The sequence below is a fragment of the Perissodus microlepis genome, chromosome 16 (assembly GCF_051167445.1).
Source record: "Perissodus microlepis isolate ML-2025 ecotype Zambia chromosome 16, ASM5116744v1, whole genome shotgun sequence".
Lineage (NCBI taxonomy): Eukaryota > Metazoa > Chordata > Actinopteri > Cichliformes > Cichlidae > Perissodus > Perissodus microlepis.
In genome coordinates, this window is record NC_140476.1 from 34,851,647 (window position 1) to 34,923,735 (window position 72,089).

Consider the following 72,089-nt stretch of genomic DNA (forward strand, 5'->3'; position numbering starts at 1 on the left):
TCAGAGTGCAGCATCGAGTCTGTGAAACTTCTGGACTATTGATCTGATCAGTTAATCAGTCACACGCTGTTTGTGGACTGAGGGTGGCACTGGAGGAAAGGTCACAGGGTCATTTATAGGTCAAAGCTGAGTCTCCTGTATTCAAAGCTGCGTCACTGCCCAGTTTAACAGCAAAGATTAAAAATGAGTCAAAGGTTTCAGTCACAGACGAGATGCTTGTGTTGTGTCTTTTCTCCCAGCTGTTCTTCGTCTCGTCTCACCTCTCCGATCCGTGTTTTAAGGTGTGTCTGAAGCTCCTTTAAAAGCGGGAAAAGTGAGCTTTAATGGGGAAGCTACTGTGCTGGGTGACTAATGTGAGGCGGAGGGCAGAAGCTGGAGGTCTGGATCGGCTCCACATGAAAGAAAAGCAGGAACAGATTCAGTCCGAGTCATTCCTTTGATTCCAATCAGCACATTTATTGATCATTAGTATCCACATTAAACATTAAGCATTGGTTCATCCACTGAAGCTCAAACTGCACAGACATATGAAAACATGATATTTATATTATAAAAACATGATGTTTATTATTCAAAGGTGTTTGAAAGCCTTTCCAGGTGAGTTTGATCCAGGAGGGACTGAAGCCAGTGTCAGATAGAGACTGTGCAGAGACTGTAGAAGGACAGAGCAGCAGCAGAGCAGTCCAGATACACTGATGATCCTCTGTCAGATCCAGAGGGACACACAGGGATGATGCTGGACTCTACATTGTGTCTGACAGTGGAGCTGTTCTCAGAGCAGTTCACTCTGCAGCACTGACAGTCATCTGCACTTCTTCTCATTCCTCTGTCAGTCACTGCTGGATGAAGCTCTCCACTCCAGCTCCCAGTAACATGGCCCAGTCAGAGCGTCTCTACACACAAGCTGCTGCTGCTTCAACCTCTCTGGATCATCAGGACACAGCTCCTCCTCTCTCAGCACACACACCGTCCTGTTTACCATCATCACCTCCACCTGCAGAGAGAAGAAGGAAGAGCAGAGGAAATAAACGAGTGTTTCCAGAGACTCTTCATCAGCTGTCAGTCAGTGATGCAGCACATCCAGTATAAAGAGCAGCAGGGACTTCAGTGCTGGGACTGTACTAGGACTCATTGTTGCTTCACTTTTTCTAATCTTTGGATTTTTATTGAAGTTGATGAAAATGTTTTCATTCCTACTTTGAGTTTGGACTTTCATTCATTAGAATAACTTTGGTGTTTCCACTCTGAGCTCTGTAGGAACCCCAACAACAAGCCCAACAATCCACATGGACGGTTCCAGCTATTAGCTGGAGGAATTCCATCCAAACATCTGCTCTCACTAAATTCTTCCTCACCTACAGACTGTGTTCTTCACTGCTTTAAACTTGGAAATGAATGCAGTCATTGGTCTGCGTACTGCTTTGTTCAGAGAGCTGATAGGCTGCTGACAGTGTTTGATCAGAGCATGTCAGCCATTACTATGGTGACCATAAAGGTGACAAAAAGGCAGAAACAGGAAGTGCTGGTGTCCAATCCTGAAGCCTGTTACCATTCTCCTCTCACAGCTTCACTGAGAAACTGCAACTTTACAGGAAACACTGGATCTTTGTTTCATACTGACTGTGTGTAGTATAATACTGCTGACAGCACCACCCAATCACTCCAACACTCTACTGACCACAGAGTCTCCAGTCTGCAGTCTGGACTCTCCTTAAGACCAGACAGCTGCTTCACATCTGGATCCTTCAGGTTGTTGCATCTCAGGTCCAGCTCTCTCAGATTGGAGGGGTTGGACTTCAGCGCTGCTGCCAGATAATCACAGCTGATCTTTGACAAACCACACCAGCTCAATCTGTATAAAGAATGAAAGATGTAAGTTTATTACATTCCTTGGAAAGGAATGAAGTCCATGGTGGGGATGCAGAACAAGGAGCAAAGATGAATGTGATGCTGAATCAGCAGAAGACTTGGACTCATTTGATTCCAGCTTTGATATTGTTGATTTCAATGAAGAGCTTTGTGATTGTAGCAAAGGGCTGGTATCTCTGAGAGTCCCACTGACGAGGTGTTTGTGTGTAAATCTCTTAGTGGGACCAAAGAGAGAAAAAGCCCTGGTCCTGATGCTTTGGGAGGGAAATGATTGAAGTGTGCTGTGAGGAACTGACTGGGAGATTTTCACACATTCCCCAGTCCTCCTTGGAACAACAGGAAGTTCCCAGCATATGGAAACAAAGGTTAAGTGTCCTATGGCACTCAGTGATGATGGTGCTGTGGCCCCATCACCTCCACCTCTTTTTAAAGGAACTAACTGTAATCTGAAGCTTCAAAGGGACCTAAGACTTCCTCCACTAGGTGGCAGTGTCTGATGAGAAAGTGTTAGTGGAGCTGGCCTGTAGTCAGAAACAGGAAAATGCAGGATTTCATATACAAATTACAACCTTTAATAGAAGCCTATTGGTCAGCATCTTATTAGCCTGCTGTTAGCTTCATTACACAGAAAACTGATAGAAAGAAATGTGCTGATTTAAAAGCCTTTGAAGTGCTTCAGATGATCTCTGTCCACTTCTGTCCACTCATTCATTCATGTAAGCTTTCTAATGCAGCTTTGATCTTCACAGTCTGCTTCATGAAACTCATTCTAACCCTGAATGTCAGAGTGTTCCTCCTTCTCTTTCCCATCATTCATGCTGGCAGTGGAGGAGATTTGGATGTTGGACTGTGTTTTGGATGATGTGTGTATGTTTGTGTTGGACTGCTGTCTGTAAAGCAAACAGCCATTTTACTTTGGATTTCAGTGTCAGACAGACTTTAAGGTAGAATGAAGAGTTTTAGGTCGTGTCCAAATTCATGGTCTGCATCCTCCTGAGGAACCGGCCTTCGCGGTCTACGTGGGCCGGGTCCTCAGAAGGTCGGGTAGGCCGGAAGTAAACGGCTGGTGAAATTGGACGGTCCAGCCTTCTGATTAGCGTCACCGCTGTCTCGGTGGAGTTTAATAAACTCGGCCGTCTGTTCCTTGCAATCTAAAATATAACAGGACACTGGCGTAAATTCTTGACCGTCTCATACTTCTGTTTAATTAGTTTACTGTTTGACGTTTAGTCAGCTGTGTAAAAACCAAGGAGGAACCCACCCGGGGGATTAATAAAGTTTTATTTTATCTAATCTAATCTAATAACTTTAATCTCAGCCAAACCGATTTACTCACGAACAAACAAAACACTGAAAAACCATTGCCGGAAACTGGAGCTTGGCCGGGCTGCGCTATGAATTCTGGGATATGGTAGGCCACACCCGACCCATCCTTCAAATTCGGGGAAAAGGAGGACGCATTTGTCGGCTGCATTCGGAGGAGTCTACAAATTTGGAAGCCTTCGGCGCGTCACTGTGACGTAATCGGTCTACAAATGCGGCCTCAGGAGGATGCAGCCCATGAATTTGGACACGACCTTAGAGTTTCACAGTGAATTATCCAATGGAGGATTTTTCTTCTTCTTTGAAGGTTTGAAATGTGAACATTGTTCTGCTACAGTCAATGGACTAAACCAGAGAAGAAGAAAACAGACTTTACCATGAAGATCCTCAGTGTGGATCAGTATAATATCAGCACAACTTTAACATCATATTCATCTCAGCACAACTAAAACAGGCTGCTGACTGACCTCAGAGTTTCAAGTTTACATCCTGGACTCTCCAGAAAACCACACAGATGCTTCACTCCTGAATCCTGCAGCTTGTTGTTGTTCTTGGTTGAGAACAATAAGTCATTACTCAGGTCCAGCACTCTGGGATACGAGGGGTTGGACTTCAGCGCTGCTGCCAGATAATCACAGCTGATCTTTGTCAAACCACAGTTCACCAATCTGTATAAAGAATGAAAGATGTATGTTTATTAGACAAAGTGTGTAGTTGAAATCATTCAGTGATTTATAATCTGTTCAGAGCTGAAGAAGGTTCAGAATGTAGAAGTTTAGAAAATGGAAACACCAAACAGCTGAAGCCAACAGGAAGCAGCTTCAAACAGACACAACAAGAGAAAAAAACTCTGAATTTTTCACATTAAAGTTTTACATTTATCATAAAAACATGAAAAAGACTTGAAAAAGTTGTTTTTCATTCAAGGAACCACATGGCTTCACTTTTGAAGTTGAAGCTGGAAAGAAATGGACATATTTGAAGTCCAACACCTTTTTCCAGTCACATTATTAAAGCAGACAAACTACAAGCTCATTTTCATTCCAACAAGTCGTCTTCTGACCTGGACTAACAACACTGGTCTCTATGTGCAGCTGGCTGTGAGACCAGTGCTCAGGGACCGTCTACAAAGTCCAACACTGAAAGAAGATCAAACACAAATTTGATTCCAGCACTTTCACACAAACATCTACTGTCATTATTGTCACCAAACTCTGTGGATCCGTTATTGGAAATTCAAATGGGATTCAAATGGTCAGACAAAAGAGGGTTATGAGAAAATAGGACAAAATGTTGTGTATTAGCAGGAAGTTATTGAATCATTTTCATCACAAAATTATTGACAAACATGTTTTTACAAACTCAGTGTTGGACTTTGATCAGCAGGATAACCCTGATGTTTAAAGGTATCTTAGTCACGCTGTATGAGAGTCAAGTTCACTTGCTAAATATGGGACAGACTTGACTGGGGAAAAGAAAGGGGAGAAAGAAAGAGGGAAAGAAAAACAGCGGGGAAGAGTAATGGTGATAAAGGGCAAAAACTAGCCACGAGGAAACCATCACCTAAGAGCCAACAGAGCCCTTAACAGGCCATGACCGCAACACCGGGTTGAGCCCTCCAAGGAAGACGCTCCAGGGGAATCCCCCGACACCCCAAGCCTGTCCCTACCCCCACACCAATCACAACAGCGAAAGTGGGACCAAACTATGACCCCCCCACTAGGTGATGGAGCTAATCAAAGGAGCCAGGAGCAATTGATCTGATGTGGTGGCAGAGGCTGTATCAAGACTAGTGTAATCTATTAGATCATTTCTATTCTTATTTTTCCAGTTCATGAGGACTGTTTTCTTGGCTATGCATAGGGCAGTGAAAACCATATGGGCTCTATTCTGTTCTGTAGTGACATTATCTAAGCTGCCCATCAAACACACTAAAGGGGAAGTTAGAATGTTACATTTCAGACACTTTGATAAGTCTTCACATATCTCGCGCCAAAACTTCTGAACTGGTGGACAGAACCAAAGAGCGTGGATATAATTGTCCGGTGTATTGGTTTGACAGTGTGAGCAGTTGTTGGTAGACGTAAAGCCCATCTTGAACATCCGATGACCTGTATAGTGCACTCTATGTAGTATTTTGTATTGAATTAATTGAAGACTGGGATTTCTTATTAAATTAAAGGTTTTTAAGCAAATCTGAGACCAGAGGTTTTGGTCTAAGTTAACTGATAAATACGCTTCCCATTTTGCAATAGGAAGTCATATTGATTCATCTGTTTTAGAAAGCATTCTGTATATTTTGGAAAGTAATTTGGGGGTTTTAAGAGTAAGAAATTGAAACACACTTGGTGGTGTTTGTAGTTCAACTTGACCGGGTTTAAATTTCTTTTTTGCTATGGATTTAATTTGTTTATATTCTAAAAATCTTTTCTTGTTGATCCCATATTGTGTAACTAGTCTGTCAAATTGAATAAATTCTGTTCCTTCTAATATGTGTTCTAAGTATTTGATTCCTTTACCACTCCAATCTGGAAAGTTTATCATATTATTGTTTTGTAATATGTCAGGGTTGTTCCAGATAGGTGTACGTTTGCATGGGATTAATGAAGACTTTTAGAAACTCCCACCATGCTGACAGAGAAGAGCTGATGTTGACGCTTTTGAAGCATTCATGTCGTTGGATGTTTGAGCTGATAAATGGTAGGTCTGAAATCTCTAGATTATTGCAAAGTGCTTGTTCTACATCTAGAAGGTATGTTTTAGCCATCCTGAGATAAATTGAAGCCTGTTGGCTAAGAAGTAGTGCTGAAAGTCTTTTGTAGTGTTTTTAAGCTTATACGTGGGGGTTTATCTTTCCAAAGTAATTTGGACATATATGAATCTAGAGATCTGAACCAAACTTGTGGTGGTTTAGTTGGGATCATTGAGAATAAAAAATGTAATTTTGGTAAGACCATCATTTTTATAGCGGCAACCCTTCCCATGAGTGATATGGGTAGACGTTTCCATCTAGCCAGATCGCCTTCTACTTTCTTTAAAAGTGGGATATGGTTTCATTTAGTTAGATCTGCAAGCTTGGGAGAAACATTAATACCTAAATATTTTATATTTCCCGATTGCAGTGGTGTAGAAGAAGAATTATGGAAGGAGCATTTAATCGGAAGGACTGTAGATTTTGACCAGTTAATTGAGTAATCTGATATTCTTGCAAAAGAGTTTATCAATGCAATTACCCCAGAGAGATTGGTTTGTGAGTTCTGGAGAAAAAGTAACACATCATCAGCATAAAGGCTGATTTTATGTTCCACGTTCTTGTATTTTATGCCCTTAATTACTGAATTCTGTCTAATTGCTGCTGCTAGTGGTTCAATAAAAATTGCAAACAGTGAAGGGGAGAGTGGGCATCCCTGCCTGGTGCCCCTCAGGAGACAGAAGCTGGAGGATGTTTGGTCATTTGTTTTGACACAAGCTGTTGGGAAATTATATAATATTTTTAACCAGTTAATGAAAGAGGGTCCAAAACCAAATTTATGTAAAGTTGCAAATAAAAAATTCCAGTTAACTCTGTGAAACGCTTTTTCTGCATCTAGAGATAATATTGTGGTTTCAATGTTTTTACTGTATGAGTAGTCTATTAAATTAAGTAATCTACGTGCGTTTGTTGATGAGTGCCTACCTTTTATGAAACCAGTTTGGTCAGGATGAATTAAGAAGGGGGTTATTTTCTCTAATCTCTTTGAGAGAGCTTTGCAGATTATTTTAAGGTCTACATTTATAAGGGATTTACAGGGTCTTTGCCTGGTTTTAGCAGGAGATTAATGTTTGCAGAATTCATATTTGATGGAAGTCTGCCCTTTTCTTTGATTTCCAACAACGTTCTGTAAAAAACTGGTGCTGGAATCGTCCAGAATTCTTTGTAGAACGTTTTATAGAAATCCCTGAAAATGTTATTTATTTGTTGCGAGTCATATATTGTGTTCCCAGATGAATCTTGAACAGCACATATAGTTATTTTTTCTTTATTTATTTTTAGCTAGTTTGCTAGAAATTGACTGGATTTATTACCACGTTCATAATTTTGTAAGCGTAGTTTTTGTACTAAGAATTCTGTTTTTTTATTAATTATCTCATTTAATTCTAGTTTTGTTTTGCATATTTTGTTCAATGTTTCCTGATCTTGGTGGGACACGTAGGCTTCTTCTAGTGATTTGATGATTTTTTCTAATTCCTGAATATTTTTGTTTTCTTCTTTCTTTTTATGTGATGAGAAAGAAAATATTTTACCTCACATCACAGCTTTCCCTGCTTCCCATAGAACAGAAGCTGATGTTCCGGGTGTGCCATTATAGTCTAAATATAGAGTCCATTATTTTTTAAAATATTTAATAAAGTCTTCATCTTTAACCAGTGATGTATTAAATCTCCAGTTTTTACTTGGCGTAGTATTATTCTTGTGTATTAGTGTTAAAGATACAGGAGCATGATCGCTGACAGCTATAGGATGAACCTCAGTGTCTGAAATGTCGCTCAGCAGTGAGCTGCTGACCAGAAAATAATCCAGACGAGAGTAGGAGTGATGAACATGTGAGAAAAAAGTATATTCCTTACTGGTGGGGTGAAGGGAGCGCCATGCATCGCAAAGACCAAAGCCGCTCATATACTGTTTGATTATATTTGTGGACTGCAAATTACACTGAGTTCCTGCTGTATTGAGCCTATCCATTTCTTTATTTAGTCCAAGGTTGAGGTCGCCTCCAAGAACAAGTGTGCCATCTAAGTGTTCAGAGAGTGCACTAAAAAAACTGTGAAAGAATGAGGGATCATCAACATTTGGACCATATAAACTTACAATACGTAGCTTTTTATCAAGTATAGATAGTTTAATGATTAAGAATCTGCCCTCTGGATCTATAAGTGTATCCTGTACTGTGAAATTAATATTTTTATGTATTAAAATAGCAACTCCCCTTTGTCTAGAATTATAACAGGCTAAGAACGCATTAGGAAACTCATGTGTTTTAATTTCTTTTAAACTTCTAAGAGGTCTGTGGGTCTCTTGTAAAAGGACAACATCTGCCTGTAGTTTTTTGAGTTAGTTAAATATTTTTAACCTCTTTGCTCTGGAGCCAGCTCCATTTACATTCCATGTAACGAACCTTAGTGCGCCCATAGATGTATGTGTATAACTAGGGGTGCATGCTGTGTGGGTCGCTTAGACAGGTGGAGAGAATACATCACTTGCTCGTAAATAAAGAGAAGGAGAGAGAGAAAAAAAATGTGTGGCGAAATGCTTCCTGAGTCTGACTATGTGTGTGCATATTTACTAATATGAGTACGCTTGACTTAAGTGTGTTTATCCTATACGTCTGTGTGCGCTGTCTGATTGATGTAAATGTGCTGCCGTTGAGCGCATGACGTGATCGTGATCGTGCTGTGCGTATAATGTCGAAATAAAGGATGTTGTTTGTGGATGAGTCTGGAAGCAGGTGATCGAAGCAGTGAAAGAAAATAAAAAGAAAGAAACCAAGGACAAGGGTGAACAGCATAAAAAAAAGGAGGGGGAAAAAGAAAAAAAAATGAGAAGAAAAAAACCTGGAAACATTCCAATTAAATCCCTGATGGAGAGTGACGGTGTTAATTCTGCTATGAAATCAAACTTAAGATGCGATTTGATACTGGTAAGTTAAACAGATGTTAATGCAAGTTACTGTGAGTGGATAGGAAAATAGTGTAGCGGATTATCTGGTGTGAAGTTAATACAGCCACGGAGTGATGCCGGGGTCGCGGTAAAGCTGTCCATCCACGTAGAGCCGGTCCACAGCAATGACAGCGTGGGAACCCTTCTGGATGAAGCCGCGTCGGATTGGGAAGAGGACCCTGCGTCATTCCAGGATCTCTTTTGGGAACTGGTCATTTACGCTGAAGTCCGTTCCTTTTAATTCCCTGCCGCGACTTTTCACCTTTTCCTTTTTTTTGAAGTGGCCGAATTTGGCCACAATAGGACGTGGTCTCCTGGCCACTGCCCGCATGGAGCCAATGCAATGCACTCTACAGGGATTGGAGAAGTTGTATTTTTGAGGAATAATTTTATTATTGAACAACAACCATGTTCTCAATGAACCCACAAAACTCATTAATATCAAAGTTGAATGTTTTTGGAAGTAGTTTTTAGTTTGTTTTTAGTTTTAGCTATTTTAGGGGGATATCTGTGTGTGCAGGTGACTATTACTGTGCATAATTATTAGGCAACTTAACAAAAAACAAATATATACCCATTTCAGTGATTTATTTTTACCTATGAAACAAATATAACATCTCCACATTCACAAATATACATTTCTGACATTCAAAAACAAAACAAAAACAAATCAGCGACCAATATAGCCACCTTTCTTTGCAAGGACACTCAAAAGCCTGCCATCCATGGATTCTGTCAGTGTTTTGATATGTTCACCATCAACATTGCGTGCAGCAGTAACCACATCCTCCCAGACACTGTTCAGAGAGGTGTACTGTTTTCCCTCCTTGTAAATCTCACATTTGATGATGGACCACAGGTTCTCAATGGGGTTCAGATCAGGTGAACAAGGAGGCCATGTCATTAGTTTTTCTTCTTTTATACCCTTTCTTGCCAGCCACGCTGTGGAGTACTTGGACGCGTGTGATGGAGCATTGTCCTGCATGAAAATCATGTTTTTCTTGAAGGATGCAGACTTCTTCCTGTACCACTGCTTGAAGAAGGTGTCTTCCAGAAACTGGCAGTAGGACTGGGAGTTGAGCTTGACTCCATCCTCAACCTGAAAAGGCCCCACAAGCTCATCTTTGATGATACCAGCCCAAACCAGCACTCCAACTCCACCTTGCTGGCATCTGAGTCGGACTGGAGCTCTCTGCCCTTTACCAATCCAGCCACAGGCCCATCCATCTGGCCCATCAAGACTCACTCTCATTTCATCCGTCCATAAAACCTTAGAAAAATCAGTCTTGAGATATTTCTTGGCCCAGTCTTGACGTTTCAGCTTGTGTGTCTTGTTCAGTGGTGGTCGTCTTTCAGCCTTTCTTACCTTGGCCATGTCTCTGAGTATTGCACACCTTGTGCTTTTGGGCACTCCAGTGATGTTGCAGCTCTGAAATATGGCCAAACTGGTGGCAAGTGGCATCTTGGCAGCTGCACGCTTGACTTTTCTCAGTTCATGGGCAGTTATTTTGCGCCTTGGTTTTTCCACACGCTTCTTGCGACCCTGTTGACTATTTTGAATGAAACGCTTGATTGTTCGATGATCACGCTTCAGAAGCTTTGCAATTTTGAGACTGCTGCATCCCTCTGCAAGATATCTCACTATTTTTGACTTTTCTGAGCCTGTCAAGTCCTTCTTTTGACCCATTTTGCCAAAGGAAAGGACGTTGCCTAATAATTATGCACACCTGATATAGGGTGTTGATGTCATTAGACCACACCCCTTCTCATTACAGAGATGCACATCACCTAATATGCTTAATTGGTAGTAGGCTTTCGAGCCTATACAGCTTGGAGTAAGACAACATGCATGAAGAGGATGATGTGGACAAAATACTCATTTGCCTAATAATTCTGCACTCCCTGTATTGAAGGCGATGTTCTTTACGGTGTCCTCCGGCATCTTCAGGTGGGTGTAACAATTAAGTTTAACATCCAGGCATCCATGAAAACAGAATTTATTAAATTTAACGGAGTTGGAAGTTAGCAGGAAGTTAGCGGAAGTTAGCGCGCTAGTTTTGCTAGTTACCTAAACATGATATACCATGTTCTGACTGAGAGTTTTCTGAAAAAATTAAAATGCACAGCTCTGATATCACTTCCAACATAGATGAAGACAGAAGCCTAAACAGCAGTGACGTTTGTAGGGTTACTGAAGTTGGGCTAGCTGGTATATATTGATTTGCTATGTGATCGCTAGCAACACAGCTATGTTAGCATATCATAAACAGTGAAGCTGGAAGATGGACTCAAGCTTCACTGGAAGATGAAGTTTTTTCCACTCGATAAAAGTTAACGTGAGGGTTCCTGATGGTTAGGGACAAATGCAATCGCATGGCACACTGCAGTTTAATGTTGCAAAGCACCTCTTTTTAACTTTAGTGGATATTATACATGTTTATGCTCAGGATATGTCAGCCCATTTTCACTGGAAATGCCTTTTGGTTAAACTTTCAGCAAGGAATTTGTATTTGCACTGTTAAATTTTTATGGGCTCTATCCTGGCCATTTGTGGAAACTTTACTTTTCTTTTTTCAACCATTTTTGTTCTGTTAATGCAAATGGAATGAAACTTCCAAAAGGTGTGTATTTTTTCAGATTTTTTAATTTTCAACATCAACTCCTTAATAATATCAATAATATTCACTATACACCAAATTGTTCCTCTTGACTCTATCATGGCCATTTTTGGCCAATTGAAACCCATTATAACCACCTTTTGTGATTCCTTGTTACTGACAGTACTATATCATGCGATTTAGGTCAAATTGCTTTCACTCTAAACTCAACACATGAAAATTGTAGTTTTTAATGTTTTTTACCAAATTACATCATTTACCCATTTTTGGCCAAGCAAGAAATTTCATGTAATATTCTGAGTTTCTAGTAGCGGCCTTTGATGGCTTACCACACTCATAGGTTTGATCTTAAGGATCTAATAGTTTGTGTTTGTGCATGACATTGCAGCACAAACATGTATTTGCAAGATAGACTGGAATAAATAATGACGCATCAAACATTACATCGGCTGCAGTGAATTTCTGTGGATGCAGGCTATTGAGCTTTGAGGTTCCCAGTCCAACTTAGCTTTGAAGCACATGTTAAAAGCACTTTTACTCTTGTATTTTTCATAAAAAGAGACCATACCCAAAATATTAACTCTAGAAACAAAAAGAAAAAAAAAAACAATCACAGGACATTTTGCAGAGTTCAAACCTGCAGCTGCAGTGCAAACAACAACAAACACTGTTTGTAAACGTGTCCTGGAGTTTCTGCAGGTGCAGACAGTGCTACTGCTGTAAGTAAGCCTAACAGCTTCCAGATCATTTATTCTGGCAATATGGTAAGAAGGTCATTACTGCGTCAAGCACTGTCTATATGATCTGGTCAGAGAGCAAGGACAGCAAGCAGTCCTCTGCCCTTGAAGAAAAGACATCTGCCCAAGATGAAGAAACTTCCTCTCCAGAAGATGAGGGGACAATCTCCAAAGAGGCTGACTGTATCACCACTGATGATGAGTACTAGCCAGTGCCTGAATCCTCTTCTTTGGGGGAGGATTGGGGTTTGGGGCATGGAGGTGGAGGCCGAGCAACTGATGGAAAAGAACATAGGAGCATTTTCTGAGACCGAGGAGCCGGTGACTGAGTGGATCCCTCATGAAAGGAAAACCATGTGGGTCCCACCACTGAAGAGAGACTGCTCTACAATCCAGTACCCACCGGTATCAAACCAGGGGTCACCCTGTATGCAATTTCCTGCATTAGCAGCCTGTCATCTACTTTTGACTTTTTTATAAGAAAGAGATCTTTTAGCTGCTGTGCACCCTTACAAAGCTGCACGGGAGGCGAAGGTGTGAGGATTGGAGGATTATAGATGAAGTGGAGATGTGAGCCTAAATCAGAATAAAGCAATACATAGGATGTTGGATGACAACACTGGAAGTTCTCAGGAAGTAAAAAAGGGAACGGGGTTCAGACTCCAACTGACGGAAGAGCTCCGAGGACAACGTCTTTCCTTTGGTCACCTTGGCAGAGGAACTCCTCAGATGAAAACTGGCACAGGGGAAACAACCCAGAGCTTCCTCCCCAGCTCCTCCAGTTGCAACAGAGGACGTTTTGTTGCCTGTCTTTGGCTTCACCAAAACTACCACGGCGATACAACATGCCAAAGCAACAGAGGAATGTGCTTCTTCTGAGAGCAACACACAAGGAACCAGTCAGTGATGGGGAATAAAGGATGCGTGAAAGTAAGAAGCAATCCTGGACTACAATAGGCACAAATATTGCTTGGATAACTTGTGTTGGCACCTTGAGTTGTAGAAGGAAAACTAACTGATGGCTGCTGTCTCTTTTCTCCAATCTCCTGGATGTCTTGGGATACGATGCCTTTGTCCCGCCGGAAACAACTTCACTGAAGTGGGGGAGTCCTCTACAACCTACAAATGAAGAGTGATCCTGGGAGAGCTGGGGCACATGCTGGTGACCTCAACAACTGCAAGACACCCTTCTCCTTAATTCTCAGCCACTTCTGCAATTGATCTCAAGATACAGTAGTCTGAACCAGAGTGTGACCCACACCCCACCAACAAAATGAGAAGAAGGTGCAAAAGGCACAACTCCAGGATTGTAACAGCAGCCCCCTGTACCAGGTGTAGAAAGTGTGCATACAAAAACCACTCTACTGTGGTTAGCACATCTTGCTGTTAATGAGGATGCACACAGAAGCACACACTGGAATATAATTTTTGATCATTTTATTGGTTATTTAAATGGTTATTTGGTCATTAAAATGCCTTTCTGGCCACTAACACACCATTTGTGATTTTATTTTTGGCCATTCACCACCACCCCCCCCACCCCTTAAAAAAAGTAAAAAATAAATCATTGTTACTGTTACTGACCTGCAATGATGATAAAAAGAAATATTAGGTTTCATCATTCATATGCTAAAACATGTGAACTTTATTACTATTACTATACTTTATTACTATTTTTACTATAATAATACATAATCTGACTGGTATTCAAAGGGTATAATATCTGAATTTGAATTATATTTTGGTTTTCATGACTAGGACTGGTGCTAATTTAAAAAATCAAGTCAATGAAAGTAGAAAAATGTTTTAATACATATTAATTTTATACTATTTTGTAAACATAAACAGGGGGTGGCCATTTTTGGTCACGAACAAGCTGAGAGGGAGTTTATTTTGCTTTTATGTCACTGCAAAAAAAAAATAAAGATGCATAAACCTCACTGATACTTTTAATTATTGCTATGCATCTAACCTCCACCATGGTTAGAAAATAAATCAGTTTGCATGTATTATTTAGAAAAAAAAATGGGGATTTTATGTTTTTATCCCTATTTAAATCATTAAAATTATGTGATTTAACTGGTATTTAAAGGGTTAAAATTCTGGATTTGATTGAAATTTTGGTCTTGATGAACAGCGCTGATGCTAATCTAAAAAATCAAGTCAAAAAAAGTGGAAATTTTTCTTAATATATATGAATTTTATAGCATTTTGTAAACGTAAACAGGGGGTGGCCATTTTTGGCCACGAACAAGCTGAGAGGGAGTTTTTATGTTTTTGCTCTCCCTGCACAAAAATAACAATGCATTATAATCAATGTTGATGTGAATCAATTACATGCCCCAGACTCTACTATTAATAATACAAGAAATTTCAGCAGCAATGCAATTATATAAAATTGCGAGATTTGAGGTTGTCTTCCAGCTAGTGCAGTGGACAAACAAACTGGTGTTTAAAGGGTTGCAAATTTAAAAAGTAATAACTATTTTATATTTATGAAAAGAACTGAAGTTAATTAAAATATTGATACATAAAAAATGGCAAAAAAAACATAAAAATTATACAAATTACAGACCTAATCTTTTGGTGGCCACTTTTGGCCACGAACAAGCTGAAAGGGTAGTGATTTTGAACAAGCCCAGTTAATGCACATAGAAAACAGCTGCTTGTTTAAGTGAAAATACATTAATGTTTTTTTTTTTGCGCTAGTAAAGTTGTGGAGTTATATTTTGTATTTTGTCTCGCGTCAATTATATCGTCAGTTATATCGATATCGCAAATTTTCAAATGTATATCGTGATAAATATTTTTGGCCATATCGCCCTGCTCTACTGTCAAGCATCTCCCCGTCACCACTCCACTTCTGTCAGCCTTTAAATGAACCCTGCTCAAGTCTGTCACTTCTATTTGGAGCCAAAAGGAAAAACTGTTTTTCAGTCATTTTGGAAAGACACAACATTTCTGAAAGCACTCAAACTTCTTCACATTTGTCTTCAGACACATCCCGGACACTTAAGAACTAAAGAAAGTTTCAAACATCAATCAAAGTTTTGAAATACAGAAAAACAACAACAGCTGCAGTCAGTGAACTCACCTCAAAGTCTCCAGTCGAGAGTTTGGACTCTCCAGTCCAGCACACAGAAGCTTCACTGCTGAATCCTGCAGCTTGTTTCCACTCATGTCCAGTTCTGTCAGATGGGAGGGGTTGGACTTCAGAGCTGAGGCCACAACTTCACAGTGAGTCACTGAGAGTCCACACTGAGTCAGTCTGTGATTATAGAAATGTGTTATTATAAAAGCAGAAAATCTGCATTATAAACACAGACTGAATGTATATGAAGACAAAAAGATTGACATCATAATCTGATGAAGATCTGCTCTTCACATCTGTGCTTCAGCTCCTCTTATTCACTTTGAATATTGTTATAAACTGACATGGATCAGTTTGTCTTTGATTGGTTTGTAAACGTCACTGTTTCCATTGAACTTGTGTGACGGTAGTCAAGTCAAGTCCTACCTGTGCAGGAACGATCTAGAAAGGGTGGTCCATGCTTTTATTACTTCACGGCTGGACTACTGTAACTCCCTTTATGCTGGTTTAGATCGTTCCTGTCTGCATCGCCTCCAACTGGTGCAGAACGCTGCTGCTCGCATGCTGACCGGCTCTAAAAAGAGAGACCACATCACTCCGGTCCTCTGCTCTCTCCACTGGCTCCCAGTTGCTTTTAGGATTGATTTTAAAATTTTACTGCTGGTTTTTAAGGTTCTTAACGGTACTGCACCTCCTTACCTGGCAGAGCTTCTTAGCATTTACCGCCCCAGGAGATCTTTGAGGTCAGCAGACCTGATGCTTTTAGATGTTCCCAGGTACAGACTAAAGACTAGGGGAGAGAGGGCTTTTGCTGTGGCTGCACCCAGACTGTGGAACAGTTTACCTCCTCACATCAGATTCTCCACAAGCCTAGGAACCTTTAAAACTGCTCTTAAAACTCACCTCTTCTCATTGGCCTTTAGTAAGGTTTAACTTATTGTTTTAATCTATTGTTTTATCAGTGAGGTGTTTTATGTATTTGTGTTTTATTGTATTTTATATTTGTATTTTATTGTACAGCACTTTGGTCAGCCTTGGTTGTTTTTAAATGTGCTTTATAAATAAACTTGACTTGACTTGACTTGACGGTACAAAGGCAGAGAGGGAGAGAAAGGAGAGAGCAGGATGGAGACAGCAAAGAGAGAGCAAACAGAAACAGGTGAGAGTGGACAGGTAACTGATAGGTCTGTCTAGGCACAGGCCTATTCCTGGAACAATCAGAGTCAATTCTATCGCAGCTAGCAAAGCATACGACACCAGGCAGAACTCTTTGTGTATTCTCGTGCAAGAGGGAGGCTGATCTAGGTCAAGCGTTGTTCCTCCCACTTGAACCCCGTCAGACTGTCAGTCAGCTCCCCCGTAGCACTGTTCTTTATTGTGGTTACATGAATATGCATAAGTTAATTAACATATGACATCTTACCCAGGCATACATGTGAACAAAGAGTGCCAGTGTGTGTGTGTGTGTCAAGATGTGACCCTGTGAATGATTTGCTGGCACCTGTGAGTCCAGCAGTTCATCTAAACAAAAGGCACTTATACTTAAAGAAATACAGATGTGTTTACCATATCATATATCAGAAAGAGAAGGTACGACCTCTCTCATGACCTTAGGATATGGGTGTATGCCAGAGTGCTCTGGAATGCACACAGAGTCTTTGCAGACTACTAAGGATCAGACATTCTATCAATATGCAATCGATTATATACCTCTAAGCATATATGAGTATATGTTTCTAAGCATAAATGACAATCCAACAATATAACTCTGACAATAACTAAGGTCAGCAACCAATCAGAAAGTTTCTGTTTGGCCCACATTCACTGATGATTCACATCATTTTACCGGGGAACCATTGAGAGCGTCCTCCGCTGCTACATCACTATCTGGTACGGGAACTGCACCCTCGCTGAAAAGAAGTCTCTGCAGCGGATAGTGAGGACAGCAGAGAGGATCATTGGAGGCCCCCCTCACATCCATCTCCCAACTCTATGACAGACACATCATCCGACGTGCGAACAGCATAGTGAAGGACACTTTCCACCCCTCACATGCGCTGTTCTCCCTCCTTCCATCTGGCAGACCGTTTCGCAGGATCAAAACCGTAACAACCAGACACTGCAAGAGCTTCTTCCCCCAAGTAGTCAGAGCCCTCATCTCACTACCCCAAAAGGCCTGATATACACATACAACTTTACAAACACCTTACAATACTCATCAAAAGACTCAAAAACAACAAAAACTTCCACAAATCCACTACAAACTAGATCTGGGAACAACATGCTTATTTGCACACTCAGTCACATAGTTCTGAACACTCACCTAAATTATGTTATATTTGCACATTTTGCACATGTCTTTGTCATGTCTTGTCAATAATATCCTGACAATAACTTGAACCTGGTATTCAATACCTACTACACATTCCACTTTGTATTGTCTCTGTCCTGTCTTTGCTTATCGTAAGTAAGTAAAACTTTATTTATATAGCACCTTTCTAGATAAAAGATCACAAAGTGCTTCACACAAGGATAACAAAGCATAAAAAAACAGACAACAGTTAACAAAATGCAGCTCTAAAAAGATGTGTTTTTATTTGTTTTTTGAAAGAAGCTACTGAGTCCAGAGATCTTATGCTCAGTGGGAGAGAGTTCCACAGTCTGGGAGGCACAGTGGCAAAAGCTCTGTCTCCCTTTATTCTCAGCTTTTTATGATGAATGACAAGTAGACCCTGGCCACATGACCTAAGAGACCTGCTAGGAACATAAGGCTGTAGAAGTTCAATGATGTAGGCAGGAGCTTGACCATGAAGAGCTCTATAAGTCAGAACCAGAATCTCGAAGTGGACTCTGAATTCGTACAGTTAATATTGTATAGTTACCATTATAGTATTGTATAGAATTGTATAGTTAGTAATTAGTACCTTTTTTATCCCTTAATTTTACCAAAATTTAGCATGTTATTTAATTGTAATTCCTAGTTTATATCTCTTGGAGATATATCCTTTATATATTTATAAATGCACCATGGGGGGCGTAGGGTGAAACAGCATTTCGGTACACTGTATACTGTGTATACTACTGTATTGACAATAAAGCTCTTGAATCTTGAATATTGAATGATGACTGCACATAACCAAGCAGTGTGTTACTCGGATATCAAATATGGATCCTGCTCCCACCGTCTATAAAGCGCTGATGACATCATGACTTTTGGCGAGCGCTGCAAGGAAGTTAGCTCGGGGATGTAAACAGCAGCCAAAAACACAGCAGTGAATTCCATCAGCAGAAAATAGGAACGACATTTCAGCAGCAACAACTAAACATTGAACAATCAGCTCTGTGATTAATGAGGACATGAAGTCAGACATTCCTCATTAGGAGCAGCAGCAGGAGTGGTGCGGAACCTTTGGCCTGATTTCAGAAGCTGGAACAGTTCGTTGCTGGGATGGGACGGGTCCTTCAATATCTGAGTTGCTCTAGTCCAGCATCTCCTAATGTAAATGTCCTGTAGGGACGATGTCAGATGCCCTACTGTTGGCAGTAAGAGAGCACAGCTGGTTCACCTCTGAGCCCTCACTCTGAACCACAGCACTGTCACTCAGCAGTACATCACACTTTAAGCACACTAAACCAGAGTCTTCCTCAGCACGTTCATCCTCACTTACTGCGTTTATGTGTCTGACTTTATTTCCTCATTAATCACAGAGATGATGAACTCAAAGAGCTGAAGAAGACTTAGTGAGACACACATACACACACACACACATACACTACAATAACAGCCCATAGTTGTTCACTAGCTGATAAACTGCCTAAAGAAGAAACAGAACCAGTGCGATGGTGAAGTCAGAAAAACCATCAGAGATCAAAGAGGACAGAGGAAAAGCTCAGACGGTGACTACTCTGGATATTTGTCACTGTTTTTAACATTAGATTTCACTTCACTACAAAGAAGCTCTTCATAGATTCTTAGTTCTGTCTTCTTTCTAACACCCACATAGCAAAATTGGTATGGCCCGGATCTGGCCCACAGAATGTGCTTACACATGGCCCAAATATAGCAAAGAATGCCAGATGTGGCCCACACATGGGCCAGCACAAGGCCAGTTTCAGACACACTGGTGGTCCTGTGCTGGCCCATGTGTGGATTACCTCTGGCAAACCTGATCTGGGCCACCAAAGGGCCGTCATTCTTTGCGGTATGTGGGCCATGTGTAAGTTGTGTGCAGCTATGGGCCAGTTATAGACACACTGCTGGCCCTGTGCTGGCCCAGAACAGTTTCAGCTCTGTCCCCAGATGTCAGCCTAATGTGTACCTTAATCAAGCCATGTAATAACAACATGTGCCAGAACATAATTGTGCAAAAGTAACATGACAAAACTCTGGTCAGACAGTGAACGGACTGATTCTTATATTACGCTTTTCTACTCTCCCAGATTACTCAAAGTGCTCTATACAACATGCCACATTCACCCAATCACACACTTTCTCTAAGCTGAGTGCTTCCTAACTACTTTCATACACATTCACACTCTTGACATGCAGACTGGAGGAGCCAGGGATCAAACCACTAACCTTTCGATCAGTAGATGACCTGCCCTACCTCCTGAGCTACAGCCACCCACTGGCAAAGATGAGTAAACCCTCACAAGGTTTTGGATAAAGTGTACACACACAAACCTGTCAAATCTGCATTTGAAACGTTGGCTACCATAGCAGTATAGTACTGCAACATGGCATTTGGGTCTTCTAACTAAAATAGGAAAATAGGAACATAAATAGTGCGATCATTGCCAGACCTGGCCCACATCTGGTTGTCATACACTCTACCATGACACCAGTCAGTCAGAAGTGCCAGCTTGATGCCGGATCCGGACCAGACCTGTTTTCTATGGGCCTGGGCCACATAAACCAAACCACAATCGAGCCAGATATGGCATGCCATCACATAGACAGCGTCATCTATGCCAAGCCTGGCCCATATCTGGATGACATACGTCTTATCATGCCAGAAGTCAGCCAGCATTGCCAGCTTGATACCAGATCCGGGCCAGACCTGGTTGCTATGTGGGCAGGAGCGTCTGAATGACCAACAACAGCAGCAGCAGATTTAAAATACTGCCCCCTAATGACGCAACACAGGTACTACATGTAGATGTGAGTCTACAACACACAGCGTATGACTACCAATGCAGGATCATGCTAAGTGCACACACACTTTTACTGACCAACACAGAATATCATTTTATCTGAGAAACTCAAACTCATGAGAGTCATTTAGTACTGTGTATATCTGAAGAACTAAACTACTGATCTACACTAATTAATGATGTTAATGATCACATCTGGACTCACAGAGCCTTTCTGCAGTTCCTCACAGCTGGAATCAGTCTCTGTCGTCCCTGCTCTGATATGTTGTACTTCTGCATGTACAACTCATCCAGAACCTCCTCTGACATCTGCAGCATGAAGGCCAGAGCTGAGCACTGGATCTCAGAGAGTTTCTTCTCTGATCTGTTCTCTGACTTCAGGAACTCTTGGATCTCCTGAAATAATGAGAGGTCATTCATCTCCATCAGACAGTGGAAGATGTTGATGTTTCTGTCAGGAGAGATTTTATCACTGTTCATCTTCTTCAGGTTATTGGTGACTCTCTGGATGGTTTCTGGACTGATCTCTGACCCAGCAGACCTCCTAAGAGTCTCTGGTTGGACTCCAGACTGAGGCCATGAAGGAAGCGAACAAACAGGTCCAGGTGGCCACTTTTACTCTGGAGGGATTTTTTCATGACTCTGTTCAGGAAACCATCCAGAGGTGACTCCTTCCAGTCTCTCCTCAGGAAGTTCTTCAGCACCTCAACCTTCCTGTGGGTGTGACAGTAAAACATGTAGACTGCAGCCAGAAACTCCTGAATGCTCAGATGAACAAAGCAGTAGACTGGTTTCTGGAAGATCACACACTCTCTTTTGAAGATCTCTGTACAAACTCCTGAGTACACCGAGGCCTCTGTCACATCCAGACCACACTGCTCCAGGTCTTCTTGGTAGAACATGATGTTTCCTTTCTCCAGATGTTCAAATGCCAGCCTCCCCAGCTTCAGAAGAACTTCCCTGTCAGCCTCCGTCAGCTCCTGTGGACTCGTCTCATGTCCCTCATGGTACTTGTTCTTCTTCCTCTTTGTCTGAACCAGCAGGAAGTGTGAGTACATGTCAGTCAGGGTCTTGGGCAGCTCTCCTCTCTGCTCTGTAGTCAACATGTGCCCCAGAACTGTAGCAGTGATCCAGCAGAAGACTGGGAAACTACACATGATGTGGAGGCTCCTGGATGTCTTCATGTGGGAGATGATTCTGCTGGACAGCTCTTCATCACTGAATCTCCTCCTGAAGTACTCCTCCTTCTGGGCGTCAGTGAAGCCTCGTACTTCTGTTAGCCTGTCAACACATGTAGGAGGGATCTGATTGGCTGCTGCAGGTCGGGAAGTTATCCAGACGAGAGCCGAGGGAAGCAGATTCCCCTGGATGAGGTTTGTCAGCAGCTGGCTGACTGATGACTTCTGTGTGACATCAGACAGCAGCTTCCTGTTGGTGAAATCCAATGAAAGCCTGCTTTCATCCAGGCCGTCAAAGATGAACAAAAGCTGAGAGACAGCCAGCTTCTCTGCTGTGACCTTCTGTAATGTTGGATGGAAAACATGGAGCAGCTCCAGAAGACTGTACTGCTCATCTCTGATCAGGTTCAGCTCCCTGAATGAAAGCAGAACCACCACACTGACATGTTGGTTCTCCAAGCCCTCTGCCCAGTCCAGAGTGAACTTCTGCACTGAGAAGGTTTTTCCAACACCAGCCACGCCGTTGGTCAGAACCACTCTGATGGGTCTCTGTTGGTCAGGTAAGGCTTTAAAGATGTCCTGGCACCTGATTGGACTGTCATGGAGGGCGTCCATCTTGGAAGCTGTCTCCAGCTGCCTCACCTCATGTTGGGTATGAACCTCTTCACTCTGTGCCTCTGTGATGTAGAGCTCAGTGTAGATCCTGTTGAGGAGGGTTCTACTTCCTGTTTCATCACTTCCTTCAGTCACACGTTCACATCTCCTCCTCAGACTGATCTTATGTTCATCTAAAACCTCCTGCAGACCAACATCTGCTGAAAGAAAGAAAAACAGAAAGAAAACTCTTCAATGTCTGAACAACAACAAGAAGTTCAGTTTTCAGAAATGAGTCCATCAGCAGATAGATGTTCAGTCTTACTTTGTACACAGCTGCTCTGACTGGCTGTCTGCAGTCCAGCTCTGGTTCTGGATCTTTCTCCACACTGGGGACAGGAGGAGTCTCCTGATGAAGCAGACTGGTCCCAGTATGAGGAAATGCACTGTCTGCAGAACCAGAAACATATCCAAGGTGAGCAGGTTCCCTTCCAGCACAAACTCTAGACTTTAAATGTTATTTTAGGAAACTTATTCTCAAAGGACAACATGACACATTATTTACATTATTATTTATGTTTTATATGACTTTTTGCAACTATTATTAGTATTTAAATGAGTCATATCCATGATGCAGATAAATGAAAAACAATTAAACAAAAATATTTCAGGTGATTATTCACTGCAGTGTTCTCCACCTATAAGATAAAAATATGTGAAACATTGCTGAGAGTATCTGCTGTGACGTCTTTGTGCAGCAACTATAAACATTTCTGTAACTTATTTATCTCTGACGTCCTTTGGAAGAACGACGAGCAAATACTTGAAAGAATCAAATACAGAGTACAGTTGCAATCAGTGTAACAGCAAATACACCCCACTTTTCATTTATTTATTTGTAAATAATGTTTGGAATCATGTATGATTTTCGTTCCACTTCTCACGTGTGCACCACTTTGTGTTGGTCTTTCACGTGGAATTCCAATAAAATTGATTCATGTTTGTGGCTGTAATGTGACAAAATGTGGGAAAGTTCAAGGGGGCCGAATACTTTTGCAAGTCACTGTATGTGGACACCCAAGAAATCACATTGGTGCCAACATGCTACAAAAACCTCTCACTCCCTCTGTGCAACACCGTGATCTCTCTCATTCCTGGCTGTGCCTTCAGTTCGTGTATTTAGTTCTGAGTTTTGCACAATTTAGTTTTGTATTAATTCAATCCAGCAGTAAAGCTGTTTTTGAGTTAAGTCCTGCCTATGAGTCTGTGTTTTGGGTCCAATCTCCTTCCCTCTTCAAACATGACAGAAGATCATGACCAGAAATTGACATTTTTAACATGTTCAGCTACTTTCCAACTTTAAAATCTCTTCTTCTGTCTGAACTTCAGCTTTCAACAGTTCTGCACTTTGGCTTTCAGATGAATGATTCGGGGTATTTCAGCTCAGTCAGCTTTTTTTCACTTAAGATTAAGAAATAATTCCATTTCAGTTCCAAAAATTCAGCTATTTTTCACCCACATTTGTGACTTAAAATAGAAAGTATGATGGCGTGAATTCCACACAGCCCGGGGCTGTACACAAGAACTGATAACAACGCAGCATCGATAATTCTGTCATAGTTTAATGTGGAATCTGTCTACATTCAAATGGTGAAGAGCAAAGAGAAGAACATGTGTTTCTAGCATCAAAACAGCAGCAGCTGTTCCTGTCATCACTTTTAAAATCTTTACTGGGAAAAAGCTTCATCAAATCACCTGATCAACAAACTCAAGTGAGAAGAAAATAACTTTATAGCTGCTTCATCCACTGCTATTAAATTACACTAATATTAAGCTTTTCAGGGAGTTTTTAGGACTTCCTGATAATAATGAATTACAGTCGTCCAGCCTGGAAGTAATAAATGCATGAACTAGTTTTTCAGCGTCACTCTGAGACAGGATATTTCTAACTTTAGAGATGTTGCACAAATGGAAGAAAGCAGTCTTACATATTTGTTTAATATGTGCGTTGAAGGACATGTCCTGGTCAAAAATGACTCCAAGGTTCCTCACAGTGTTACTGGAGGCCAAGGTAATGCCATCCAGAGGAAGAATCTGGTTTGATAAGGTAATGAAGAGTGGCTCAAGACCTTTTCACAGTACTGCACACATGCATCAGCACAGCATGGACAATGGAAGTACCTCCCTCAAATTCTATTTATTTTTTATACAACATCAACAAGTGCAAATGAATTATACTTTTGCACAGACTGCTTCTCCCACAGAAATGCAGTTTACAGACTAGGAAACAACATTAAGCAGTTTATTAAATCAGATAAACTGGCATGAAGGAGTTCATGATACTAACAGCTCACCTCTCTGCAGCAGACAGAGGCTGGACTTTAAAATGAATGTAGCGATCATTGGACCGGTCACTCCTTAAGGACACAGAGCTGGGTGGAGGTGCAGGTTGGTTCCTGTGAATAATGATGGAGCAGTGAGTGCTGAGCTGTGACATGGAGAAGAGTCATGGACAGTTAGAGATGGTCATCTCACCTCTGAGCTTTGGTCTGGCTCTCATGTTCCCCACACAGAGTGGTTTTAGAGGGAGGGACTCCCTCCTCTCTGTCCTCACACTGATCCATGCTGCTGGATTCACATCAGCTCACACACACTTTCTACCTTCACCTGCAGAGGAAACACAAATCATTCATGTGCAAATCAACTGAGAGCTGCAGAGGTCGTGTCTGATGTGTTGGACTAACATCCATCTGAGACACAGCTTTCATCAGCTAGCTGCTCTGCTAGCTAAGCTAACTGAAGTCAGCACCACCTAGGGGAATTTCTCTTTAGGAATTGTAAATATAGTGTTTAAACAAAGTAACCCAAAGGCTGCACTACAAAATGCACTACAGAGGCAGATTATATATTCAAATAACTTAATTAAATATATTTCAAAAACTGAATTGTAAGCAAACTGCAGCCTGAGTCACAATAAAGGCTGACTGTGGCTCTGCCTATCAGCTGCAAGTGAAATGAAATCAAAAATACTGAGCTGGACTTGCACATAGCTGAAAAGAGGAAGAGCACATGTACAAACTACATCTATAGACTGTCCTACATGCTGAACCACAAACACCACCCTGTACTCAGAGCTGAAAGTCTTCACTGTTATTTTTCTACAGATCATCACTGAAAACGTTCAGACTGACTCATCATGTCTTTTTTCCTTCAAACTACAAACATCCAGGACATTAAACATATCACAGAAAGTGATAGCCGTCCGCGGGAGCGCGCTCAGCTGCTTAAAGCTGTAGAGTCCAGATTACTTACAGATACTTCCTTGCAACTGATATAAGATGCGGTAAGCTGAACACAGCTTCAACCGTCTGTTTGTTGAAAAATAGTAACAGACCGCACCGCATTTTCTTCTTAGTAACGGTAACGGCGTTGTAACGATAGAAATAGTAATAGTTAAATTACTGGTTACTGAAAAAAGTAACGTCGTTAGTAACGCCGTTACTTGTAACGCCGTTATTCCCATCACTGGTCACAACAAATGCTAAACTATGTGATTTTTTTCATGTTATCTTAATATGTGATTAATAAAAAGCTTTTTCTTTCACAGCTTTTCTAGTTAAATGTCAGCTGTTTGGATTGTAACATAACTGCAGTATGAATAGATTATATCTAGCAAAGCAGACAAATGGGGAAACGATGAGCCATCATCCCGATGTTAAACTCTGATTAACTACCCAGAATCAGGAAACCTCAGGCTGACGTTAACATTAAAGTTAGAGCTGAGATCATTATCCAGGTCTTAGAGCTTTCATATTTCTAAATACTAAGCTCATCGAGAAATAAACAGTTTTAAACCAGTTTTTGTTTTTCTTGCCATGACAGCAGATGGTGTGTCTTGGAGAGAGATTTAAATCTCAATAAGACTTAAAGGATAATAAAGTCAACACGTGACTTCTACTGAAATATAATCTTTAACCTCTTAAGCCCCAAGGGGGTTTCTGAGCTTCCTGCTCGAAAATGTAATGCCCAAATTTAATTGATTATTTCTCTGCAATTACAAACTCTGTCCTTACAATCTTGGTATCAAAATAAAGCTAACACACAGGGAAATTTCATCAGAGGTGTAAATATTGAAGCAGATATTACTGTGTCAAAGTTACTGAGACTGGAACACAGAAAAAGTAAGTAGATTTTATCCTCGCCTAATTTTTTTTTTTTTTAATTTTTAGCATATAACCCTTTTAAAAATATGCCTCAGATCACATTTGGTTCCAGAAATCCAGTAACCAACATATAAGCATTATCTGTGCAAAGATTTATGTTTCTAAAGTGAAACAGTGAAAAACTACAGCCCTGTCAATACATGAATATCCAGACGTTGTACAAAAATGTCCAATTTTGGCACACAATTGGACACCATGCCAGTTGATTTTTTTAGGTATTAAAGAGCAGAAATTACATACAACAGTTAGACTTTCCATAACTATTTTAGGAACAATTTGGTTTTTCGTTCTTACAAACACATTTCTTTTGAACTTGCCCAACGTACTCAGTTTTTCAATGCTCAACATTTTCAATTTTGTCCACATGATGGACAGAATGTAACTGTGTGCTTTCTGCAGATGTACTTCTTGCATTTCTCACAAAAAGTGCTTGTTTTAAAACATGAATCTTCCTAACTAAGATTTAAAACAAAAGATTTCTACGTCTCCTCCAGACTCAACAACAGATGACAAACCAGTCGACACACCTGAGTCACTGACTTTCTTAAATCCACTCACTCTCACTGGCTGTTTATTACTAATCACTGTGTAACTGCTGTGAATTCACAGTAACTGCCATCTCCTTACAAATGTTCATTAGATTAACCACACTTATACGGACTGTATATAACTACCAACTCTCCGGCCATGTTGATGGATTGCCTATATTGGCTGGAAATATTCATTTCCAGGGAAAAGACACAGACAGACTCTGCTTACAGGATGTGATGTGACAACACTAATGAAATATTGATGTGTCATATTTGTCCAAGGTGTATTTCATTGTTATGGAAACAGAAAATATTAAAATCATGATGAACAGGTGATTTCTATGATTTTGTGTATATAATTTGGAATTTTGTACAAATGTAGGCGAATAATGAATACATGATATCATTTCATTCATTTCAAAGGTTTATTTGCATGACGCACAAACAGACACAATTGAAAGGTACAAATGTGTTGTGCATGACACGAATTCAAACGTGCTGCAGATGTGTGTCACAGGTTGATCTGGCTGTAGGCTGTGGCACTTGGCCAGAGGTGGCGCTCGTTGACTCGAGTCCATGTTAGTGCACAAAGTAAACTGCTCGCTTTAGTTGTGAAGCAAAAACGCTGAAACCGGAGAAATAAAACGTGTGAGGGGAACGATGACGACGACTAGAGTCTCCCGATCGTTTACTCTTGCTGTCCTGTGAACAACATCGCTGTGGTGTTAATTGTTTGTTGTTTTCGCGATCGCGTCGCGCATGAGGATATCACCAGGTAAACTCGCCACATTTTTAAACATTTTGTTGTTCAACAGCATCAAGACTGACGGAGTGTGTTTGAGATAACCTCACAAGTGTCACAGATGACACATTTGGCGTTTTTTTGCTGGTTTGTCGGTAGCAGCTCCTGAAACGCAAGACTGCCACACATCTGTTTGACCAAATCCAGTTGATCTAAACGCCAGTAGATCTGGAACACCGGGGGCGTGGGGCTTAAGTGGTTAAGCATCAGAGTGATGCACAGACAGATGTTTAATAACGCTGATCCAGTGTTACAGCAGCTCTGATGGTAATGAGTCTCCTCCGTGAGCAGCTGCTGTCCTCATAAACCAAACGGTCCACTTACTGTGATGTTACAGCTCTCTGTGTTTCTACACTGGTTAGCAGGCAACCGTCTGCTGGAGGAAAAAGTCTGAGTCACATGACTCTCTGTGGTGGAAACATCACTTCCTCTTGGAGCGGAGCCAAATCTTTGTGACGCAATTTTTATAAAATCGTACATGTTTAATCTGCGTCTAAACTCCACCTGTTATAAATAATAATCTATCAAACCAGCTGTGACTTCTCTGTGAGTATAAAGACTCAGAGATCAGAGTCTCTCCGCTCAAGCTCAGGCCGCATTCAGTGAGTCAGTGACGGGAGAGCAGCGGCTCCTCTCCTCCTTCTCCACAGACTGATGGAGGCAGGAAAAGCTGCCTTCAGTCATCAGGAAGTAACAATGACTCTGAGTTCAGCTGCTGACCATCAGCTAACTCTGCTGCTGCTCTCATTTAGACTCTGATCACAGACTAACAGGAAATGGCAGACTCACTTGGCCTCGTTGGTCCAGCTTTGAGTCTGTTACCGTGAACTACAGAGCGGCAGATTTGTGCTGTTTGTGCTGGAACTAAGTTGCACACAGCTGATGTTAGCCAGGAAAACATTACAGACTGTTAACGTTACCTCAACACGGAGCTTCACACGGAGACGATCAGCGTCAGTCAGAGACACAAAGTTCAGGAAGTGAAAGTAAACTTTGAACAGGAAGGAAACACTACAAGTGACAGCAGACTGAGTCAAAGACAGAAACTTAAAGAACAAATATTAAACTTCCTAATCCAAGATTCAAAGAGTATCAGCAGAGTTAATTTGTTGGAGAATTTAATGTTCCAGTTCAAAAACAGCTGCAGTCAGAGAAACAGATGCAAAGAAAGACGAACATCATGTGACTGAGGAAGAGTTCAAACTTTGTACAGACACAGGAGACAGCAGCATCGACTGTGATGCTTTCAATGACCACGTTCCTGTTAAACACAGTTAACAAAAGAAAATGAAAAAGAGAAAGAAAAGCTTAAATAAAATCCAGATTCTTACAAATTCATTTTAAAGCTAAAACACCAAAAATTCCACAACTTTGACTAAAACCTGACTGAGCTTAATGCAGGTCAGAGATACAATTATTTAACCTGCACATACAGCTGTACATGAGATTGTACCATATACCATGGCATGTACACCAACACTATCAAACATTTGGCTTTCACTGCTCCATTTAGGCATCTTGAGCAGCAGCCTCATCCCATCATTGGATGCTACAGTCTGTAGCTCCTCCACTAGTGGGTGGTATACACTGGAGTGCAGTAAGCTTTAAATAGTCCAATCTTCACTGGAACAGTGCACATACCACATTTACTGCTCAGCATATTAACTTGTGCATACATTAAAGTGGCATTGTGTATAAATGTCCATATCATCAGATATGCAGTACGGGGCCCCAAAGGGAACGGTTCTGGCTCCGTTCCTCTTCACCATCTACACTGCAGACTTCTCCCACAATTCCACCCAGTGCTTCTGCAGAAGTTCTCTGATGACTCTGCAATAGTCGGCCTCATCACTGATGGGGATGACAAGGAGTACAGAGGACTGACCCAAGACTTTGTGGACTGGTGCCAGCAGAACTACCTCCACATCAACACCAGTAAAACCAAGGAGCTGGTGGTAGACTTCCGCAGGCACAAACATCCTCCACTGCAACCTCTGAACATCCAAGGCATGGACATTGAGGCTATGGACAGCTACAGGTACCTTGATGTTCATCTGAACAACAAACTGGACTGCTGCGGAGACTCAGGTTGTTTGGAGTGGAGACCTTCTATGACTCTGTGGTGGCCTCAGCCATCTTTTACGGTGTGGTCTGCTGGGGCAGCAACATCTCTGCTGGAGAGACTGAACAGGCTGATCCGCAGGGCCAGCTCTGTTCTAGGATGCCCTCTGGACCCAGTGGAGGTGGTGAGTGACAGGAGAATGGTGGCTAAGCTGTCATCCCTGTTGGACAACATCTCCCACCCCATGCAGCAGACTGTGACAGCACTGAGCAGCTCCTTCAGTGGCTGCAGCACCCACGGTGTGGGACGGAGAGATCTCGCAGGTCTTTCCTCCCCACTGCTGTCAGACTCCACAACAAAGACTTCAACTGATCAAACACACACATCCACACATGTGCAATAACACTAAGTGCAATACTCTTTTTCCGACAAAGTTGTATTTTTACTCAGTTGTATAAAGCATCTGTATTCTATTTTTATCCTATTGTATATTTTATTCTATTTATTCTACTGTATATAGTATTTTATTTTATTCTATTCTGTACAGTTGTGTACAGTATTTTATTCTTATTGTATTCTAACTTTTGCACTGTCCACTTCCTGCTGTGACAAAACAAATTTCCCATGTGTGGGACTAATAAAAGTTATCTTATCTTATAATGTCCTTAGTATTTAACCACAGTAAAGACTTGAAGAACCGTACCAGGCAGAGAGAAGTCAGGAAATACCGAATCCTGGTCGTCCCTACTTCTGGTAATCAAAATATTCTTTGCTTTATAATTAATGTTAAACTCTAAACCATGCTGAGAGCAGACCCTCAGTGACTGTTGAAGGCCAGCACTGTATGGACAGAAGATCACTGAATCATCCCAACTATAGTGTCACCAGTTATACATCCTGTAGCACAATTATTTAACAGCTTTGATGAGTCATTAAGTAAAAGAGGAGACAAAACAGTCCCCTGTCTAACCCCATCACACACATTAAAGGGGCCACACACACAGTTTCTCCATTTTATGTTTATGGACTGACGAGCATACCAAAAGCACAAAGATCTGACCAAAGATTAATGAACCTCTCTGTTGTAGAACTTAGAAAATAACTTTTCATGATTTACATTTAGAGGCATCAATAAAACACACAAAATATGTAGAATTTTGCCTGTTTTACACATTCAGAATCTCCTTCAAGGCAAAAATGCACATGTCTGTACCATGTTTAAACCCAAACTGGTTATCAGAGGTGAAGACAAAACTTTCCAACATAGTCAAAGACCTGGGACACAGTACTAGACAGGGCTACAGGCTGATAGTTCCTGTTGTTTATTTTACTAGCTCTGTCTTTTATGATGGTACTAATCGAGTCTGACTAAGAAAACAGAAAGCAGAGGAAAAGTTTTCTACTTGCAGATTTCAAATGTTCAGCAGATCTGTTATCCAACCCTGCATGCCTTATTATCTGTTAATGTTCTATTTACATCATAAATTCTTCCCTATTATCATTTTCATCCCCTCTAAAGGAGGATTTTCTGACACAGTTAAATAGGTCACAGTAATGTTTCTCCATTTTCTGTGGAAGGGAATTCTAATTCATTGTGTTTGAATTCATTGCTTCTGATAAAATATAAGAGACACTTAAAATTAACATTTGTGTGTTTGTTATGTTCAAATAGAGGACCATATTTATGCCGCCCTGACTCCACCAAAGCTCTAAAAGACCTTCTAGCCTCAGCATGAAGCTCTTCAACATATACAGACGTGGACAAAATTGTTGGTACCCTTCGGTCAATGAAAGAAAAACTCACAATGGTCACAGAAATAACTTTAATCTGACAAAAGTAATAAAAAATAAAAAGTCTATAAATCTTAACCAATGAAAGTCAGACATTGCTTTTCAACCATGCTTCAACTAGGGGCGATTTTAGCCCATTTTTGATGGGCACCCCCAAAGATTTCTTACTTTATTGGACAATATTTCCTGTTTGTGTGACACACTATAAAAATATAAAAAGCATGCAGTAGTGTACTTGTTTGAGACGTAAGATTTTAACAACAAAAGTATAGATAACCCCCCCTCCCAAAATGGTTTGTTCCAGCTCTCCCCTGCTCTGGCTCTAGCGCTCTGTCTGCCAGAGCGATGGTGGCTGAGACGCAGCTGAGTGGAGGTGGAAGTGCCTGGCTTAAAACAGGACGTGTTAGCTGCATTTAACCTTCAGTTACTCTTTATATAGTTAGGTAGGAGTCAGACCATGTTTCTTTTTAGCTGAAAAACATCACACCAGGTAACCTGCAGGGTTGAAAGCGTGTTTTCTGACGATGTTTGCTACCCTACAATCCGTCCTGCTCTGTAGTAAATTCAGCGACATTTGACCGTCCTGTTGCTCCCATTGAAATGTATACAGCCTGTTTAAAATCTAAAACTTTAAATTGTCCGCAGCCTGCTGTTGTTACCACTGTCCTGTTTGAAATGGATACTAACTAGCTAACTGACTGAATGCTCATTAACCTTATAACTCCTGTTGTGTGTGTGTGTGTGTGTGTGTACAGAGAGACAGCCAGGTTCATAATGGATATGAGGAAGTTTTTTCAAAAAAAGGAGCCACATTCAGGTAAAAGTGTAAAATCAAATGATCCATCAATCAAGAATAATGTTGGATCAGTGTTTCAATGTTTATATCTTTTATTAGATGTTCATGTGGTTTGGTTATTTGCCTTTTGATTGAAAGTACTCTGAGAGAGGACTTTTTGTTAGTGATCTTAATAGAATTTTTTTCATATTAATGTAATTTTTCATCTAATTGAACCTATTTGTGTATGATTGTCAGTCCAAAGAGGGAGAGAGGAAAGAGGGAACGTGAGGAGAAAGTACAAGGTCAGGAAGAACCAGGTAAGAAAACAGACAGGGAACAGTGACAGGCAGAAACTGTTAAACTGACAAAGAGAAAAAACCTGATTTTACTCCACAACTCTGCTAAAACCTCAGCCAGTAATAGGTAGGCCAGCCTTTGGACCGTCCAGTTGTCTGTGTGACTGCCGCAGCACGTACATCACATTTGCGCACTATCAGAAAGAGCCAAACAGCCCTGGTGGAGTGAGGAGCTGTAAAGAGAAGCAGATGCTCTGTTTCTAAACATGTTTTAAGCTTGTTTCAAAGATTCTGTGCAGCAGCTTTAAATGTTTTCCAAAAGCACACATACACTTATCAGTGTTTCTCACACTTTTTACAGTGTGTACCACCTGATAAAATGTCAAGCTCTCCCTAGTACCACTATGAAAGCATGAAACTCATAAATCTCACAACACAAAATTATTATTATTAAATTAGTAAAATTAGCATCTGCAGTAAAGATTTTTTCATACATTGTATACATTCTACCACAGGCAAAGTTGCCTCCATTTTTATAATTTTTTTTAATTAATATTTTGTAATAATTTATTTGTAAATTGTTTTGGGAGTGTTTTTTATGTATCTGTATTATATTAAACACACACATTAAAAGTGAATCTCTGTCCAAAAAATGCACTCAGTTTACTTTTTACTCACTATGAGCATCATTCATTATTCTCCCGCAGTAATTAAGGTTAGGATATGTATTTTTTTTTATTCCAATCCATTCTTCTTTTGCAGCATTTAAATAACCTTTATCAGATTTGATGGTTTTGTTACAGACTTTTCAAAAAACTGTTTTTCTTTTGTTTCACAAATGTGGGGATTAAATTGTGTTAAAATGTACAAAACAGTGATGTCATGTTTTGTGACGAGGACCCAGGCACAGAGAGACTTGATGAATTTAAGAATCTTATGATTTAATAAAGAAATTTGCAGACTTGCACAGAGAGGGTAAAATTATGATGACTGAAAACGGAGATGAAGACAACAGACGATGAGGACAGGGAGGAACAGGGGTTTAAATGCACCAAAGTGACAGTCAGAGAGAACTCGGGACAACATTTAAGGACGCAGGGACTGACAGAGACAGGTTTATCTTGCCTGGCTGGGCAGCTCTCTGGGTGCTCAACACCCCCAAAGCTCTGATCCTAGAATCGCCCCTGGCTTCAACTGAATTATTTAAAAAATTAATGCATGAAACAGGCCTGGACAAAAATGATGGTACCCCTAGAAAAGAATGTGACCAAAGGCATATGTTAACCCAAGATGTGTCCACTAATCAGCATCACAGGTGTCTTCAGTCTTGTAATCAGTCAGTGGGTCTATATATAGGGCTCCAGGTAGTCACTGTATTGTTTGGTGACATGGTGTGTATCACACTCAACATGGACCAGAGGAAGCAAAGGAAAGGTGTCTCAGGAGATTAGAAAGAAAATAATAGACAAGCATGTTAAAGGTAAAGGCTATAAGACCATCTCCAAGCAGCTAGATGTTCCTGTGTCTACAGTTGCACATGTCATTCAGAAATTTAAGATCCATGGGACTGTAGCCAACCTCCCTGGGCGTGGCCGCAGGAGGAAAATTGATGACAGATCAAAGAGAGAGATAATCCGAATGGTAACAAAAGAGCCCAGAAAGACTTCTAAAGAGATCCAAGATGAACTTCATGCTCAAGGAACATCAGTGTCAGATCGCATCATCCGTTGTTGTTTGAACCAAAGTGGGCTACATGGGAGACGACCAAGGAGGACACCATTGTTGAAAACAAATCATAAAAAAGCCAGACTGGAATATGCCAAACTACATGTTGACAAGCCACAAAGCTTCTGGGAGAATGTCCTGTGGACAGATGAGACTAAAATTGAACTTTTTGCCAAGACACATCAGCTCTGTTCACAGACGGAAAAATGAAGCATATTAAGAAAAGAACACTGTCCCAACTGTGAAACATGGGGGAGGCTCGGTTATGTTCTGGGGCTGCTTTGCTGCATCTGGCACAGGGCGTCTTGAATCTGTGCAGGGTACATTGAAATCTCAACGCTGTCAAGGTATTCTAGAGAGGAATGTGCTGGCCAGTGTCAGAAAGCTTGGTCGCAGTCGCAGATCATGGGTCTTACAACAGGACAATGACCCAGAACGCACAGCTAGAAACACCCAAGAATAGCTAAAAGGGAAACATTGGACTATTCTAAAGAGGCCTTCTATGAGCCCTGACCTCAATCCTATTGAGCATCTTTGGAAGGAGCTGAAACATGCCGTCTGAAAAAGGCGCCCTTCAAACCGGAAACAACTGGAGCAGTTTGCTCATGAGGACTGGGCCAAAATACATGCTGAGAGGTGCAGAAGTCTCATTGACAGTTACAGGAATCATTTGATTGCAGTGATTGCCTTAAAAGGTTGTGCAACAAAATATTAAGATCTGGGTACCATCATTTTTGTCCAGGCCTGTTTCATGTATTTATTTTTTAAATAATCCCGTTGAAGCGTGGTTGAAAAGCAATGTCTGACGTCTTATGATTTATAGACATTTTATTTATTATTACTTTTGTAATCCAAATCCAAAGAGAATAAAGTAGTACCAATGTTATTACTTTTTGTCAGATTAAAGTTATGTCTGTGACCATTGTGACTTTTCTTGTTGACCGAAGGGTATAGGTATATAACTATATGTATAGTGTATTATGTAGGTTTTAGAGCTGGGGGTAGAATTGCTGATGGCCTGGTTGTTATTTATGTTCCCCATGGTTCACCAGCTCTCACACAACATCAGCACCAATGATCCACGTCCTCATAAACCTCTGAATCAGGTCCTGAAGCAGTGACGTCCTGAGTGAAGACCTCACTGATCACATGACTCTGGTCACCTGACTCAGTGTTTCTGAAGCAGTGTGCTGGGTTTTTAAAAATACGTGGCTGCTGCCTGATGTTGGGCCCACAGAGGAAGACGACTCACTTGCTCTTCTTCACTTCCTCCTTAAACATGTGGAAGGAGAGCAAAGTGCTGCCAGACTCTTATTTCTGACAGGAACAGAAGAAACCACAGCAAACTGTTCCAGTTCTTCATCTTCATCACAATCTGTTTATTTCTGATGGTGTCTTCAGTCTGAGGGTTTGAAGTTTCCATGTCTGTGTGATGTGTGGTGTGAAGGCTGCTGGTTAAACTGGGACTCACTGTTTAAAGCACTGAGTGCTCATAGAGAGATGCTCCATGAGTCCCAGTACAGACTACAAACATGGTGGAAACTTAGCTTTGATATCCACACACTCTGCACGTCTGTGAGTAACTGTGATGAAGATGTGCAGAGATCTGTGTCCAAACAGGTGAAAGACTGTAAAGACTCTGTGCTTCTAACAGCCTCTGTTAACATGGTAAAATGGTAAACGGCCTGCATTTGTATAGCGCTTCACACTACATTCAGTCATTCACACACTGGCAATGGCAAGCTACATTGTAGCCACAGCTGCCCTGACAGAGGCGAGGCTGCCGGACACAGGCGCCACCGGGCCCTCTGACCACCACCAGTAGGCAAACATGGGGTTAGTATCTTGCCAAAGGATATTTGGCATGTAGCCAGGAGGCAGCCTGGGATCGAACCACCGACCTTCTGATTAGTGGCTGACCTGCTCTGCCACCTGAGCTACAGCCATCCCGTAGGTGAGGCTGTTTGTTGTTGTTGCCATGGAGCTTTTCACTCTTTGGGTCAGCAGGTCATGTGATCAGGTTTGTTCTGTGAAAGCTGGACGATGGTTCAGTGTCAGGGTTTGTTTGCATTCATCAATAAATATCTAAATCAATCAAAGACTCCATGTTTGTTCTTTCATCATGTGACCTCTGCTCATCCATCTCTGTGTGTATCAGGATACATTTAGTTCATAATACACAGAAAAATCAGAGTTATTACCTGTAATAAATGTGAAAGTAAAGATTCCTGCAGTGATAACCAGGCAGGACTGAAACACATCCAAGCTGTCACCACGGTAACAGCACCGTCCATCCACAGGTGAGGGGAGGAGCAAAAAGAGGGACTTTCACCATACAGACATACATACACCACAGTTGACAGGTAACCCTATTGGAGTCACCATAGTGACGGGTGGCTTCTCAGCTTCAGCGTGTTGATGGGCACAGCCATCGTTACCACAGCTGGAGTTGGTATACGGCGAGCTGTGAGAGGACAGAGATGGAGAACGGACATTTAACTATTTAACAGGAGATACGTTACGACTAACAGATGACTGCTGTCTACATGATGTCTTTGCAGCCCTTATGCTACATGTTACACAACTTTTCTTCATGCCAACAAGACTGAGGTGCCACATAGTCGACACATACAACTGATTATGATGCATGTTTTACTATTGCTATGTTCACATCATCTCCTTGGCTTTATTATTGAAAACCTGGAGATACTCTGACTTGTGCATGGCTGATGTGAAGTATGATTAGTCCTACATGACTCACACCATCAGCAACAGAGGCACTGAAAGCTTTGTTGTTAACAGGTTGTAGGTAAAGTCAAATTTAAAAAATTTGTTGTTCTTCTCACTGCAGCAGATTTATATCTGTGGCTTCACAGGGCGTGATGTGGAGCTCAGCGCTGAGGTGCAGGTCTCCTTGGAGACGGCATCCTGGCTGAAAATATTATCATGCTTCCAAAACATGGTGCTTTCAGCTTTTATTTTGAAAGAAACAAGACTTGAAAACTAATGCCCTTATTCCTCTTTGTCTTTGTTCTTCAGAGGAGTGTCACCTGGACAAACTCAGGGCTGTTCTAGGCCTTTGTTATTATTTGACTCCATATAAATGAAACTGAATCGAATCAAACAAAAACTCCCAAACAGCTAAAACACTTTGCTTTATTCTCTTTTTTAACAAATACGTTGAAGTCCATCCACAACAACACAGCTGAGATCTCCTTTTTAATCAAGTGTTTACATCCTTTGTACAGATCTGTATGCAAAACAATCATTTACGCCCCACAGAAGTCTAGTTACACGTAACTATACAAGAACTGGTAAATGAAAGAAACATAAAACACATGATCACAGGTGATAACAAAAAGAGAAAGAATTCATGTGTTAGTGATGTTTTTGCAGCCCTGATGGCTCATGTTGGAGAAACAAACTGAGGTACGTGGAAAGTTCACATACACAAGTGGGCGTGAGCGCACACACAGAGAGAGAAACACAACTGAACCATCTGTTTGCTGTTTCTGCTTTCATCATTTCTGCTGCTGTGTCAGGCTGGGGTCTCTCAGTGACGTGGTTGAGGTGAAGTATGACGAGTGTCCCTGATTCAGTCCATCGAGACAAAGGGGAAAGAAAGCTGTTGTTAACAAACTCTATGGTGATGTGGCATTTAGCTCTGACTCTACGCTCTGCTGAATCCTTTGAACCTGCTGATCAGTAAAGCTCTACGTGCTGCAGCAGATTGACCTCATCTGTTTCACAGGTGTGGACCTCAGCGCTGAGGTGTAGGAGAGTTTCATTCAGTTCTCCCTGCAAACAGCATCCAGCCTGGAAATACTGTCATCTTTCCCAGAAATGGTGCTCTTATCTCAGAGAAGAAGTCTGATGTAAAGAACTGCAATCAACAGTGATGTTCTGCACAGATCACTTTTCCATTTTGCTCTCTAGATGAGTCCCAGCTGCCTGACCTTGTGTCCAGGTGATCGTCTCACTGAGGAGCTTTTGTTCTGAAAATCTCACGTCCATCACCTGTTTCCTTTTTACTATCTCTGCTCTGTCTTTATTAACAATGATCATAATATCACACAATTATATTCATCACCTGCATGTTTTTATCCACCTGCTGTTAGAACCAAACAAATAAAAAGGATGAAAAGCCTAAAATCCTTTGATTTATTACATTTTGAAACAAATATGAGAGCATCCCTAACAGCACAGCTGAGACCTTTGTTTTAATCAAGCCTTTGTATCTACACACTTGTAAAGATTAAAAAATAATAGAATTAAATAAATATAAAATACAAGATGACCAAAAAATGCAGCCATGTTGTGAGTTTGCATCTAAAAACATGCATGTTTCCCTTTGTACAGGCAGAGTTACAGCAGACAAAGCAACACGGTGATCGACTTTGACCGCTGCAAAAACAAAATACCCACCAAGTCTGAAGGAGATCAGAGGAACTGTTGACAGACTGACAGACAAACATACAGATGCTTGATTCATTAGTGCGATTAAATGTTCTTCTTTAGCAGCATCACTTCATGTGTTTGTGTTCCAGGAATAAAGGTCTGTTTAAACTGGACGTCTCCTCAGCATCACTCGTGCTGTCATGGTTTCAAAGCTGTGCAGAAAGAATCTGAGGGATGATACAGAGGTGACCAAAGTTACAAACATCCAGCTGTGCTGGAAATGTTTGCAGAGCTCCAAACTCTTTGGCTTTCCGTAGAGCAAGTATGGAAGAAGCACCTGAGCTAACTTACATTTAGACGATATGAGGAAAAATGCTGCTTCCAAAGTTTCCTACAAGTATCCAGTTTATATTTAGAGAAGCGAAGGCTCTTTATCCTGACAACTACTCCCTGGTGGATCCCTGTCCTGTGACAGGAGCAAAGAATGTGTATCAGTATCATCAAAGCCACTTCACTAACCAGTTTTTAAAGCTCTCTAGCAGATGGACTGAAGTGCCAGCAGCCTCTGTCTGCTGTGTACAGAAGGTTCTCTGATGAAGCACACAGCAGATGCTGCACTACAACAGCAGCAGCAGTTCAGCTTCAGTTTGGTTCGACGCCCTTTTTGACCTGTGAAACAGCAGAAAATGAAACATTTCAACACCCGTTTGTTAGCGTGAGCTATTCTGCTGTTTTTCATCATTTCACAGGTGAAATAAAATCATAGTACATTTACTTTGCTTCCTGTAGGAGTGATCATGTCCAGCCTGACTGAGACCAGGTATTACTTATGAGGAAAGCCAACTTTGAGATTCCTAATCAGTCAGCTTTGGAAAAAACTGTGTGAACAAAGCTCTGCTTCCACTCTGAGGATGCTCCATCCTGCACAGACAATAAACCTCTGACATGAAGGGCTGTCAAGTAGTTTTTAGACAAATGGGGGTAAAAGAGATATTAAAAGCTTAAAAGAGAAACTACATTTTCTAAGAACTGTCTGACATTCACCTCTCACACAGTGGATACAACTCTGCCGCTGCAGGAATAATCTTTGTGGTTATGAAAGTGTCCATGTGTTTGCAGAAAATATCACATGTTCAAAACCATCCCAGCACCTGGGGTTTGTATAAGTGCAGCTGTTGGTGGGGAGATAATCTCACTCTTCTATATAAAGAGTCACCAGGCAGCAGATCTTCATCTGTGATCTCCCCCATCATCATGTCTTCACTCTTCAGCAGCTATGGCTTCACTTTGTGCCCTTCTTTGAGTGGTACTGTGCTCCTCATGGTTTCTGCTTCTGAAATCCCACCTCAGGCAGACTTTGATTTACAGGCAGCAACAGTCATCCATAATGGTTTTTATTTTACCGCCCATCTATTTTCATAACCACATGTCCAACTTAGGGTTGCAGAAAGGGGAGCTTCAGTACATGTTCACGTACTGTGTTGTGTGATATATTATAAGTGTTTGTCCCATAAGTATTTGGACAATGAACTTTGCTGTAGCTGTGTCTCTGTCCAAAGTAAAACAATCAGGATGTGGTTGAAGTGCAGAATTAGAACTTTAATTCGAGGGATTTAACAAAAGAATTGCTTTAACTGCTTACTGGCTGCGTTCAGCTGTTGCTCACAGGGCACCACAGTGGGTGACTGTTCATGTGTGATTGGACACATTTTTAGGCCTGATGCCATTTCTGACACAACCCCAAAGAGATTTTTTGTCTCCTCCTGAGATTCAGCCGGTGAGCTTCCACTAGGTAAAATGTGTAAATAACTATTTTCAGGGACGTTTTTAGCCCATTTTGGGGATGCTGAAGCAACAACCACACAGACTCCAGTAAGTGAACAAGTTCAGTTTGGTGACCAACACGCCTCCAAAATATGTGAACGTCACCTTTTACAGATTAAACGCTGTCACGTAAAAGTTTAGTCTGTCACGTGTCTGTGCTGTTACCGTATATGTGGCAGCCTTTGGTCGTCTGAAGGGACAATTAATAAACATTGAATCATCCAAACCAGAGCGATGAAACTACCTGAATGTCTGTCAGCTGAAAACCTTCAAACTTACAGACGTTTGTGACGACTGGCTTAGAAAAATGTGAGCCTGTGAATCTACTAAAAAAAGCTTTTGTTGTAGTGAAACTACGGTGATGATAAAGAATGAATGAAGAGCTGAACTTTGTTTTGTGTGAATTTCAGCTCCTTCGTCATCGACTGTCATCTTCATCCTGAGGAGTCTGCCCTTCATTCTTCTTGTTCTGATCTTCTGCTGCCTTAAAAACAAGTGGACCACATCACAGCGTCACAGGTGCACTACAACACATCTGTTACAGTTCATGTGTTTTGTGGTTCTTGTAGTTTGTCGGTGGGAGTTGGTGTATGTTGGCGCGTCGCTTTGGTCCAGACTGAAGTACCAACGATGGGATTTTATATTCATGCTCCTCAGAGGATAACCCTGTCCCTGAGGTTTGGGGGTTTTAGTGATGACTACAACTTTTACTACTGATAACTACGGATTATGTTTCCAATGAGATCGTCTGAAACTTTTCTTCATAGAGAAATGTTTGACTAAATGTCTTAAAGGTACCATCAAACTTTAATTTATTCATGTTTAAAGCTAATTACTAAAGACAAGACAGATGTTACCAAGGTAACAGGCTAGCTTAAGGTGGCTAACAGTCATATGTTGTATCACTGTAGGGTCTTTACCTTACAATACAGAAAGCACCGTGTCCATCTTTTATACGCTCTATGGTAAAAAAAATAATTTGGTTTAAAATGATTAATGCTAAGTAAAAGAACAGACGAATAAAGCTGCACTGTGTCATGAGTGATGTGCAGACTCAGGGATGCGCAGAGTGATGCAGACAACAGCAGCAGGAAAAGACCTTAACAGAAAACGAGTGATTTTTTTAGATGGATGCAAAAGTGCAAAAAAACAAAATACTGAACGATACACTGAAGAAAAAACACTGGGACCACTGAAACACTGAGACACAAGGACAGCTGGACCAATGCTCTGATGAAGAACAGAGGAAAACACAGCCAGTATACTGAAGGGTGATTAGGGAAGTGGAGACACACGGGAACACAGCTGAACTGATTAAGAGACAAAGGAAGTCAAATTTAAGACACTACACAAGGAGCACAAGCTCACCAAAGTAAAACAGGAAGCAGCAGGGCACAAAGACCAGCAGTAAAACCCGACACCACAGAGTAAACAGTCACGACTGGACTGTGGAAAGGAGGAAACACAGGAGAGAGTCAGAGGAAACAGGATGGATGAAGTAATATGAAGAGACTCTATAGAAGGGAAGTGACGCACGGGGGCGGAGACACGGGGAGACAGAAACTAAATGCAAGACAAGATGGGCAAAATAAGATGGAAGTACAGAAGACAGAGACGCAGACTCGACACAGAGAGGAAACAGACACCGAGACAAACAGGAGTTCCAGAATAATCCGTGAGACGTAAACTTAACGACTCAAAGAACTTAAACACTCATGAAGTACAGGACGGTGACTCATCGTAGCAGCGCTGTGAATGTTTCATTTACACTGTAACTCTGTTACTGTTCATAACATTCAATTATGAAAGAACAATACAGTATCCACATCTGAACCAAAGAGTAAAACAGTGAAATGTGGATTATTAAATATTAGGTCTCTCTCCTCCAAGTCTCTGTTAGTACATGACTTAATAATTGATCAACAAATTGATTTACTCTGCCTTACAGAAACCTGGTTGCAGCAGGATGATTATGTTAGTTTAAATGAATCAACACCCCCGAGTCATTCTAACTACCAGAAACCTCGAAGCACAGGCCGAGGGGGCGGTGTGGCAGCAATTTTTCACACCAGCCTATTAATTAATGAAAGACCAAGACAGACTTTTAATTCATTTGAAAGCCTGATGCTTAACATTGTCCACCCCAGCTGTGAAACTCAGAAACCAGTCTTACTTGTTATCATCTATCGTCCACCTGGGCCTTACACAGAGTTTCTGTCTGATTTCTCAGACTTTATATCTAATCTAGTTCTGAGCTCAAATAAAATAATTATTGTGGGTGATTTTAACATCCATGTAGATGCTAAAAATGACAGCCTCAACATGGCATTTAGTCTGTTATTAGACTCAATTGGCTTCTCTCAAAATGTAAAAGAACCCACCCACCACTTTAATCACACTCTAGATCTTGTTTTAACATATGGCATAGAAACTGAACATTTAACAGTGTTTCCTGAAAACCCTCTCCTGTCTGATCATTTCCTGATAACATTTACATTTACAATAATTGATTACACAGCGGTGGAGAGGAGACTTTATCAAAGTAGATGTCTTTCTGAAAGCGCTGTAACTAAGTTTAAGAATATAATCCACCCACTGTTATCATCTTCAATGCCCTGTACCAACACAGAGCAGAGCAGCTATCTGAACGCTACCCCAACAGAGGTCGATTAGCTTGTTAATAATTTCACCTCCTCACTACGTACGACTCTGGATACTGTAGCTCCAGTGAAAACTAAGGTCTCTAATCAGAAGTACCTGACTCCGTGGTATAATTCTCAAACACGTACCCTAAAGCAGATGACTCGTAATCTGGAGAGGAAATGGCGTGTCACAAATTTAGAGGATCATCATTTAGCCTGGAGAAATAGTTTGCTGCTTTATAAGAAAGCCCTCCGCAAAGCCAGAACATCTTACTATTCATCACTGATTGAAGAAAATAAGAACAACCCCAGGTTTCTCTTCAGCACTGTAGCCAGGCTGACAAAGAGTCAGAGCTCTGTTGAGCCAACCATCCCTTTAACGTTAACTAGTAATGACTTCATGAACTTCTTCACAAATAAAATTTTTATCATTAGAGAAAAAATTACCAGTAATCATCCCACAGATGTAATATTATCTACAGCTACTCTTAGTACCATTGATGTTAAGTTAGACTCTTTTTCTCCAATTGATCTTTCTGAGTTAACTTCAATAATTACTTCCTCCAAACCATCAACGTGTCTTTTAGACCCCATTCCTACAAAACTGCTCAAAGAAGTCCTGCCATTGATTAATTCTTCGATCTTAAATATGATCAAACTATCTCTAATGGTCGGCTATGTACCACAGGCCTTCAAGCTGGCTGTGGTTAAACCTTTACTCAAAAAGCATCTCTAGACCCAGCAGTCTTAGCTAATTATAGGCCAATCTCCAACCTTCCTTTCATATCAAAAATCCTTGAAAGAGTAGTTGTCAAACAGCTAACAGATCATCTGCAGAGGAATGGCTTATTTGAAGAGTTTCAGTCAGGTTTCAGAGCTCATCACAGCACAGAAACAGCTTTAGTGAAGGTTACAAATGATCTTCTTATGGCCTCTGACAGTGGACTCATCTCTGTGCTTGTCCTGCTAGACCTCAGTGCAGCGTTCGATACTGTCGACCATAATATCCTATTAGAGCGATTAGAACATGCTGTAGGTGTTACAGGTACTGCACTGCAGTGGTTTGTATCATATCTATCTAATAGACTCCAATTTGTGCATGTAAATGGAGAGTCCTCTTCACACACTGAGGTTAATTATGGAGTTCCACAGGGTTCAGTGCTAGGACCAATTCTGTTTACATTATACATGCTTCCCTTAGGCAGCATCATTAGAAGACATAGCATACATTTTCACTGCTATGCAGATGACACCCAGCTCTATCTGTCCATGAAGCCAGATAACACACACCAATTAGTTAAACTGCAGGAATGTCTTAAAGACATAAAGACCTGGATGGCCGCTAACTTTCTGCTTCTTAATTCAGATAAAACTGAGGTTATTGTACTCGGCCCTGAAAATCTTAGAAATATGGTATCTAACCAGATTCATACTCTGGATGGCATTACCTTGGCCTCCAGTAACGCTGTGAGGAACCTTGGAGTCATTTTTGACCAGGACATGTCCTTCAACGCACATATTAAACAAATATGTAAGACTGCTTTCTTCCATTTGCGCAACATCTCTAAAATTAGAAATATCCTGTCTCAGAGTGACGCTGAAAAACTAGTTCATGCATTTATTACTTCCAGGCTGGACGACTGTAATTCATTATTATCAGGAAGTCCTAAAAACTCACTGAAAAGCCTTCAGCTAATCCAAAATGCTGCAGCAAGAGTCCTGACAGGGACTAGAAGGAGAGAGCATATTTCTCCTGTTTTGGCTTCCCTTCATTGGCTTCCTGTTAAATCCAGAATTGAATTCAAAATCCTGCTCCTCACATACAAGGTCTTAAATAATCAGGCCCCATCTTATCTTAATGACCTTGTAGTACCATATCACCCTATTAGAGCACTTCGCTCTCGCTCTGCAGGCTTACTTGTTGTTCCTAGAGTATTTAAAAGTAGAATGGGAGGCAGAGCCTTCAGTTTTCAGGCCCCTCTTCTGTGGAACCAGCTTCCAGTTTGGATTCGGGAGACAGAAACTATCTCTACTTTTAAGATTAGGCTTAAAACTTTCCTTTTTGCTAAAGCATATAGTTAGGGCTGGACCAGGTGACCCTGAATCCTCCCTTAGTTATGCTGCAATAGACGTAGGCTGCCGGGGGATTCCCATGATGCATTGAGTTTTTCCTTTCCAGTCACCTTTCTCACTCACTATGTATTAATAGACCTCTCTGCATTGAATCATATCTGTTATTAACCTCTGTCTCTCTTCCACAGCATGTCTTTTATCCTGTCTTCCTTCTCTCACCCCAACCGGTCGCAGCAGATGGCCGCCCCTCCCTGAGCCTGGTTCTGCCGGAGGTTTCTTCCTGTTAAAAGGGAGTTTTTCCTTCCCACTGTCGCCAAAGTGCTTGCTCATAGGGGGTCATATGATTGTTGGGTTTTTCTCTGTATCTATGAAGCGCCTTGAGGCGACTTTTGTTGTGATTTGGCGCTATATAAATAAAATTGAATTGAATTGAATTGAATTGAATTATAAAATGATAGCTTTAAAATACGTGTTTGTATTGTTCTGTATCAGCTGTGGTGAAGTTGTTTTGCAACAACAGAACATGTTGTCACAGCATCATCAGTTATAGTCTTGTAAAATTACAAACGCGTGCATCACTGTGAACATGCAAAGTGTAACTCATGGCCTCATGTTTCAGCTGCTGGAAGTGAAAGCATGTCTGCCCAGAGAGGAGACCAAGAAGAAGAAGAAGAAGAAGTGAGAGAAGAAAAGTGGAAACACTGTAGAAACTTTACAAACTTGTTCAGTGTTTTTGGTTTTGTTTTAAATTTATCTGATGATCCCAAAAACTCTGCTGATTAAAAATGACTGATTGACTTTTGACTGATTGTCTCATTTAATGAATAAATTAATACTTATCATATTAAACTCCTCTGGGTTACCATAGTAACATGACCAGCAAAGATGCTTTGGCATGCAGACTGGAGCAGCAGGGATCAAACCACCGACCTTTCTGTTGTCAGGTGACCTGCTCCACCTCCTGAGCCCCACTTCTCATGACAAATGACTCACTTTTCCCTTTCTGTTATTCTCACTGACACTTGAGGATTCATCATGTTTGATCAGAGGTTTTCTTATCACGTCTCTGTTCTGTGTTAGGCACAGATTACACAACACTGACACAATGTTGTGGGTCTGTGTAAACAGTGTTTCTGTGATGACTGCAGCTCACTGTCCTGATCGTTCCCTCTGTTACCATCCTCCCTGTTAAACATGTTAGCATGAGCTTTGCTCCAGTTTATCACCGGGTCCTATCATGCTCTGCAGCTCTGTGGGTCAAACTGAAAACACTTTGTAGGTGTTGTTTCCTGTGCTGCTGCTTATTCTGCAGCCACAGGATGTGCTGTCCAAGGCTCAGGGAGGGGCAGCCATGTGACCAGTTCGGCTGAGAGAAAGAAGACATCAAAGACGTGCTGTGGAAGAGCCAGATATGAATAATAACTAATGATTAAACACGTAGAGTGTATTAACACATAGTGAGTGAAGAAGAAACACCCAGTGCATCATGGGAGTCCCCCAGCAGCCTACACCTACTGGGTGGTTGTTACATGTACAAGATTCAAACTTGTAATTTGATCTAAATAATTTCATGTTTCTATGGTGAACATAATTAAATCATGTAGCATCTGCATGAAATTCAGCAACTTAATTCTTGTTCTTGTTGAGATGACAGGATACAATGTAGTCAGAGTGGTTCGTTGCCTGGACTCACGAAGTTCACAAGATCACATTAGATGTCAAACTGCAGGAAAATCGCTGGAGTTTTAAGAGGCAGACAGCTACACCCACAACATGTGTATGTTATCGCTATTTATTGTGGTTTAACCTGTCAAGGACAAAAACATACAGAAAATTCTGCATCAGTCACAGCTTTCCTAGTTTTGTTAAGCCTGGAGTGAGAGCTTGGTGGTGTGATGGTTCGTGCTGTTGCCTCACAGTAAGAAAGGCCTGGGTTCAAATCCACAGTCTGGCTGGTTTGCAGTGTGTAATTAGAGTTATTGGTGATTCGAAATTACCCATGAATGTAAGTGCAAATGGCTGTTTGTCTCTATTAAACCATCAACCCCCATATTGGTTCATTAAGCAAGACTAGCAGTAGTTGCCTTGATTAACAAAGTAGTTGTTCAAACAACAAGATTTCATTGAGTTCTCCTGAAGTTTTAAACTTGTGTTGAATGAATTAAAACTTTCACTCTACATACTTAAATAAATCACTTCAAGTCAATGTAAGTATACTACGTTGATCCAAGGTAATCTGATTACATCAAACCACCAAATGCCAAATGTGTTGGTTTGACATGGTCAAAAATCGGTTAGTGTACTTGGTTAAATCACGTGGAAAAAGGTGCCACGATTAAATTGTGTTCATCCAACAACAGATTTTTTTGAGTGTAACTAAGGGAGGATTCAGGGTCACCTGGTCCAGCCCTAACTATATGCTTTAGCAAAGAGGAAAGTTTGAAGCCTAATCTTAAAAGTAGAGATAGTTTCTGTCTCCTGAATCCAAACTGGAAGCTGGTTCCACAGAAGAGGGGCCTGAAAACTGAAGGCTCTGCCTCCCATTCTACTTTTAAATACTCTAGGAACAACAAGTAGGCCTGCAGTGTGAGAGCGAAGTGCTCTAATAGGGTGATATGGTACTATAACAGGGGTCCCCAACTCCTGCACTCTGGTCCAAATCCAATTCAATTCAATTCAATTTTATTTATATAGCACCAAATCACAACAAAAATCGCCTCAAGGCGCTTCAATATCCAGACCCCAAGAGGATTTTGTCCAAACCACAAAGCAGTTTCTCATTTACCATGTAGTTGGATATTTTCTTCCTGCCAGCTGCCTTTGAACTGGCGCCACATGCAGTTATGCAGGTTAGCATCATGCTGGTCCACTCTCCCAGCCAGCTGTTGGCGGTAATGCACCACCAACTGCCAATAAAACGACAAAGAAGAACAAGCTGTGTGGGTGTGCGGGTTGATAGGTTACTATGTTGGGAGCTTGCGCTTGTTGAGTGAGTAAAAGAAGATGGCTTTGTCAAAAATACTTATAAAGTTATAAAGAGTGGAAATCTGAAGAGCTGTTATGAAATCAAACATAAGAACTGTCCGCCTGGGTCTGACGGTAGAACAAGAAGAATAAATGAGGTATGAGCGAGCTACACGGCTGATAACAGTCTGTGACAGCACAACAGCATACGAGTGTTCACTGTGAGCACGGTGGATTTTAGGAGGACACAAAAAGACTTTCACTGACTGGAAAATGATAAAGAGTGAATGGAAGCTGCAGCAGAAACACTTTTTAGTTTGGAAGAGAAACAATGTAACACTTTTACATGGAAACAAACAATGTAAAGAGCAACAATTTACCTTCAATAAAAAAGAAATTAAATCCTTACTGAAACTATAAACATTTGAACCGTTTGATACTGAAAAATAAAATGAAATAAACTCCATAAACAATCAAAATGAATTCAAACTGATCAGCAACATTAACTCAGGAGCACAATATATGAAACACTTTGACCTACAAAACAAAAATGAATCAAACAGTTTGTGCTGATTTCTTTCTTTGATCAAAATAACAAAGTCAGCATTAATGGCTCCGATCAGCACGTTTTGCAGTGCACAGCTTTTCAAAGCAGGTTTGAAGCAGGATCCTGCAGCTCTCAGCTCCTGCTCAGTGTTTAGCTGGGACCTGGACTTGGTCTGCAGCAGCAGCAGAGAAGCCAGTCTCACAAAGATGAGACTAAAGGAAGAAGAACGCCCAGAGCCTGCTGCCCTCAGAGTGGATACTGCTTCTCTACACTCAGCCAGAATCCACTCAGTGTCTGTGATGTGAACTGCAGTCTCAGTGTGGAGTCAGACGTCAATGAACTGGTTCTCCTCTGCAAAGCTGAAACCAGTTGGAGCTGCTGCTTTGAAAGGATCTCTCACCAAGTCATGCTGAACTGTTTTCATGGAAGTCCTTTTAAAAGTATCCCATCAGTGATGAAATATGCTGCTTGATATATGGAGTCACTGAGGCGGCATCATCGTCAGTAGTGTCAACAAATTCATGCAGGTTCTCCAATGAATCTGTGTCTCCTTCATCGAGTGTCCTGCCCCACACTGCAAGCTTTCCAGTGACAGAGCTGATCTTGTGACCTGAGGGAGGTTTTTATCTTTCCCTTGAAGCTGTAGATTTACTTCATTTCCAAATATGTCACTCAGGTAGGCCAGGTTTGCCAGGAAGCTCTCATCACTAACTCTGTGACTTCATACTTGTGCTCCTGCTCCAAAAACATCTTATCTGCTCTCTGAGCTCAAAAACTCGGGACAAGACTTTTCCTGGTGACAGCCGCCTGGCTTCACTGTGAAACAGCACAGCTTGATGTTCGGCTCCATCTCCTCACAGACAGCAGAGACACTCTTGTTTTTACTGGTCTGATCTTTATAAAACCGACTACACCAATAATTTCAGTCATAACCTCACTGAATTCAGAGGAAAGCTGCTCTCAGAGTGAAAACTCTCCAGCAGAGGGCGCTGTTAAGTCCTTATTGTAACACAGTTACTGTGTGCAGTTATACTTCATACATAATCTGCACTTATTTCCATCAGACATGCTGTCAGTGAATGATTGGTTTCTATTGATTCTACTTCCTGTTGACTAGTTTGATGACAGTGAAACAATCACAGCTGATTGTGTGATGATGTAAACTGTCACTGTTACATTCAGTGTGTGTGACATCATGTTAGTGCAGGCTGATAACAGCCTGGTTCTGTTAGAAACACATGAACGTGTCCATAGATCAGTGTGTGTTTAACATGAGAGCTTCAGCCCTGCTGATGTGTTAAATAAAGACATGCAGGAAAACTGATGAGACTCTGAAATAACTCTTTATATTTATAATGTAACTCTGCATCAAAAGAACAACAAAGGATCCCAGACAGGTTCATGTGAACAAAGACGATTCTGATGTTTCTGTGTTTCTAACAGTTTGACATTATTAGTAAACAGACTGCAGTGAACAGGATTTATAAAGAGCTTATATATAAAGATATGACAGCTGTTTGACAAGTTTATCACTCTGTGTTTGGACCTGATCAGTCCAGCTGTTTACCTGAAATATGTTCATTTACCTGTTCTGTTATATTTATGTTCTTGTCTCTGTTGAAAACACATTTTAATGTCCCTCAGATTTTTCTCCCAGATGAATAAATATAAAAATGACACAAACTGACTGCAGCTACTTTTTGTCCTTTCTGTCAGAAACCTTCATGTGACTCATGAGAGACACGTTTCAGCTGTTTGTGACAGATCAGAGGCCAACAAGTCATTTATAACACTTTCCATCATTGTTGAGCACAAACACATGTTGACACAGCAGCGGGGCCGCAGTGAGAGTCAGAGCGAGGAGATAAAAACTCCTGTTTGACCACAGCCTCAGTTTGTTCCTGCACTTCAAACACTTCCTGTTGTTGACTGGGTGGAGTCAGGAAGCCAGCGAGGCCCTGCAGGACTGAGCCTGCAGACTGGGACGTGCTCTGTGATGGAGATCAACAGCATCACTGACTGTTTCTGTGAGGACACCATCATCCCAGCAGGGCTGTTTCCCAACAACAAGCCCTGGACCATCAGAGACCTGAAGCTGCTGCTGAATGAAAGAAGAGGATCTTCAGGTCTGGAACAAGGACCAGCTGAGAGTCTTAATAACGTTACTAATGTTCAGCTACACTTTACTAGGTCACATCTGTGACACACGTCACTTAAATAAAGAAGGAAATATTGGCTCTGTTTTCTCTGCTGGGCCCAAAAGTGACTCCCCGTATTTAAACTGCTATGAATAACTTGTTGGTCTATAATATGTGAAACATGTGTCAAATGTCTCCATCATGAAAGATATCAGGTCATCTTGAGCCACAAAAACATTCCTATCATGAGGTAGAAGCTGGAGTCAGTTTGTTGCAGACGTTTATATATCCGATATTTATCCAGTTAAAAGTTGAAATTCAAAAATGTCTTTTCAAGAGTCGTCTGTCCAAGAGGAGCAGAAACTGCAACAAATATAACAACAGTTATTTAAGGCTGTTTGAAACGGCCACAAAGGAGCAGATTGGTTATAATGCAGCTGCTTCAGAGGAATAAAGATGAAACACTGTTTTTATTTCATGTGTAACACCTTTCAATAATGTGTTGACTAAAGTCTATTGACCAGTATAAGTAAAGACATCACACACACACACATGGAAACACTGAAACCTGTTTTTGGTGCAGCAGCGGTCCCAGCTGCTCGCCTTTATCTAGACTGGGTCGGCTGCTGATCTCAATATAATCAATGTTTAAAGTTCTCAGTGTTTCTGTGTTGCTGCGTATAGGATCTCCCAGCATCATCACTGTGCTGTCCAATCATTGTGTGCTAGGTTACCCTTATAGTGCGATGTGTGTTTGCACAAAGAGAAGCATGTGTGTCAAATATAAATAAGCTCAGAACAGAAACAGCTGCTGGTTTCTTCTATTTAGAGTCAAGTTAGTGTTTTGTGTCTTTGTTTGAGGCCTAATGTCAAGCAGAGGTGTGTGTAACTGCACTGGTCTGTTATATGTGTGAAGTGTGTGCTTCTCTTCAGCATCATCTTTGTCACTGCTGATTCCTTTGTGTCATCATGTGTTGAGAAGAGAGAACAGTTATAACGGAGGAGCAAGAGGAAGCCCTGAAATCTGCATCCAACAAGGAAGTGTTAGCTCACCAGTGATCCCAGCAGAGCCACTGGTTTGACTCCAGTTGTTATAGATTCAGTGATGTTGTTCCTACAGATACATGTCAGCATCTTCATTGTAGTAAAGTCTTGTAATGTGAAGATAGAAACAAGGCAGCAAACAGCTCCATGATCTGATCTTAATGATGTTGTTTTTATTTCTGTCTCTCAGAACTGGATTGGAAACTATCAAAGGTCTAAAAACAGCCTCGACCCTCCCAAAGAGCAAACTTTACACACCTCATCTTTCAGCTACAATCTTTGTTGCAGGGATCTTCTGCCAAACAAGGCTGAGAGAAGATTTCTTACAGCTGTCATGTTGATGCTGTTTCAGTCTGTGGGCAAACACACTCATATATTAGGGCTGATATCAGGGCTGCACAAGTTCTTTGTGTTTGTGATCATGAATAATAGAAGTGTGCCTGTTGAAGATCATGTTTGCTACATGATTATATGTCCTGTTATTGTTCTGTATTATATTCAGCTTCCAGCATCCTTTCCCAGCCCCCTGTTACACCATCCATACAAAGCCAATCTGACTGTGAGCCAATGTGTTTGATTGTGTTGGATCAATAGATTTGACAGACTTGGTTCATCCAGAGGGAAACAGTCCAGATTCAGATCTAATGAAATGATGGAGGCTGTTTCCTACCACGGTGCTAATGTGTGACTAACAAGGCTCATGGTCTCCAGCAGACAAGCGCCTGGAAGGAGGTGAGCTGAGTGTTGCTGTGGTGGGTCTGTGCCCACGTCATGCATCAGGATTCATATTGGCAATAGTTCATATCTCTGTTCTTCAGCCTTCATCACAAAGCTGTGAAGGAAAAACATCCAAACATCTAACAGGATCTGATGGATGCAAAGTCCACTGAGCTCTTTGTCATTTAGAAACTTGTCCAACCAACAAGAGCACAGATGAAAAACACAGTGACAGTTAAAGGATTTTGCCATATATGAGCATAGATTACTTTCATATAGATCTGCAATGCAGGCTTTTGGTGAGCCGCTGGGTTCTGTCTAATAATCATCTCAGCATTTTACAATAGAACAGCTCTTTATTAGCTCTGCATTTATTGTTATTGGACATGAAACAAGGAAGCTGTGTTTCTCATTGGATGTTAGTTTCATGTTCATCAGGATCATTTTCTAAAGAGCTGATATTTAGACCATTTACTGCACTGGCTGCACATCCTGTCTACATTTCTCTGTATGTGCTGTGTTTGTCTTTCATATTTCTCCATATTGACACAAACAGTGAACAGCAGCAGATCTACTCTTAATCTGTTTTTAGGCCCAGTGAAAGATCTGAAGCAGAAATGGTGTCATTAGGAGAAGAAGAGAAGAACAAGTCCGGCGAGGAGGCAGCAGCTCTTAAAGATGAAACAGCAACTTAGCCCTGAGCTCAGAGAGCTTCACATGTAAAAGCTCCTCAAGCAGATCATGTCAGAGGTTTGTCATCAACAGGAGGAACTGTTCATATCATAGGATGAAGGATGCTGTCAGCTGGATGAAGAAGGTTATTTAATGGCAAACGTTCACATTGAAGTCAAATTGTTGTCGTGTTGAACAGATTCATGTACTGATCGTCTCCAGAATGTTAGAAGAGCTTCAATGAATCATTGGAAACAACTTACAGCTGCACAGTTGTGTCAAATCTTTGTGTCATTGTGGGATTGTTGTGTTTCTACATGTGACACACGTCTAAAACATGCACACAATCTGAACACAAACAGGGACTCATTTGTTCCCACAGCCAGATGCTGAGAGCCATTTCCTTGTAGTGCTGTGTCTATATATATGCACCATTAGATGTTATTGGAATGATTGTCAGCTTTGATAGTTTCATGTGTGTTTAGCTGGACGGCTGTTTGATCCTCGACATGTTTAAAGGTGTCCAGTCCTGAGACACTGGGGGTGGAAACAGCTGTGATGTCACTGGACTGTCACAAAGACAGAAGTGCATGAAGTGAGCAGCCAAGGAGCCGCTGATGTTTTGGATTCAACAGCATTTGAAAGGTTGACACAGACACATCTGCACATAGAAAGCTGAATTTGTCATATGCCACAGTGAACTCACTGTTCAGTGTTTCTCAGGAAGCTTCTTAACTGCCTCTGCTGCCACACAAGCAGCTGATGTCCTTGAGAAGAAGCTGAAGAAGTCTCCAACAACAAATACAGGAAGTGGACTTTCAAATCCTAGATTCACTTTAGACTCACAGAGAAATGACTCAACCAGCTGTGTTTGATTGACTCCTTTGACTATATGAAAGGTCAGTGTGTGTCTGCACACAGACTGTTGTGTTGGACTGTTATTCAGTTGTCTGCTGAATGTTTTCAAATGTCTGCATCTCAGCTGTGATGAGGCTGGGGGTCATGGGAGGCCACCATAGCAGCCTCTTCAACATCATGACATCATCATAAATGCTGCTGGACTGTCTGATGGGCTGACGGTGAAAAAGCCGTCGGGAAGGAAACAGAAGACATTTCAGAGGCTGCAGCAGATTTCTTTGATTCGGGGCCTTTTTCAGCTTTATTGGACAGAGCAGTGAAGATAAGTGACAGCAAAGCAGAGAGAAAGGGGGCGTGGTCAGAATCAAACCAGGCCAGCTGCTCTCCACCTCGTGGCACATGGTCACCTGCTCATCCTAGTGAGCTCCACCAGCAGCCCTTTCACACAGTTTACACTGTCAAACACTGTGTGTGGACCTCAGCTAACAACAGGCTACATTTAAGTCTGGACTACATGCTTTTATATTGAGGAGATTTTTCACTGTTTTTATTCCATCAGCAGCTCAACATCATGAGCAGCTTTGACATAAAGACATCAAACTCAAGCTGACTTTAAACTGGATCTACTTTTAATACAGGGGCTCAAAAACAACAACATCTTTATTATATATCAGGACAGAAAGTCATTTCATCTCAAATGGAAACAGCTTTATCTGGAATAACCAGCACTATCAACTGGTTTGGGATCTCCACCAGTTTCATGTCTTTACAGCTTCTCCAACAAAGTTCCTGTAAAATCAGCATGTTTGTCTTTATTGGTTTGATGGTGATTGATTATTCAGTCCCAATCTGCTGTCATCTAAAGAACAAAATGATGTTTCTATGAGTCAAAAAGCTCCAGATGTTGTCGGCTTCACAAAGAAAACAAAGATTAGGAACTTAAACACAAAGTGTTTGGAGCCAAAATGTTCCCAAGCTGCTCTTTTTGAGATGGCAGAGGTACAGTGGTGTCTAACAGCACACTGTGGAAGGCAAACATGTTATTGTTGGATGAAACTTCATGAATCCTTTGTAGATTTGAGCTGTTGGAGCCTTTCTTTTCTCTTCAGGTGTACAGATGCTGAGGAGGCAGGTGGAGCAGGTGGAGCTGTTGTAATGCTGGCAGAGGGTGTGTCTTAGTAACTCTGTGAGGCAGAACTGGATCCAACATTGTGGATGTGTTGATGTTGGAGCCATTAAGCTTCTCTGGCCACACTGTAGGATTTCCCTTTGATTCACTGCGGGGGCATTTTGGAGTCTGTCAGTGAAACTCTTCATGTTTGTGTTTGACTCCAGTTTATAGAAACAGAGAAATGTGTCACGCTTTTGTTCGGCCTCCACAAATACACACATTTGTTCATTGGTTGGACTTTTTGTAAGGAGACACATTGAAAACCATGTAAATAAGATCTTGTTGTTTCCTGTGGATCCGACACAGAGAGTGGACTTCAGACAGAAACCGTGGAAGAGATTTTAGAGGCCGTGTGTGGCAACAGGAAGTTTCTGTATGTTTGCTGATCTTACATGTGGAAAACAACACGTGATGTTTGTGAAGTTCTACAATGATCATTGTTCTCACAGCATTTTGAGTGGGAACAGTTCAAACTGAGAGTCGTGGGAGTTATTTACTGATTGAAACAAGCTGAATGTTTCTGTGACGATGAAGATCAGCAGCAGCTGATCAATGAACTGACATCTATCAGTCCTTTCATGAGATGAAGTCATCAGCAGACATTTGTTCTAACTGTGTGATGAATGTCAGAACGTCAGGGCTCTGCTTTAGTCACTGCTTGATGATCATTGGCTCATTGTTGAATCCAGGGGCCCAGTCTGACCTCTGACCCTTTGCTGCAGGTCTTCTGTGTTATCTCCACTTTCATGTCTGATCTTCTGCTGTATCGTCCAAAATAAACATCTGGATCATTTCCAACACTTCAGCAGATCTTTAGTTTGGGCAGTGCAGCACAAAATAACACATATTGTACTATACTGCCCACTTCCTGATCTTATTGGATCTGTGTGTGAGGTTGGTGAAGGAAACACATGTTTACTGAGTGAATCGCTGCCATTAGGAGCTAGTTTTTCATATCACAGCCTACAAATCACACAGGACCATTTCTGCAGGTGCAAAGTCCTAATTGGAGGAAAATAATTGTAGAGTTTGTGCGACTGAAGAATTGTCCCAACTACATGTGCTGCTGACCTCTGACCTTTTCTTTAAGTGCACAGAGGAGTCTGTGGAAACATCCAGAACTGAGGCAGTGCTACAGATGTCTTCAAATAAAGTGGTGTATTATCCATGTTTTCTATGGATCACATCCAGTATCCTGATCTAACGAGCCCCCTTTTTGTGGATTTTAGAGCCTCTGACTTTTGCTGCGTCTGCGTCTCATTTCAAGCACAAGAGCAAGAAGTGGATGAAGAAATGGGGCGAGTGGGGTCAGTGTGGTGCACGTCAGCTGTGCTCACACATGCTTTCACAAAGAACATGTGTATTCATTGGCAGCATTAAACTGCACTTTAGTCTTCATAATAATAAAGTATTCTGACTTTATTATTGTGAATCCTCACAGTCATGTTGCAGCTCTGCTTTGCTTTAAGAAGATGTTCTACCAGGATGTTACTTTCCTAAACATGTTCTCCAAATGTTCCCAAAGACTTTGTTCTAAGTAGTTCTACATGATGAAACATTCACACTAACTTTAAGAAGGACACACAAACACCATCTGTCCTTTCATCATGTGTACAAACGTGTTCAGATGTCAAATGTACCGTGAATGGATGCAAATGTGGATCGTTCCAATAAAATGAGACAGTTTTGTAAGTGGATCACAGTTTGAAGTTCATTGAAACCTATAAGAACATGTTATTCAAACCAACTTTCTCCAACAGGAAGAAGCATCAGGGGAACAGGAAACACTCAAACATGTTTACTGTAAGAACTGCACAAAGGAAGGAAACACAATCCTACACACGACCACTTTAAAATGGACATTTAGCTTTTCAAACATCAGGGAGTGCTGCAATAACAACACTGTGCCCATTCTGATCAGATTGAAAGGTTTATAGAGATTTATCCATGTGCTGGAAAAGGATTTGATATCAACATATATGCAGATTAGTAGGAGCATTTTCTTCATATTGATTTAGAGTTCAGTACCAGGAATATGTAGAATTAACATCTGTGTACATGACGAGTGATGAAAATTCAAACTTTCAAAGGACGTCAGAATTGGTGTCTCTGTCTGTGACTGTCCCAGAGGAACCTACCTGAGGATTATTAAAGATCTGTCTATCTAGAAAGACTTGCATTGATTCACAGTGTACAATTCTTTCTAATCTATTAACATCTTCCTCCAAATCCTGTTTCTGCTGCATCAGAAGGGCTCAAACCTCCTGCTGTTTCTACTGGACCATCAATTCTACTTTATGATGATCTTCAAAGATAAAAACGTGAGTTTATTTGTGAACTCTGTGAAATGCGTCTGATGTTTAGTTTGAACCAATCCTGTGTCAGCTGCAGCCACATCATTGCCACGCATACAAATGGGTGCGTTCCTGTTTAGACCTGCTGCTGTCAGTGGGCTTCATTCCATTTCAGACTGCCGGTGGTCGGCTGTGATCTAAACTCAACATGGCTCCCGTGTTAGAAGAGCCTCTGAGTTTAAACTTTGCACATTTAATAGTTTCTTTCCAACACTGTGGAGCTACCAGCCCAGTATATGTAGCCCACAGTAGATGGAGTTATCAAGCTGCACTGACAAACATCAGGACTCATGTGATCCCTACATGTGGACCTTTCACAGATGGATCCAAGTGCAGATTCAACTCTGCATTACATTTGACTTCAGCTGTTACACACTTTCATTTTCTAGCTGTGGCACTTCCTGCTTTTTGGATCAGATAGTTTATCCATGTCCGCAAATGTTTGCTGCATATTTGTATCATCTATATTTTCAGTCTTCATGCAGCCGATATTTCATGTGAACTCCAATCTGCCAGCTGCCATCACGTTTTCAGGGTTCATTCAGTGTTGAAATGTAGGACAAACAGCAGCACATGTTCTCTGAATGTTTGCAGTCATTTTAAATTAAGCTGATGCTACATGAGACGTTTTCCACAGTTATTGTCTTTGAACAGAGAATAATAAAGCCATCAAACATATACAGGCTGTGCAAATACAGACTTCTGTGGTGCATTTGATGACCTGCAGAGGAGAACAAGTCGGGGTTTTCAGCCCTAACACAACCTCTTTGTTCTCAATACTACAAAACCTTCAAAGGCTGATATGCAAGTTTGCATGAATCACCAACACAGCTGGATTTGTTTCTAGTATAGTTATAAAGTCTGATGTTGGCTCATGTGTTGTCAAACACCAACATGACGTTCTGCTAGTCAAGGGCTCACCTTAACCCACTGATGCTGATCACACAGACCCACTAATAGAACTGTTTTATCAGCTTTATGCAGCATCACCATTAATGTCACATTTAATCAGACCACATTTACATTACAAGCCCACTACAACCATTATCAACATTTAAATTACATTATACATCTGCACTGATTTAAAGTATTTTAACCTGATTCATTTTTTCAGGAGATTTCCATCAAACACTGGATTCTGATTCAGATCAAACTAACAATCCAAAGCAGCAACTTTCAAATCACTGGATTCTTCTTGGTGGCTTTCAGATGAGCTCATGTTACAATCAGCTGCTGTGTGTGTTGTTGTTGTGTAGCTGAAGCTCTGACTCACATTTCATATGTGACCAAAGGAAACTTGGTGCTGTGTGACACACTTTAGATTCTCTGCTGCTGCTTTGAACTCTTCAATTCAATTCAATTTTATTTATATAGCGCCAAATCACAACAAAAGTCGCCTCAAGGCGCTTCATAGATACAGAGAAAAACCCAACAATCATATGACCCCCTATGAGCAGCACTTTGGCGACAGCGGGAAGGAAAAACTCCCTTTTAACAGGAAGAAACCTCCAGCAGAACCAGGCTCAGGGAGGGGCGGGGCCATCTGCTGTGACCGGTTGGGGTGAGAGAGCCAAACTAAAGAGCCAAACTGATGATTGACTGTGCAGCTCTGACATGGCACCAAATGTCCCTGTTATCAGCTGCTGGATGGACGTTATCAGAGCTTTTTAGTCCCACACGGATCACCAGGAGCTCCTCCTCGGTCTGCAAACAGGCTCAGCAGCTCTGATCTTTCATTGGAGTCAGCACAGAGTGTGGAGACATCTAGTGGTGGTGGAGAGTAGCGCGATCAAAGCTCTGCTGGTGAATGTAGTTACTGTAAGGTCTCTGATGGAGCTCTGTGATTGGTGGATTGTCCAAACTAAATCAAGTTATCAAGTTTCTTTGTCCTCTGATAAACCATGACAGGACCGATCAGCTGATCAGCAGTCAGGACATCAGTATGGTGACCAGTGATGGGAATAACGGCATTACAAGTAACGACGTTACTAACGGCGTTATTTTTTTCAGTAATGAGTAATCTAACTAATTACTTGCTTTGCTTCCTGCTACATGACACATTTATTCACAGCTTATGAACCAATCAGGAGCCTCCTACCTGTTCCCACAGCCGCCTCATTAATAACAGGAAGTCCGTTTTTCTGTGAGCCGACGAGCTGAACTCAGACTTTTCACTTATACCTGGTCTTATTTCTTCTTTATTGTATTTATTTATTTGACCTGCACAGTGATTTTATTTCTATATGTGGATGTTTTATATTCTGTAACTGAAGCTGTGTCCACGTTTGACCTCAAAGTGACACATGGACTCTGTCTATGTCCTCAGTTTCCCAGCATGCCTCGGCTGTGGAGCTGTATGAGGGAGAGCTGTTTGTCCTGCTGCCCTGTGAGTTTCCCACTTTTGAACTGGACGGCCCCACAGTGGGGTGGAGTCGCTCCGACCTCAGTCCTCCAACCGTCCACCAGCTTCAAGGAGACGAACTGAAAGATCCAAACCAGCGTTACAGCGGCCGAACATCCATGAAGACTGACGCTCTGGAAACTGGAGACCTCAGCCTGAACATGACCAACCTCCACCTGTCTGACAGCGCCACCTACACCTGCTCCGTCAGATCATCTAGACTGAGAGATGTCCCACTGCAGGTCAAAGGTCAAACCCAAACCCTGCTGTAGACGATCAAAATCACTCAAACTGAACTTTTAGTATTGTCACAATAAGCATGCTTGCTTCACCATTTTAAATCTAAGCATATTCTTTAATTCATTACATTCAGTCAAAGGTCACCTGCCAGTTTGTGTTTCTCTACAGAACCATTTCCATCCTGGGCCACAGCTCTGCTGGTTCTCCTGGTTCTCCCGGTTCTCCTGGTTCTCCTGGTTCTGCTGGTTCTTGTTCTCATCGTCTCTGGAGGTCTTTTATTTCATTTCCGGCACTATTTTAAGTCAGGTGAGTGTCTCCTACTGCACTACCCATAATGCCGATGGTTAGCAGGTAGGGGTGGGTTTTGATTAGTGATTGAAATCGATTCTAGCTTGGATGACGTCACATTGCTCCATTAAAATCCTGAATCGATGTTTAAATATAAATGTATTTTACCCGAAACGCCTGAATCTCAGGTTAAAGCTCACACAGTTTCAACAACCATCAAACAGCTAAAACAGTAACTGAGAGCAGGAACACGGATTCTGCACAAAGACGCATCAGGATCAGTTTCCATCTAAAAATCTCTGTTTTCTGCATTATTGGCTTGTTGTTACCCACCAGTCTACCGTTGTTGACAGCGCTGTCGGCCGCTGGGTTTGTTGTTGTTTTTTACTTAGTCTCATTTCTGCTGCTCAAAACTGAACAAACTTTGTAAAATGATGCAAAACTGCAAAACTCTCAGCTGTGTCTGTAATCAAACCTCTGTAACTTTGCTCTGCTTCACTTCAGCAGCATCAGGTCATGTTCACATGTGTTTTTGTTCTACTGCAGAATATTTAAGGTCATCTGCTATAAAAAGCCAGGCCAGGAAAATCTGCTTCATGTTCTTCTGTTTTATCCTCAGTTACTTTGACACATCTGCTGTGATGCTCACACCTCTGATGAAGTCTCACAGTGTCAGCTTTCTTTTATAGATATAAAAATATGGAAATGAATGATAATATTTCTGACTGTCTGAGGCAAACTTCAGCGATTAAAAGTGAATGGATTGTAGAAATCAGTGAGGACACCCAGCCCTGTTAGCAGGTGTCCTCTGGTGCCTCCTTGACTGTCACACAATCATGTGCTGACAGGAAATGTTGCAGCAGCTTCAGTAAATGTTCCTCCCTGAGTTCAATTCAATTTCAATTTTATTTATATAGCGCCAAATCACAACAAAAGTCGCCTCAAGGCGCTTCATAGATACAGAGAAAAACCCAACAATCATATGACCCCCTATGAGCAAGCACTTTGGCGACAGTGGGAAGGAAAAACTCCCTTTTAACAGGAAGAAACCTCCGGCAGAACCAGGCTCAGGGAGGGGCGGGGCCATCTGCTGTGATTGGTTGGGGTGAGAGAAGGAAGACAGGATAAAAGACATGCTGTGGAAGAAAGACAGAGGTTAATAACAGATATGATTCAATGCAGAGAGGTCTATTAATACATAGTGAGTGAGAAAGGTGACTGGAAAGGAAAAACTCAATGCATCATGGGAATCCCCCGGCAGCCTACGTCTATTGCAGCATAACTAAGGGAGGATTCAGGGTCACCTGGTCCAGCCCTAACTATATGCTTTAGCAAAAAGGAAAGTTTGAAGCCTAATCTTAAAAGTAGAGATAGTGTCTGTCTCCTGAATCCAAACTGGAAGCTGGTTCCACAGAAGAGGGGCCTGAAAACTGAAGGCTCTGCCTCCCATTCTACTTTTAAATACTCTAGGAACAACAAGTAGGCCTGCAGAGCGAGAGCGAAGTGCTCTAATAGGGTGATATGGTACTACAAGGTCATTAAGATAAGATGGGGCCTGATTATTTAAGACCTTGTATGTGAGGAGCAGGATTTTGAATTCAATTCTGGATTTAACAGGAAGCCAATGAAGGGAAGCCAAAACAGGAGAAATCTGCTGAAAAAGTTGTGCTCAGTCATGTGGTGGAGAGCTTCAGATGTTCAGAGCAGGAGAGCTCCAACAAGACCAGGACTGTGTATTTTCCACCATCTGCTGACATCACAGTATAACTGGTTCCTGTTAGTAGTGCAGTGTCAGTGGATGCATGTGACCAAAACCAGAGTGGAAACGGTCATAGATGTCGTGTTTCTTCAGGCAGGCTGTGAGGTGGGCAGCAACCGGCTTCTCAACAAGCTTTGACCTGAAAGAGAAACTGATCTATAATGTTGATGTAATGTTGGATCTAAGCTGGGTTTGCTGAGCTTTGCTTCCACAACGGCATGTTTGAAAAAGCTGGAACACTCCAGTCTGAAGAAAAGCATTAAACAGGTTTACAAGGCAAAAAGCTTTGTGGGGAGAATATCTGAGGGAGCTGAAGACGGCTGATTCTCATCAAATGTCACAGGTGTAAAAGTAGAGCAGCAGTGAGCTGCCACAACAAGAACGCTCTGGGGGGTTTGTCATCTTTGATCTTATCTACAGAAAATCAGACTGTTGTTGCTGTCTGCTTCAGAGCGCACATTTATAGGTGAGGCAGCTCGAGACGCAACAGCTGATTGTGTCAAACAAAATCATTTTCTGATCTGAGTTTTGTTTCTGAAGTTTCAAATAGACTCATTGATCCAATGGCACGTCCTCAAGTGAAGGTCAACAAAGACGCAGTTGTGGTCACTCAAAGCTACATCCTCCGCAGACACGTTGCTGATGCTGAGGCCCAAAGAAAGGAAGCGTGTGAGACACGGCCGACTGTGGAGGCTCAGTCTGTTCTTCTGCTCTTCATCCAACACGTCTGCAGCACTTTACAGGACGCTGCAGACTAGTTACCAAAGAACGAGTCAGGAACACATCAGGAACAAACTGAGACACACAAGTTTTACAGAGACCCAACGAAGATGAAGAGAAAGCTGCTTTAACCTGGAGACCTCAGTCTGACCCTGAAATACCCACAGATGGAGACATAAACACCTCCACCTGCACCGTCTGCAGCAGGGAGGGAAACATCCTGCTGTAGAAACAAGTGCTGCTCACTGTCAGGGCTCAGTGCTGTAGATGCAGGTCAGAGGTCAGAGGTCATGGTGGGACCAGTATCAGTTTACTCCATTTAATCCATTCAGCCTGTGGCTGATAATGTTTCTAATAATGACAAACTGGAAACACAACTTTACGATTGTTTCTTTAACATTTCCTGAAGTATTCAGAGACTTATTTGAAGCCCCTTCAGCAGGAATCACAGCAGCAGCTGTTTTTGATGCAACGAGCCTCGTCCACACCTGGAGTTTCTGTCCTTCTACTTTCTAAATACTCACAGGCTCAGGCAGTGGGGTCACACAGAGGTGGCTCTGAGCCCTTTATCGTTTGCAGTGCTGATGAACACTCTGATGTTTGCAGACAAAGTTATGATCTGCAGTGAGAGTGAGGAGGAGAGTCTGCAGAGAAGAGAAAGTACAAACATGGAGAGATGAGGAGGAGGTCAGGCTGATTGATTTATGACAGGAGGAGAGCAGTAAGAGTGAAGAGGAGGAGATGGCAGTGAGACCTGCTGTGATGGTTTGGAGACGGTGGCACACAGACAGGAGGAGCTGCAGGTGGCAGAGCTGAAGATGCTGAGAGTTTGGGTGGAGGTGAGCAGGATGGACAGGATTAGAAAGAAGAAGATCAGAGGGATCGCTCAGGTCCAGCAGAGCTGCAGTCAGACTGTGTGCTGGAAAACAAAGTGATTCATTATTAGTTTGATTAGATCTTTAATGTCACAGCTGTCTGCAACATGCTGATGTCACACAGTTTGATCATGCTGTGCATTGGTACATAGTGTTGATTTTATTTGCATGATTTTATTGTCATATTTATGTTTGTTTATTGATATTTAAATATCAGGTTTTATCCTGATATTGTGTGTTTTAGTGTTGTTGCACAATATTCTTTTAATCCACTGTGGACTAAGCGGACAATAGTAGCACCTGTGGAGGTGGGGGCGTTCCCCGAGGCAGCCTATCAGCCGCCAGGCTGACCTGTTAAAGGGGATAGTGAGGCAGAGATGGGAAGGCGACGCACAAAAGGCGAGCAGGAGAAAAAGAAAAGTGCACAAGCCAGCATAGTGGGAGGCGATGCAATCCACAGCAGGGCAGGGGTGACCCTCTACCTGCATCTGGCGGTGCTACGACGGAGGCCGTGTTCAGGTGTGGAGTGGGGCGGGACTGTGCGGTGACGGCTGTCAGGAGGAGACAGGTCTGCGACAGGAGCCCCCGCCCCCTTGTTCTTCTGGCCGGCGTGGTTTCCATCCCATGTATGCGAACGCACTTTGAGGTGCAGATTTAGATCCACCACGGCTCCACTAACACTGAAGCCTCACACAGGAAGTCATTTCCATGTGCCGTTTATTTACTTTCCGGCTCTTTGAAGCTTCGCTGCCAAATGTGGAGGAAAAGTGTTATCTGGAGCTATCTGCAGCATGTATAAACTGATATTAATCTTTAATAGGGCTGTCAAAACTGAGAGCAAACAAAAGAACTGCTGTATAATGCCGTCCACCCACTCAGTTTAATTGGTCACATGACTGCATCATATGACTAAAATGCATCATTGTTTTCAAAGGGCTCAGTTTTTGCAGTCCAGATTGCAACATAGACCGAGTGAAAGAAAGACGAGCGTGTGAAAAGCGGACAGTTCAGCCTGACCCTTAAACGCCCCACAGAGAGAGACAAATACAGCTGTGTGGCCTGGAGCCAGGGAAACATCATCGGATGGAGAGTCGTGCTGCTCACAGTTACAGGTGTTTGTTCACTTTCACTTGGTTCTCTCTGCTTTCACTTATTATTTTATTGTGTTTCTGTGTGAAGCTGTCGTGTCTCCTCTGCAGGGATGGTTCAGGTCCAGGATCAAACATCAGGAACAGAAGCAGCTCCATTGATCCGACTCCTCTGATGGCTGATCAATCAGTTTGATCTGTTTGATTATTGATCAGTGATGTCAGAGTGGAGTCAGTGTGATGTATGAAATATATCTTAAACTATCATAAACATGTTTTATCATATAACTCATTTTTCTACATTTTCTTCAACAGATCAGTTTATGTCAGTATGTCCATGAAGGTTCATCCAGGTCATCGTAGTCGAAGGAGCTTGGAAAGAAAAGCGTCTGGACTTCTTTGTAGATACTACAGGGACTACATCTGAACGCCTGTGGAGCTGTTCACACAGACTGTGTAGTTACAGGAAGCTGCCAGCAGGTGGCAGCACATCACCGCAGCGTCAGCCTGCAACTAAAACCTCTGCAGACTCTGACGGGTGTCAAACAGGCAGCAAGTTTGACATAAAAGCTGCTTCAGGATCAAACTCATCAGGATGTGATAATAGGATTATTCCTTTGTGACATCATAATTAATCATTACTTAACAGAAATGCTTTATTTATCTCGCAAGTTTGAAAATGAGGCTAAATAAGGTGAAAAACATGTCAGTGTAATATATCAAACATGACAGGAAATGGCTTGGATAATTAACAGTTGGAAAATAATCCTAAAGTCCGTTGAAGCTGGAGATGTTGGAGGGGAGCAGGAGCAGTCAGGGAGATGGTCACCCTGGCTGAAAACAAAAAAAACATCAAGTTCACCAGGGAAGACACAAAGGACGACTGTTTGCCTTTCCTGGACTGCGCTGTGCACATTGAAGAGAACGGCAACCTCAACATTGAAGTTTATCGGAAGCCCACACACACGGACCAGCACCTCCTCTTTGACTCCCATCACCCTCTGGAACACAAACTTGGATCCTACACCACCGGGCAGAACATGTTCCTTCTAAGCTTGAGGGAAAAAAATAGGAACATACAGAGAGGAAGCACTTAAAACGTGCGGCTATCCTAAATGGGCGTTTATAAAGTCAGCAAAGAGGCACAGAAAAGAAGACCAGACACCAGCGAGGGAGGATAAGAAAGACAGACGCAACAACATTGTCATCCCCTATGTAGCCGGTGTATCAGAGAAACTCAGGAGAGTTTTCTCCAAGCATGACATCCCGGTGCATTTCAGACCCAGCAACACGCTCAGACACAAACTGGTTCATCCCAAAGACAAAACTCCAAAACACAGACTTAACAATGTGGTGTATGCTGTACAGTGCAGCGAGGAATGCCCAGACCTCTACATTGGAGAGACCAAACAGCCACTTCACAAGCGCATGGCACAACACAGAAGAGCCACCTCCACAGGACAAGACTCAGCAGTCCATCTGCATCTTAAGGATAAAGGACACTCTTTCAAGGATGCCAATGTTCACATTTTGGACAGAGAGGACAGATGGTTTGAAAGAGGAGTGAAAGAAGCCATCTATGTCCACTCTGAGCGACCATCTTTGAACAGAGGCGGTGGTTTACGACACCAACTCTCTGCCATCTATAATCCAGTTTTGAGATCCCTCCCCAGACGCCTTAACGCCCACTCACATCCTGGGCCGTCTGACCTCAGGAAATCACATGATAAGGTGGGGCCAGGTTTCACAATGAACACACCCGAAACTCTGGCTGATTGGGACCCACACCCAGTTTCACACCTCGGCTCATGTGATTAGAGGATCATCAGGGGGTCCTTTTGTCCCTCTGTGGGGGGGAAACTCCCACTGGGTTTAAATCTGGGACTCTCCACCATTTGACCTTAGAACTGAAGAAGCTTCTCGGATGAGAGGTGAAACGTCTTCAAGCAACTTAAAGAAGTCCAGACGCTTTTCTTTGCAAGCTCCTTTGACTACAATGACCTGGATGACTGAGAGTGTTTACAGACATAGAACAGCAGTCGTACATTTATTTACAAAAACCCACATGTACAGGGCAGGATGTGCAATGGTCCAGGGGAAAAGGGACAAAGTCCAACACACGCTCTGCTCACTCGCTCCACTCCACGCCACCAGGGAAACAGATCGGGGTTACGGACGAGTCCGAGAACCTAAGCACAAGAGAACTGCGGTGAGCATAAACAGAGTAATCACACGACAAGTCCAGGTCATCAGGTAGATTCACGGCAGGTGCGTGGGCCAAGGGCGGGGCCCAGCTGAGCTCCGCCCAGGCAGACAGGTGAGAGACAGGAGAGAGAGACATATAACCATAGTATGCTAATAGCAAATTCTTTTGTCATGTTTAAAGTGAGATCCTGCTTTAAGGGCAGCTTCATCTGCTGGTAATGACAGATGTTTCTAGTATCTAAGGCTTGGCCAACATTACAGGGACTTACTTGCAGAGACCCACGAGCTCCAAACTTGGTGCTTTTATGATTGGTGCAAATGCTCTAAGCTACTATTAACCAATAAGAACCACGGGGTCAGGTGTCACTACAAGAACCTATCAGCCACCAACTTGTATATATAACTTTCCTCACACTTGTAAAACTCTGTAAGTAGAACTCAATGGGGCAGAGTGAGCTGAGCACAGGCCCACACTGTGACACTCAGAGCTTTGTGGATATCATCTGCAGGTGCACGTACTGGGAGTATTGGACACAGTGCATGTACAGCCAGCTTGCAGCCACTTTGCCACCACTTTAGGACAATGTTTACAGTAGACTGAGCCACACTGACTGTGAGCAGTCATTGTGCTGCTGCAGGGCTGATGGCACTGTCCCTGCAGCTGTCAGGGACAACAAGAACCACTCAGCTACCTCAGCCAAGCCAAGACTGTGCTGATGTTGTGACCTGAGACCAAGACACTAACCCAGGATGGTGATATGATGGTGTGAGAGTGGGTGGATGAGCCCATCCACCTTAAATATATAAATATCTGTAATGCAACACATGTTTTATGCAACATGAACATATTTCCCACGCTGTTTCATGTTGTGTTTCCAAGATTTCAGTTTACTGTCACTTTCATTTGTATTTCCTTCAGTCTGTTAATCTTGGAGCTGTGTGCAGCTTCTTATTACCAGGTGAGAACATGTAACAGTCTGTAGATGTGATGACACTATGGAGCGGGATCTCCTGTCTAGTGCTGCACAGAAAGCTGATGTCACTGCAGCTGCTAATATGTGCTGCAGCCAAGCCTACATGAGAGGGCTGTGCTGTGGAACAGGGTGGTGCAGGTGGTGTTATCTACATTTGAACATTAGACAACAGTCACATGAAGACACTTGATGTTGTTAGCTAAAGACCTGCAATAAGAGAAAGAGAGCAGCAGCACTGGTGCAGCAACAGCAGCTAATGATATAAAAACACTGATCAATGATTTGACTGTAGCTGCTCCAACTGTCTGTGTCAGTGATGCTGTTGGAGATGAATGTTTCAGTAACACTGACTGAGACTGAAATGGTTTTAACACTGGTTTCATGTTCAGATAGATTTGACATGCTGTTAAATGTCACATATTTCTGATATATGTATAATACATGATCATGCTCTGTTACACACATTCATATTTGACTGTTACTGTATCATATTCAGTGCTCGTCTTACACTCAGGTGTTCATCGCAGTCACAGACGTGTCTGTAGTTGTTGTTGTCAGCCGTGTGTGTGTGTGTGTGTGTGTGTGCCTCTTTTACTGCTACCTTTCATTACATAATTACCAACAAGAATAAACTGTTAATTACCAGCAAAGAACAGCTCACTTCCAGATGTTAGCTGCCAAAAGATTTTGTCAAATGTTTATTATCAACTTGTTTTTTATTTTCCAACCTAAATATCACCTGCTTTAAAGCAGCCTGGTTGTCTAGCAGTACTAGTTTCTGTCACTAGATGGCAGTGTGGGCTTTGGTTTGTGTTTGTCTGTTTCTGGTGTGATCACAGCTGAGACGTGTTTGGTTCTGTGGGCCTTTCAGTTTCATCTAAAACCTCCTGAAAGTCTGAATAATCGTCTCCTTCGCTGAGATCAGACAAAAGCACTAACTAACAATAACGACTAGTAAGTGCCTCAGTTACCAGAAATTACAGTCAGAGATGAGTATTTATGAAACCTCAGAGAAATCAAACTTCATAACATTTATAGAAGCAGAATTATCCTGTATGTTAATCATCTGAAACATTATTATTATCTAAATACTTCATTAATCATTTTCTAAGTAATAAACCTATAATTTACAACCATAACAGCTCCTACATAACTGCTCTGTCTGTGTGTCATACTTTAGACATATAAAACTGCTGTCACTGATGACGTTCTGAACTTATTGATCCAGGTCTTTTAAATCTGTCTTAATGTAACCGCGTGTTCCTACGTTGTGTCTGACAATGAAAGGTCAAAGAAACAAAGAGCTCCAAGTCATTAACTTGCTCGCTCCAGCTCCTACAACCAAATGCAAACAGTAGGGAAGAGGGTTAGCTCCACCCACCACAACTTCCAAGCTAGCAAGAATGATCTATTCATGCTAGCATAGACTGTGCCTGTAACACATCTGTGGCACACACGTACTACACATTTACAGCATCTAGCAAAGACACAATGATGACAATAATTGAACTAATAACACAATCAGAAACATCAGGGTGGCTAAATATACATTATCTGTGTGTTGTACAGTGTTGGGAAAGAAATGACACGACCTCTCCCACAGGGGAATTGTAGAAAAGGGGAGGGGCCAAAGGGGTACCCCAACATTTACAAGGTTGCACCAAAGAAGAAGAAGAAGAATGAGGAGGGGCTCCAACTGATAATAAACAACAGTGCAGACTTGGAGGTCCTGAAAGTCAGGTATAAAAGGAACAGTTTGGGTCTGGTTCCATTAATAAACTACATACTAATGCTCACTATTGTGTAGTTATTATAAAGTGCGACTAAATCCTCCCTCTGGATGGGAAGAGTCCATGTGTCAGTATTCAGACACCTGGCTTGGGTTTCTGCAGCTAATTTGTCACCTGTGGGGACTCTGAGACAAACCCACAGCATGCAGGTCATTTCTACATCTGTGGGTGTGTCCTCAGTTTCCCAGCATGGCTGTGCTTATGGAAGTGAATGAGGGGGAAAGATCTGTCCTGCTGCCCTGTCAGTACTCGGATTTCATACCTGGTGATCTCAGAGGACAAAAGCAGCGTTACAGCGGCGCACATCGATGAGAGCTGATGCTCTCAACACTTCAGACCTCCGCCTGTCTCTGAGAAAACCAACAATGGCTGTCAGCAGCAACTACACCTGCTCCACCAGTGCTGGGAGAGAAGAGCTGAGACTGACAGCTCTTTGTACAGGTCAGTACTGTAGAGGTCAGAGGTCAGTTTGCTGACAAAGCATTTAAAAAACATGTTTGAGCTAAAATCCATGGAAGTCACAGAGGAAAGAAGAGACACTGCAGAGAGGATCCAGAATATTTGATGTTTTCTGATGACAGTTAAAGTTTCCAGCTATCAAAAAGTGTAACAGTGCAGCCTTCATGTCCTTTCAGTTCTCCATCATTAATGATGACTGTCCGTTATAAATCATGTTGGCTAGTTTTCTAACTCAGTCCATGTCTCCAAAGCAAACTTCTGTCCCACACGTTCTTTGCTGAGTCTTCAGGGATTATTTTCACTTGGTGCTGAACTAACTTTAATGAATTCGGGCTCCAAAGAAACCCCAGCCCTCCCTAAACAAGGCTAACAAGCAATGCAACAACTCTTTGGGCACTCTGTAGTGTAGCTATTACTCACAATCAGCTGTACTGACCACAGATATGCACACATGACAGCTTCATGACAAACACTTACTATATGCACAGCATATGCATTCAGTGTGTGAATCCGAGAGTGAATGAATAGTGGCATTGTTATATAAATCCAATCCATTATTATTATTATGAGGACTGACTATAAATATCTACAGAGCCACTTCCTCTCTCTGCTGGTGGTACATACCTGTCCTTCCATCATGGCTGCTCTCCTTGCTCCTCCTCTTTCTCTGCTTTCTGCTGTCTGAGGTTTTCACTAAGTACACGGTCAGTCGTGGCTGATGTCTGTGGTCTCGTCCTGAACAGTGGTTCTGCTGACACTCACTGGTCCTCTGACTCGTTCCTTCCTCGTGTCAGTGCTTTCAGTCTTCTCCTTTGGCGAGCTCATTATCCCAGCTGGGTATCTGATCAGGGCGGCAAGGCGCAGGTGTTGATTGGCCACAGTCAGATCCACCTACAAGCATCTTTGAGGGAAACATCCTGGTGGCAAAAGACGTTGAGCTGAAAGTCACTGTAGAGTGTAGCTAGCATACAGCTAAAGCTAAGTCATTTCAAAGAGTTCTATTCAATTCTAGTTCTCAGTCACGTCTGAGCAACAACAGGAAGTGCTGTGGACTTTTGGAGGAAACAGAAAGTTAATGTTGATGTCACAGCTCATTGCTCGCCCAGATCTTTGCACATCTGTAGAACTTTGCTGCAGAATGCAAAGCACACGTGGCTACAGGAAGAGTTTTAGCTCCAACTTTGTTGGTTGGGAGCTGAACATAAGAAATCCTCAACACCAAGACTGACCACAAACACACAAAGCCCTGGGTCCACAAACTGTACATGTCTCATTAAAACACAACGTGACCAAACAACTATGTTAATAAGGTGAAAGCTTCTCCGAAGTCATTAGTGACATCACTTCCTCTGTCTCCACCCGCCTGCAGGCCTTCACCTCCTCATTCATCCACAGTCTGCCTCCCTCTGCTCCATCAGC

The 72,089-nt window shown here is 41.9% G+C and overlaps 2 pseudogenes across 1 annotated transcript; one reads left to right on the top strand and one right to left on the bottom strand.

Annotated features, from left to right (window-relative positions):
- Window positions 1–429: 429 nt before the first annotated feature.
- LOC146371308 (protein NLRC3-like) lies at window positions 430–28,839 on the bottom strand (annotated as a pseudogene). The gene is made up of 9 exons (XR_014797124.1): window positions 28,738–28,839; window positions 24,798–24,929; window positions 24,617–24,718; window positions 22,588–22,712; window positions 20,696–22,483; window positions 15,340–15,513; window positions 3,660–3,860; window positions 1,679–1,852; window positions 430–994 (listed from the first exon to the last, which is right to left on the bottom strand). The product of XR_014797124.1 is annotated as a protein NLRC3-like (transcript).
- Window positions 28,840–50,913: 22,074 nt separating this feature from the next.
- LOC146371309 (uncharacterized) lies at window positions 50,914–65,438 on the top strand (annotated as a pseudogene).
- Window positions 65,439–72,089: the final 6,651 nt, after the last annotated feature.